We start from the raw sequence: 72089 nt of genomic DNA, 5'->3' as shown, positions 1-72089 counted from the left end.
GTTAGAAAACATTCCCTCATTATGTTCACCTTTGATTGTGCCAATTGAGCTTTGTTTAAGTGGTAAGAAAATGATGAATTTGGACCAAAAATTTTAATTCGAAAACTATTATGTTCCTTCAAAAAAAAAAAAAAGACAAGTAATATAATCATAATTCATAATATGATTTTAAGATTTTTTTTATCCTTAAATCAAATAAAGTTGGAATAAAAAAATTGTTACATTTAGCATGTTCTTATATTCTATGCACATAAAAGATGTAATACATGCAAGAATTTATATAAATCAAATGGAAGTGGGTGATAAGAAGTCATGATCGAACTTTGATCTTTGAAAACGAGTAAACAAGAATCGATCCCTCCAAGTCTTATTATATTAATTTTCTTTTAATTTCATGTTTTCTAAACTTTTTCATTGGAAAGTATGGGGCTATGTCAGAATTGGGGCATCCCATTATTAATACAACCTGGCTAAGAAAATTGCATCAATTTTTATAGGTCGTCCGTCATCATCATCATGTTAATGACTCAATGTTAACCCTTGAATAATGCTAGGTTGTCTATTTGTCTTGGGGTCACCTCCCTTTTTTTTTTTTAATATTATTTGTTAGGTTTTTATATTTTTATGTTTACATTAAATTATTTTATCTATTATCAATTGACTTTAAGATGTTGGCTTAATTGGTATTATAGTCCAATTTCTATTATATGTTTTTTTTGTCTATTACTTCTACATATTTTCTTTCATAATTTATCATATGATAAATTATTTCATATTTATTAAATTTTGAGTTTATTATAATCTTATATTAAAATTAAACCATTTCAACCATTAATTTTCAATTGATTAAAAATCTGATTCTTGACACTGCCAAATAAACTTTTGCTTTGATATACGAATCTGAAAAGGTGATAGAGTAAACAGAAAACGAGAGCCGAAAGAGCCAACGAGTACACATAGATTTTCAATTTTTTTGCTTAAGTATTTCAAAAGGGGGGGTCCAACTGATAATTCATGAATAACGGAAAGATAAGAGTTGTTTTGTTTATTTTATCAAGATAAGGAAAAGATGCCTATGTGGACCATAATTAGATTGGATATCAGGAAAAGTTGAACGTATTTTTGCATACTATATATTCTTTACAACAAGGACTACCTCTACCTTACAAGATGATTGATGATGTTTAACTTTATTTTATTGGCCATATATTGAAAGAAAATGACTTTGGATTTTGATTTAAAGGAGCTTAAGATTCGTTTTCTTTTTTGTTCTTTGGTCATTGGCTTCCACCATCAAGGAGTCATGCTTTTGTGGGGTTTTTCTTTTATAAATGTATGTACCGACTACCAAAGATTATGCCTTGAAGTGAATATGAAGTTACCTTAATTATATTAAAAATAAATATTATATTAATTAATAAATTTATAATTTAAAAATCATCAATTGCATTACTCTAAAAACGTGGGAAATTTGGCTTGACGATTATCCATTAACCACCTGTTACTTGAGTTCAACCAGCTGTAGTTAGGCTTGTGCTATTTAGATGGGACAAACGTAACTTTAAACTGAACTACTTAGACGCCAGTTGACCAGTTCCCGCCGACTCCTATCATCTTTTTTCCCATGATTCTCAGGTACAAAGAAAAAACAAAACACGCCAACAGTACTTGCAGGCCTACAGAACCCTAGCGGGTAGGCTTGTTTAAGGACAAAAACTTGGAAAGGGTCCCAATCCGCAAGGGCAACAAAAACGACAGTTTACACGGAGCCAGCCAGCCAGCTGTGGGTGCGCCCACAACCAGTTCAGCCCCGAACCACCTGGACCTATCAACACCTCAGTCGTCGACTGTGATGCACTCATCAAAGGCCCACAGCTGAAGTACAAAATTACACATTCACTTTTCAAAAATGTCCATTGGATGGGCTGTTCCACATGATCACTCTCAGTGACATTAATTCGATTAGGATTAAATTTAAATTAAAAATATTATAATTTATGTGAGTTAAATTTAAAGTTCAACTCAAACACTTACGGTGTCGAAATTTGAAATGTCACAATGTTATTCTCAAAATTTTAATTTACATAAAAAAATTTTTTGCCATTCTAATTATCAAAAAATCATCCATTTACTAATCGTCAAACATGGTGTTTTTGTGTAAATTCAATTTGTTAAATAATGAAATAATTAATTTAAATTTGATAGAATAAGCTTTTTATACAAATAAAAATATTTTAACCTATAAAAACAAAAATTGATATTCAAACCAAATTTGAAAGTCATCAACAAATGCAATTCATTTACTTTAAAAATAAAATTAAGAGAATATAATCCCTAAGAAAATTTTAACTTTTTAAGACAATTAAAAAAAAACTGCTATATATTCATTTATTTATTATGAGTAACAGTTTTAGGTACAGTTGAGCCATATCAAAATTCTATGATAATTATCTTAAAATCAAATCAATTTTTTTATAATTTTAAATTTATAATTATAATAAAATATTATATTTATATAATCAATTGAATAATAAATTATTATATTATAATAAAATTACAATTATTATTTATTATATAATTAAATAATCAAATTCAAATACAATAAAACTTAAATCTAAAAACTTTAGTTATAAAATCAAATCGATATTGTTTAAAAGCATGTAAAGAGAGTATTGGCAGTTGGATGTGTCATAAGAAAGGCCCAGGTGGCAGTTCTACAGCCTTTATCTTGTTCCATTCTAAAGCTGATCCAAAAGTGAAGACACAAAAAAATACCTATGCCCCAACCAAGGTCCCCAACGTCGTTGTAAGAGCTAAGTATCATCTTAACCAGCTTTCAATCCATGAAAACTACTATAAGGATTTTGGATGTAACAACTTTCCAATTTTTTCTACAGGAAAAAAAAGCTTTAGTAAAATCATTTAAACTATTTTTTATAATATAATTAGAGATATTTTTTAAAAAAATTTATACAAGAAAATAAAAAATTAAACCTGAAATATATTTTATAATATTTTCATAAATCAACTTAACTTAATTTTAAATTTAATTTTTTAAAAATTTTACCAAAATCTAATTTTCTAGGGGGAAGATCATTCAGTCTAATTTGTTTCAGCCTCAATGTAACTTTTTTATGTTCAACCAAGAGAATCATGAGTGGAAGATATAATTAATTATATTCAGTACAAAATCAATTGCAGAGTCAGGGAAAAAGATTTAAGACAGTAGCAAGAGTGACAAATCCCAGTTGCAGACATAGAAAGCATTGAACTAGATTCTGCGACAGGGATTCAACTTTGAATTGAACCATAGAAACAAGGATTAAAGCTCAGGTGGAAAATTCCAGCATAAAAATAATAATTATAGAAGAATGTATGATTTCAAATCAGATATCAAATTTTGCAAACCTAATGTTGGTCTTCTTTTACCTTCTTAATTTCCCTCAGATTTTCTGTTTTGTTCTCAAACCTCCTGGACTAGGGCATTGAAGATGTCATGTCTATGTATTAATCTAATCACGAGCCATTTCTAAGCCTATGTCACATTCTTTAAAATGGTATCGTCAATCAAACATAACCCTCCAAACAAACTGTTCGGTATAGTAATTAGTATATGTTGAGAATTGAATATAAAATAACATAGTAACATAATATGTAACGGAATTTAAAATTTTTTAATTCCTTAATTTGTGGATTATGTTGATAAGATTGTATACAAACATACATATGCAATTAGTAAAAATAGATTTACTTTGTTTGTGATGGTGTTAAGAACACTTTAAGAAACAGTAAGCGTAGTTGTTGCAAACCAATAATTGTCCTAATATCTAACCTCAAATAGTAATTTATACGAAGAAAGTGAATAAACCTTATTCAAAGGATGGGAATAATTCAATACCAAAATTTCTAATAAGTGAGATTAGTGGATTGCTCTCTAGTATTTGTTTTTAATTGTTCTTAACACATAAGATATCTAATTCTCTTAGAATGTTATAAGAGAGGGAGTGGCTTGATGTTATTTATATAGGGGTAGAGTTTGGCCTCTCTTTAAACTATTAGGGCATGCATGAGATAACTTCTATTCCAAAATAGAATTGCCATGCAGCCGACTTCCTTAATGTAGGGGTATTGGACAATTTAATTAAGTCCAATTTAATTTGTTTCAATTTTAATTTTTCACACAATGTTTTATTGTGTGTAACATACTAGGTTTCTTAATATATTGACAATAATATAAACATTATAATCCTTGGTTTGAATTAGATGAATCAAAACTATTCTGTCTTCATCATTAACTTTGTAATTAATTAATCTTATATTTATAAATCATAATAAATACTAGTCATATTGCCATAACTCCTAATTATTAAAGAATGTCAATGTGGTTTAACAATCTATCTATGTAAGGTCTTATAGTATAATTAATATTTTTTCATTAAATAATATCTTAGTTCAATATTGAACAAGAATTAATGTCTACTCAATATTATTAATCTATATTAAGTCCTGCTCTAGACATTAACTATTTTAAATGAACCTTAGAACTATTTTAAAACCTTATTGACTAAAGATATTTTTAGTTAATTTAATCAAGATTAAGTGAGGTATTCACTTGATTACACAAAGTGATGAATTCAATTTTAATTATTTATTACGTCTTTATATACCTCATGTTATACCCAGCAATACTCGACTAAAATATCCATGATTAGAATCATGACTAAAGCAAAAACAAAGTATAACATTTGTCGTATAAAATCATAAGTAATTTAAAGTCAAAAGATCACTTATACAACTATAAAATCGAATATTGCTATAGATATGGTGAACTATTATATAGTATTCTTATCTCATGTCATATTTTATAAACCTGTTATTATAATAAGTACCATATGTTAGCTTAAATTTATTCAAATTTCAACATATGAGAGTGATTACTTACTTTATAAGTTAGGGTATAATTATGTGCTGATCTCAACGGGCTTTATCAATATCTTTTATTGATAAAATATCGATTAAGAATAATGTAAGAATAATATTTTGATGCAATGATGATCTCATAATTTTAATGTCATTATAATTCTCTTACAAAACATATTTATTTCAAGCATTTTATTTATAAAAAGTAAGTAGTATCAATTATGTGCATACAATCTCATAAATAAAAAATATTTTAATTAATAATAATGATAATAAATATGACATGTATCTCAAAGCCAATTCGATTGATCTTAAGGCATACACAAACAGTTCGAATGCAATCTTAATTGATCTTAATAATATTATCAAAAAATATATATGATAATTTTAAATATGAGATAATAATATGATAATAAATAATATAAAAAATTATATGAACAAAATAATACAAAAAATATAAAAATAATATGATTTAAAATTTTAATAAAAAAATAAATTTTATATTTAACACTAAACATGAATTTAGCAAATAATTTTTTGTGTTTACATATTTGACATAATACAAATATAATAAAAATACGTGAATTTTCGATCTACCCAAAAACCCATAAAATGTGTTGATCTGTTCGGGAAATCCAAAAACAACCAACATGAAGATTGAAAGCGACAATGCCAATCTCATTTGCATACATTTCATCCACTTTACATCAACACAGTTATATAAAGGCATCAATTAATGAAGATTTCCAGGTTCATGACATCAAAATCTTGCCATTTTTAAATGCCCAGAAATCAGAAAATCTCACCACCACAACATTCTCCATTTAAAACCCAAAAAATGGAGTACAATATTTGATTAAAAATGATGTATATACACCCAGATTAAACGTAACAAGGAGCAAACATTGATTTTTTTTTTTTTTTTTACAGTTGTTTAATTCTGGGTGACTCTCCTTCTCTCTGAGAAGGACTTCTCCAAAATCCAGTGCCATAAAACCTTTGCCACATCTCTTTTTCCAGTTCCAACACAGCTTTCTCATCTTCTTCAGAAGTCTCCTTATCTAGGAAAAAATCCTCCAGACAAACCACAGGGTGAATATGCAAGTCGGTATCATGACATTCACAATGACCCCGCTGAAGCAACCCTTTTTTCTGCAAATTACGCCGCCGTTTATGGCGGAGAGCACGGCGGCATAGCCCTGCGGGAACCTTGAAAATTGCTAAAACCAAAAGGTTCGCTATCCCACAAGGGCAACAGCAGCAAATAGCCGCACACTCAGCTGTCGTCCCCCCACAAAACTCCCCGAACTTGGCACTGTTCCTGGAGCTGCTCCTTGTGCTGCTACGGAAGTCATCGACGCTGGAGGAAGAGGGGAAATGGCTTTGCAGCAGCGGTTTCCGCCGCTGGACGGAGGGTGTGGTCCTTAAGATTATCTGGCGAGACATAATTTAATAATAACAATAATAATAAGATGGAATTGTTTCGAAATGAAACGGTTTGAAATTTAAAAGGGTTGGTTCAAATAATGATAAACAATGAAGAAGCAACTTTATCGGTTGCAACCTTATGATTCTTGAATCTCAACACTGGATTGAAAAACAATGACTGACTAAACTGGTGTTTTTTTTCCCGCTTGAAGGAACAGAACAATCTGAATCTTCGAAAACAGGAAATAAACCTCTTTTTTTGAAATGTTTTACCCTTTTTGTTGATAAGCAGGGTGTTCTAAACGATCCTGAACAAAGGAAAAGAAACAGATATGGAAACGATGGCTGGTTTAGTTTCCAATTCCATGTTAAAGGATCTTATTTACAAGAACCCCAACAATCAAACAGGACAAGGAGAAAGGTGGAGGCTCGTGAGCCAGGGATTTCATTGTTCTGATTTGAAGGACCGTACCCTGGTAAAACACGGTAAACAGCTCAAGGCTTGAGGGAGGCTATAATATCTGCCAAGAAGAACGGCCAGGCTTTCCAGGTGAGCTTAATTTTCGGGTTCTGGTAGGAATTTCTGATTTCTGGGGTCTCTAATTCTCTCGCTTTTTTTGTTCCTTTGACGGGTTCTTGCTTTATTTGGGGTCACTATAAAAAGTTAAAGAGAAAATGAAAAAAAATGAGTAGGATTTCACACATGGTAGTCTTCAATATCTATCTTGGATAACATATAAATATATATTTTTTCTATGGGCCTCTGAAAGGGCTTTGGAGTGTCAAACAGCAACCGAAAGACTGGGGGCGGGGAAGAAGGAAAGAAAAGGTAAAGCGAGTTTGTTTGTTTTGGTGATGATTTTTGGAAAGAAAAAGGTAGAGCGAGTTTATATGGAAGTGAGTGTCTTATGACTCACTCGACTTTCCACGCCACAATTTTGTAAGTTAAAGTTAAGTGGCCATGCTCATCCAAAAGACGTGCTTTCACAACTGCCAATTCTCGTGTTCTCTTTCGGTTTAGTCCACTGCCGGCCTCATTAATTTGCAAATTTAATTAATTAATAAATAATCATTTTTTATATTTATGATAAGAGAAATCGAATTTAATTTTTTTTTAATTTGAAAAAAGAGATTCAACATCCTCTTTTTTGGTAAAAGATAAAAAAAAATTATATACAAATTAGCAGCCTGATTTATGAATCAACTGACATAATAATAGAGTTAGATTACAATTTAAAAAAGTTTATATACATAATTTTTTTTTAATTAAGTAAATAAGTTTAAGAATAAAATAAAAAATTTGAAATAAAATCATATATAAATTATTAAATCAAATATTTTGATGCACAAATTTAACTTTTAAAATATTAAAATAAAATATATCAATTATTGATTGGAATAATTGATTAATAACTACCAACCATTTCTTAGATCAATTAATATGTTAATGAAATTATTACTTAGAGGTTATGGGTTCAAAAGAACTTATAACATAATGTTTTCTTTAACTGATAATATATTTATATATTTATATATGAATATAAAGTCTACAATATAGTTAATAAAATAGTTTCAATTCGTCAATTACTAAAGGACCAATCATCAGTTCCCTTTTTTTTTTAAAAAAAAAAAAAAGCCGCCCTTTAAATCTTATAGTAAGCATTAAGGTGAAGTAGGTAGAAAGGTTAGGAAACATTGTTTAAGTAAAATACTTTTTGGAATTACAAATATGAATAAGTGATTGGAATTATATTATGTTAATAAAATAAAATATTTTTCAAAATTCTGATTAAAAATATGAATAATCCAAAATTTTTATTACAAATATAAACAATATGGTATTTAAATTTTAAAAATATTTAATATAGTATTAAAATTATAAATCTATTAACTAGTCTGGTATTCATTCATAAAACTAGCTTAAAATGATATAATGCTGTAAACAAATAACTCTTCAAATATCAATTAGTCAAGAAAATCATAACTCAGGTATTATATTAAAAATTTTAAAATTTCAGTATCGTATTAAATATTTTATTATAATTTAAAAATTATTTATAACATTAATCATAATTTTTACATTCTATATTTTGACAAATGTCCATAATAAACTAAGTTGTGGCTGCATTCATTTTATAACTATTATTCTAATTAAGTTAACGATTTAATCAAATGTATAGTTAACCTGCATTAGGTAATGTCAATAATCAAATAGAAACGTACATAACTCATAAGAGATTAATTTAATTGATAAGAAAAAATTTAAAAATAAAATATTAAATAAAATGTATTAAAACGATATGAAAAAAATGAATCTTTAAAATCATTAAAAAAAAATTAAAACTCATCAAACTTTCTAAACTACCTAAGTAGGCCTTATTATCCAATCCAACATGTCATTTGCATATCCATCAATACACATGTGCTCTCTTTTATTATTATTATTTTGACAAAAAGAGTGATAGAATCACTTACAATCTTAAGGCTTTAGGTCTTGTTATCCCTAATAGGTCTTCATGCACTAAACGAACCAAATTTACTAGAGGATCATCTAACACATAATGATTATTACCTTAACTAAAAGCCTAGTTACACAAAAATTTGCCTCTCTGAAGATATGTTGGACTCTACACTCCCAACCTCTACTGATAAACTGTTTACACTGATGAATAATTTAGTAAAGAGGATCCTTTGCATGAATAAAGCCTATTGTCTTTTTAACCACCAATAAAGAATTTAATTCAATAACCACTCGCCTAATACTAATGTTATCTTTTGGAAAGGGAAAGTAGTATTAATGTTCTCCAAGAACGTTAGCGTCAAGGACTCGAATTTGACAGAGCTACTGGCAGTATTAGAAGCTCCCACTATTGTGGTTAATGCCAACATAGCCCAGCTTTCAAATATCATTGTAGAAAGTAACTCCAAAGTCATCACAGCTTGGCTCAACAAAATAAGTGAATGTCCCTGAAAGTATAATAATTTATTGAATAGGTTGTTTAACCATTTTGTTAGGATTAAGAATATTATTTTTGTCCATGTTTTTAGAGAAGTTAATCTCTTCGCGAATTCTCTTGGTAAAATGGGAGTATATTGATCATGCGATTTTAAAACCTGGCTATAATAGTCACATTATTATGAATAAAATCATATATTTTGCTTTAAAAAAAGAAAAAACTCACTTAAAACCTTTCTCCCAAACTAATTTTAGTCTCATCTGAAATGCATAAATTCGGCATTAAGCACTAAACAATATCCAAATTTTCTAAAAAACCTAGATATCCAATAACCAACCAAGTATCTTTTGTCAAATAGTAGTACTCCAAATCTAAGTGCTCATCAATTTCATACATTTTAAATTTTTCGTTAATTTACTAAAACAATTTGAATGTTATTGTATTGAATTTTGTGTTACATGCATATTAAAATAAATTATGTATTTAGATATTTAAATATTTATAATATTAGTTTATGAATTTAAAATATTTATCTATTTTTTATTTAATTATATTAATAAATATTGAAAGAAATAAAAAAGTAAATTTTCCAATTTAGTGATATTTGTATTGAAAAATGTTACTAAATTTAGCAGCGTTCATATTAAAAAACACCATTAAATTTAATGGTATTTTGGTAAACAAATGCAGCTAAATGATAAATTTAGCAATATTTTTGCACATAAATGCCATTAAAATTTAGCAATATTTTTTAACACAAATATCGCTAAATTAACAATTTCTTCCTAAAACACTGTTATTTTCCGTAATAGAGATATAATTGACGCTCTTAATAGTATTTTGGCAAATGTCACAAATCATATAGCAATATTTATAAACGTTGTTAAACATGAAAAAAAAAATATATCATTAAAAACTTATTCCCCCCTATATTTTATTATGCAATACTGACCATAACCAAATTAGTGACCAAATTAATATATTATAGTAAAAATAAAATTCGTTTCCAATAATATGAGAATTACATTTTTTGGCCCTTCTTATACTTAAATACAAAATATGATTAATTAATTAATTAATTTAATGTATCAAATTTTACTAAATTATAATTTATTAATAAATAAAAAATACAAAAATTAATTATCAATTTTAAATAAAATATAATTTAGAGGTAGTTATAACATAAATAATATAAAAATATTTTTTTTTGTTATGCATAAAATTAACACTTAAAATCAAATGTTATAATTTAAAATTAAAAAATAAAATAAATAATTTAATAAAAAATTATTAATAAAGTTTTATTATGAATAAAATTATTTTTTTTTTTGTTTCAGGAGGCGGCAAAATCCAATGTTTAATGTCTTCTTAAGGCTTGCTTGGCCATTAGGCCAAGAAACTGAAGACAATAAAATTAATTTTAGTTTTAACATAACATAACTTCGTATTATTAACAAAATACATTTAAATTATTTAACTTTAACATTTTAATTTTATACAATTTAATCATATTTATATGATTTCAGAAGTTAAAAATATGAATAATCTAAGTAGGGATGAGAAAAAAATTTTAAAATTAGTTTGAAATCTTAATAGTCAATTTAGTTTGGATGAATTTTTTTATTTGGTTCAGATTAAATTCAAATATTAAATATTTATTAGATTTGAATCAAAAATTGTATCATAAAGTAAAAAATAAAAAAAAAATCAAACCAAATTGAATTATATATTTTATTAGATTATATATATTTTAATTTTTATAAAATAAAAATAATTATTTTAATTTAAATCTATTTAAATATATTAAAAATTATATTAAAATAATATAAAAAAAATTTAAAATTTAAAACTGAATCAAATTAAACTAATAGAATTCGATTTGGATGAATCAAATCATGTAAAAATTTAATTAGTTTGAATCAAATTTTAAAAATTCATAATTATAAGTATTATTTAAAAAAATTGAATCGAATTCAAATCCTTATCACCTCTAAAATAAGTTTGATCAATGAATAACCTACTTGATTAGTGATAGTCTCGGACCAGACCTGCACAAGCCCAAATTAAAAGGAAATTTGGGCTGTCTAGTATTGGGTTACAAGCCCAATAGAATTTTGGAAATTAAATCTAAAAGTATTTTTAATGTTTTCATAAACATTTCGTGTGTGAATTAAAATGTGTTTTTATTAATTTTATATTAAAGTACTTATTGATAAATGACGAAATGACGAAGAACAAAAAGAAAATTGACAAAGAGCAATCGATCCCTCCGTAACGTGACCCAAAGTCTAGCTACATGTATAATGAACAACGGTAAAGAAATGCTTTAGCTTTCAATTTTCAAGCTCACGTTTTTTATCAATTAATTAATTTCGATTAAAAAAATTAAAAATAAATGGGTTCCTTCAATTCTCAAATTAAAACACATGTTAAAAATTATTTCTTGAATAGCATTAAAACACACTATCATTGAAGTTTGAAATCAAAATTATTTATATTTAACCTATGACGTTATCGATTAAAGCAATTCGTTCAATTTATTCAATGAAACAATTGTATAGTGTTAAGAATTATATGATTGAAATTCATCTAACTCATAAAAAAATAAAATAGAAATTAAAAATTAAAATAATTTACAGTTTTGATTGAACATAAAAAGAGAGGTTTGGTTGCGAAAGGGAGAAAGGGAGACGATGAATAACAGATGTTGGTGTGGGTTGGTATAAGGGTAAGATAGGGTTAAAGTGGGACTGTATTGTAGTAGGAACTTTGTGCACTGGATGATCCAGCTAAGCTGATTGATAAGCTGCTGCATGCCTAGAGCCACACAGCCCGAATTAATTTTTATAACTTTTTAATATTATTTAATATTTAAATAATATCATAAAATGATTGATTCAATTAGTTAAAGTTCATATTTATTAATAAAAAAATTTTGAATTTGAGTTTCGTTAATGATAATTTGTTTAGATTATTTTGAATATATAATTTATAATCATTTATTTTAAACTGTCAGATATGACACATTTTATTTTAATATAAGAAATTAAATAACTTATTTACTCTAAATTTTTTTTCTTATAAAGAAAAATATTCCAATAATCAGATTTAATCTTTAATAATATCAAAATATTAAAGAAAAAAAAGCTTTGAAGGGGGCAGACAATTAATTTGGAATTTATTTATAAAATATATCAAGGGAGACATCTTTCCAAAATAATTGAAACAAAGGAAGAAAAGAATTGAAGTTGATTAAAAACTTGATGAACAGGTACGAAAAATCTCGTATTATTAAAAATTGAATTTGATTATTAAATTCAAATATTCCATTTAATCAATATCACTACTATCAGACAAAAACACCCTAAATTTGCAAAACATAACCCCTTCAATGTTACGTCAATTTCAAAATGAAAAAACTGCAAAAAGTACAATGATAAGACCAGACCTCACACGCATGTGTAGATGTTCCTTCGAATTTTTCAAAATTTTTCTTGGACATTTCCAACTGCAGGCAATACGCCAATGCCCATGATCTGGAATTTTTGGAATATAGTAGTATAGTAGTAATTTATTAGTAAAATATTAAAATTTTAATTTTAATAATATTAAATATGAAAAATTAGAAAAGCTCTAATCTCGAACAAGTTTATTTTCACCTTGGCATGTTTCTGAAATTTACAACCATATGATTAACAGTCATTTTTCCTACTCGTAACTCTCAAAAATATTCCAATTGACAACCAACTATAAAACAATTGCGTCACATTAATTATCTGTATTTGGCTGTTTACTTTAATTAATTTATTAAATTAGATGACTGAGTTTTTTTTTTTTTTTTTAACAAAAGAATGGTTCAAGGCCCCTCTCGCTTGTATTACAATTTACTAGCCACCTTTGTATTGGTGCTTTAAAATAGGATTTAGGGGTTGAAGTTGTTTGCCAGCGCAGGTAAAGAAAGCATTTGAAATATTTGTTTGAAGATTGTGGTGCAGAATGCAGAGAGTATATAAATCTCTCTGGTTCAGTTCGTGTTAATGGGTTAGAATCACTGGTTCAGTCCATGACCAAACAGATTGTGGTGCAGAATCAGTTAGCTTTGAGTCTAGTAATGACTTAGAGCTCATCCAAAATATGTTAATGTTAATGGGTTCTTATTCAATGTAAGAATTCACCAAATTTAGGACTCTAGAATACTAAGGATACCAGCAGTCAGACCATTGGGAAGTGGAATTGCCTTGTAACTTAAGAACTAAAGTTGATGTTGAAGATGACGAAACGCCTTTTTTAGAGTGTTTAGAAAAAGGTTAAAGACTTCGGAAAAGTATCAATACATATTTAGTTCCAATAATAGGTGGAATGTAAAAACTTCAAATCTTTATTTTTAAAGTTTATCGATAACTCATCGGTAATTTTTATATATGTTATATAAGTGGACATCTCAAAAATAAATCTTGAATCCGACACTGAAACCCACAACTAAGATCAAATGTAAATAATTTTCTAGTTTTGGTTAGTTTTGTTGCTACCAATATCTTTTTTGGTTTTGGTACGAGTGGTTATCATCTCTTTTATAAGGAGATAAGCAAATGCAGCTTTTGCAACAGATCAAATACATGATACAATGCATTGAAGAGGTAGACATGGAAGCTTACAAGGCAGTTTACTAGGAAGAATCGAACAAGTAATTGAAATACAAGTGAAGACTTTGAAAATGAAACAGGGCGATGGGTTGAAACTTGGTGGCCCACTAAAGACCCATGCAAAAGTCGAAGAACAATTATTATCTCAGTTTACTAAACATTCTGCCTGGCACAGGACCACCAGTGACCTCTTCCCGGGGCATGTAGAGGACAGAATAAATGGTGTGTAGGACCAAAACTCTGAGTCCAGAATGTGGGATTTTGCAGTCATTTGCGTGAAGTGGAGAAGAGCACGTGGGTGGTCGATTGGCAGCATGCTGCCTAGCATTTGGAACACACATATCTTAGGTTTCTTCAGGTTTCCTATTTCAAAACGTTAGGCTTAACTAATTTGTTTGGGTTAGACCAATTTAGCCCATGTTTAATTTACCAACTACTATTTGGTTGTGAACTTTAAGCCCATTTGCTCACAAATGTCCATCATGAAAATTATCCACGGCCTTAATACTTCTTTGAAAGTTTAGTTCAATGTCTATGGATGTGTTTTATTGCAACTCAAGGAGTTGCTTTTGATTCACCACCCTAAAATGATGTTAAGTAATTAATTATTAAGATTCGATAGTTTTAAATATAATATGAAAATGATATGAAAAAAAATTATATATAAATTTAATAAAAATATATTTTATATTTATATGTAAATATCATATATGATTTTTATCATGGCACTATTCGTGTATGTTTAAAGTTCTTAAGTTATCTTTTGGTTTCACTTGTTCGTACTCATATTCCTTATTATAAAGATGCTAATAACATCGTATCAAACCACTTATTCAATACCCTAAAGAACCAAATGCTAGGTGAAGTTTTTTTTAATGCAATATTTAATAGATTTTAGTAGAAATGAAAGAAAAATGAGAATTTTTTGTAGCTAAAACTTTTTTTTTATATATATATAACTTGATTCAGGGAAGGAACAGGACTAGATAAGAATTATGTTATTTTTTTCGCTACCAGAATTTCAACTTGTATTGATGAAATTTTTTCGTCGATAATTATTGATGAATTATTGTTGAAATGTTGATGGAATGTTAAAAAAATAACCTTCTATTGATAGATTGTTTATTGATTTAATTTCATCGATAATCCGTAGGTGATACTTTAAAACTAATTATTGCAAATTTTATTGATAAAATATTTCGTCAATAATTCCGTGATAAAAGTTTCTTAAAGAATTATTGACAAAAAATTTCATAAAAAAGTTTACAAAATAAAATTTACACATTACTGACGAAAATTTTGTTGCTAAATCTATTGGTAACGATTTTTTTTGAACTCATTTTCAAGAATCGGGCAACCCACTTTTTTCCCCCAAATTAAACCTCAAATTCCTAACCCCTCTCCCCTCTCCTACTCGCTCCCTCCCTCTCTCCCACTATCGACGTCCTCTCCCCACGGTGCGCTTGAACTGGCCGGTTGGTAAAGTGCCCCCCTCTGTTGGTACATCAACTTTATTTATTGAATATTTTCTTTTATCATGTATTTTGTGTAGCATTTTTGTTGAGTTTAAGGTTTAATTTTTTGTTATAAATTTATTAAAATTTATTTGGGTTTTTTGTTATATATTTGTTGAGTTTTTGTTGGGTTAAACCTTTAGTTTATTTTTATTGGATTTTTGGTTGAGTAATAATGTTGAGTATTGCTAAATTTTGTTGTGATTATTTTTAGTATTGTTGATAAATTTTTTTTATTTGTTGAGTTTTTTTTTTTATTTGTGAAAATATTATTAAGATTTGTTGGGTTTTATTATAGATTTATTAATAAGTTGGATTTTGTTATAATTTTATTAACTTTTAGATATGTAAGATTTATATTCGTTAATTTGAGTTTGATGTATATTAAAATTTACATATGTTTTGATGGATGTTTTATATTTAATATTTTTTAAATTTTAATAATAATTATAGAAATTAAAATTATTTATGTTGATCTCAGGTTATAATTGAGTTTGATGTAGAATAAGATTTATATTTATTTTGATGGATGTTTTATATTTCATATTATCTAAATTTTAATAATAATTATAGAAATTAAAATTATTTATGTTGATTTAATGTTATAATTGGGTTTTATGTAGAATAAGATTTATATTTGTTTTGAAGTAATTTATATATTTCATAATTTAGTGAACTTTATATATTACTAATTATTAAAAATTATGATTTTATTGTATTGATCAAACTTAATATAAATAAATTAAATTATTCTCTTTTTTTTTTTTCATAATCTATCTGTGAATGTGCATTTTTACAATAGGTTTTGGTGGATATATATTCTGTAATGAATATATTTTGTATTTATTTTTATCATACTAACTTGTTTATTTTTCATTCCACCTACTACGAAAGTACAATACATTTCATGCGTAGAAGTGTCTCGATAAGAAAAAATCTTCGCAAAATCTTGAATTGCACTAAGAAGCTCAGTATCAAAGGTAAAATTTTATCATTAAAACTAATAATATTTTATTATGAATGTGTTGTCTTTTAATATGTATGATGAATTTTTGTAAGATCTTTAGTGCCATTGATGGACTATTTATTAAAGTAGACCAATAATTACCTTATATTATCATTTAGATAATTTAGCTTAGTATAGCAATAATTGCTCATATGGTCAATCAATAAAAATGTTTAACACTTTATATGACTTTAATTGCTCATATTTCAATTTAAGATACTAAGAGTTTATGTTTTTTTATACCTTTATGATGATTCAATTAGGGTTCAACAATGGACAAAGATCGTTATTGGATATACTATCGTTTAGATGTTATACGAATACTTATGAAATATTTTTGTTCTATATAACAGTTATGATTGGACGTCGTGCAAATAATACTGTCCATCGAGGTAGTTTTAAGGCAGGATCTATAAGAGGCGATTTACGTATCGGATCGTTATTAGAATTTACACAACATGATCCACCATACGGGTCGACATCACCATGGAATTAGCTTTATCATAAATACAGTACGATTGACTATACTAGTCACCTCCAACACCGATAATGGATGACCCATCGATGAAACATGACATCAATTTAGGATTAGCTAATGATTCACTAGTTGGAGATGAAGAAGGGAGGACAACTAGATAGATAACTAAGGGGCAAACAAAGGATTACCGATTCTTATAGATCTAGAAAAAAGGGTGTGAATTACTCCGTTAGGAGAAAAGTATTAATTGTTTTCTTATTTTTATTTGTTTTTTAATGAATTCATTCAGTTAAACTAATTTTACTAACAAATGGATATAGGTAATTATTTTGAACAATTATCGGTTAGTTTAATAATTTCAAGAACAGACTTATATTGGTATTGGCCAACATGGGATAAAGTACCTACGTTAGTTAAATCTATGATGTATGATATATTTAGGGTAGTAAATGGATATGTATCTTTTGTATATATTTTTATTTGATTTGAGTTAAAAGTTCAAATTATTATTAATGACTTATTGTATTCTATTTTATTATGTTAGAAAAAATGTCAATGGGCTAAGTCAGATGATGATCTTGTTTAACGAGCATAGAACAATTAAAAATTTCAATGGGCTAAGTCAAATGATGATCTTGTTCAACAAGCATGGAACAATATTTCAAATAATCAATTGAAAGATTTAATATCTAATAAGAGGAAATTGACAATGAAAGAGCATGAAGTTGATAATACTATAGACTGCAGAGGTATGAAGCGAAGGGGGATCATAACTCTGATTTAGGATGCTCTTATTGAGAATGTATGGAGCACTCCCAAATGGTAAAATATCTCCGTCAAAGCCAAACAAAATTGTTGAACACAAAAGGAATAAAGTATTATGAAACACACTAATGACTTAATTGTTTTTCCTATTCATTGTACAATCTTTTTCATGAGTTATTTTTATTGTTTAATGTCAATAAATTATATAAATTGTATTGTTACACGTTTCATTGAATGTGTCTAAATATATGCAATAACTTAAGTTGCAACGAGAACCCATCTTTATAGAACTTTTCAATCGTACTGTAATACGTTTAAGAGGATATAGTGATTTCATTGGCAACAAGTCCAGAGTTGTCAATATATGTGACTTTCAAGTGATTATGAATAATTTGAAAATGCTGCCTTGTCTATTGAAATAAATAATATCTTGTGTGTTTTGTGATAAAAATATTTTGTAAAAAGTAAAAATTATTGCATAATTTGCTATGTGATTCTAATTGTATATTGTGATTGCTGTTTAACTATCTTTGTAGTATGTTGCGATTATATGATATTTGTGAAATGTGAAAACTATTGCGTATTTTGAATTATGATGACAATTGTGTATTGTGATTGTTGATCAACTATCTTTACCATATATTACGTATTTTGCATTATGATAATAGTTGTGTATTGTGATTATTGATGAATTATTTTAATAGTATATTGCGATGACTAGTTATATATAAAAAGTTTATGTATATCTAGATAAGATCACATTTGTGAAAGGAAAAAATTATTGCATATTTTCATTTGTGATTCTGTTTGTATGTTGTGATTGTTGATAAAGTATATAATAAAGTAATTGAAAGCAAAGATATTATAGGAAATATTGTATTAAACTAGATAATGTTTTGTGCATATTGAACTGACTTTGTAAAATGTAAAAACTATTGTGTATGTAATAATTAAATATTGACGTTGTGAATTATTTAAAGTTGTGATATTTTAGTGAACTAAATAGGTCTTATAGTAATGGTTATTGTTTTATACTTTTTGTAGGAAAACTATACTGCTACATTATCTCAGAAATACGGTGAAGACTCTTCCAATCATCCAGATTTTGATCTATAAACATGGACTGAAGCTATTGGAGGGGTTGAAGTTATGCGCACTCATGTATATGGCTTTGGATCAGCAAATAGATCTAGGGACTTCCTTCATTCAACTCAGTCTACTGTTGCAGTAGGATCATCTCACTTTGTTTGTGGTCCATCATCTATACTTCCTCAAACTCTTCAACATCAAATAGAAAAATGAATTGATGAGTTGAAGATTGAGTTGAAGGTTGAGGTTAAGTTATTCATTGATCAAATGATGCAATTGATAGGGTATAGACAAACTTTGCCATCGCAACATTGTAAACCTGATGACAACAATGAAAATTTTGAATTAGAAGGTGCAGCAGCAGTACGATGACTTTTTTTTTTAGATTTGCATGAGGTATTTGATGGATGGATACTATGCATGTTTTATGGATGGATATTTTATGATGCTTTATGAATGTTATGGATGTTTGATGGATGTTATTTGATTTGATATTTTAATTAACAATAATAGAATATTTAAATAATTACGCATATTTAAATTGTAATTTATAAGTTTCTTAAATAATTACTGGTTTATGAATAATTATAAATATTTTTATTTAAATTATTAATGAAACTATATTTTTATTGATGGAATTTACCGATGAAACTTTAATTATTATTGATTGAAAAAAAAACTCTTTTATGATCATTTTCATGCTTATTACCAACGTATTTACTAACAACAAATTTTACCGATAATTATATACAAATTTTATTTATTATCGATGGAATAGCATTTTTTCGTCACTATTATTACCGACATAATTTTAGCTTTTAAGTCCAATTTTTTTATAGTGTTTTTTTAGATTCTTTTAACGGAATAATATATTCCAAATAAAATTTTGGGAACGTTTCTTGCATTTCATAGATTTTCAATAAAATCAATTGTGGAGTTTGAAACAAGGATATAAAAAAAATCTAAGCTATAATTATATCTTATTTGTTAATTACCAATATACCATACTTGCGTTTGATTCAAGAAATCCACTATTATATTAGTAAATATTAGTCAAAACCCAAAAAATCTTTGATTCTCGTTGTGTATACATATATATATATATTTATTTATTTATTTATTTATGAGTCTCTAGAGGCTTTGATTGTGACTAAATCCTAAACTAAAATTTTTTTTGGATTTCTTAGCGTGCTTAGTCTATAATAAGGCAACATATTCAACTTGTTTATGAAGAATTAATAATGCTATTTGATAGGATTAGGGATATTAATTTTATATAAATTAGTGATAAATTTAATTTTTTATTCAAATAAAAACGAATACAAATATTAAATTTTATAAAAAAAATCAAGATGAATATGATTTTGAACGACAATTTTGATATGGGACAGTTACGGATTATAAAGCATCAGTTCTATAGATGCATCAAATATATAATATCAAATTTATATCTAGATTGACAGATGATGCTGTCTTCATTAAATTCTAGACAGTTCAAGGGTAATATCTTGTTCCTCAATTTTTCTTCGGCAAGTGGCTTGTGAAGGCAGCCAGCCTTTTCATGTGAACGATGTTGCCTTCAATTTGCAATCAACACACATATATATGGACATATAATTAAGTAATTGTAAAAAGTAAAATCAAACACCCATGTCAATTTCATCACTTAAAATTAAATTGATTAAATATTAAAAAAGCCATTGAACTGTTTTATTTTTATAAATAAATTTTTATATTTTTATTGTATTTAAATAAATTTTTATTTCAAATTAAAGAATAATTTATGTTAAGAGTTTATTTAAGTCTAAATTAAATGTTTAAAGATTTATTTAAATATAAATTAAAGTGTAAAAATTTTTTATGTGTAAATTCAAAATTAGGAGTTTATTTAAATATAGGAAAAATATAAAGACTAATCTTAATAAAATTATAAAGATCAACGACTTTTTATTATTTTAACCAATTAAAATTGGAATCCTAATTCCCCCTTGTTTGTTTAAGAAGAATATCTAAGATTTTATCTTTCCTTTAAAAAAAGAAAAGGCAGTATCCTTCCTTGTTAGGGCATGAAACAATAAAAAATGACAAATTGACAATTAAGTTAGATATTTTTTTCAAGAAAAATTAAAAATGATAACTTTTTCCATACGTCAAGAAGACTAAAATGCAGAAATTTCTTACTTGTGGATGTAAAAACTTAAATAAGATGGAAAATTCGTTTATCTCTTTGGGAGTTAATATTTTTTTATGTAGATATAATAATTCATGTATTTGTATTATATTTATTTTATATTAAATATATATAAAATATAAAACTAATTATATTATAATTTATGTTTACACATTAAATACAAAATATATATTTTTTATTTTTGCTTAATTTATATAAAATTTTTATTAATTTTAATCCATATCATTTTTAGATTTTTTTATATCATTTTAATGTTGCATCTAAAATTATCTAATTCTATTTCTATGTACCCTTAGATTAATATCTCCCCCAAGATTCAACTTTTAGTCAAAGAAACAATAGAATTTCTATCATTAATTTCCACTTCATCAACCCAATGATTAAGATTAAAACCAAAACCTTTTTGTATTAAGAGAAATTCTGTACATAATGCAAATACAAATCAAGCATGAAACACACCAAAGGAAAAAAAAAGAAACTGTACTTACAAAGAAAGGAGAACTTTCCCCGTTCCCTTTTTCCTAGACAGGTAATTAAAATCAAAACTTTGGGTTATGAAAAAAAAATGCTAGAAGAAGTTTTCAAATACGAGGAGTTTTAAGGGTTTTATATTTAAGAATCCCTTTATACAAAACTTGCCTGTTGAGAGGCATGGAATCAGACATTTTCAGGACCTGTTGACGATCATGATCATGATCTCCAACTTTAGCCTGCTTTGCCAGGCTGAAGCCATGATTTCTCTTCCTGTATTCTTTGTTATTTGATGATGGTTCCATCACATCATCAGCAAAACGAACCCTTTTCTTTACTTTACATTTTCCAGTTCCTACAAAAACAAAAAAAAAAACCCAGAATTTAATTGATGCGGTGCTGTAAAAAATACAAAAGAAAAAAAAAATCAAGAACAATTAATGATTTTAATATATAAAGATATATGTTACCGCCCAATTCAAATTCAATCTTCTTCATGAAATCTGAGAGGAGACGTTTATGGACTTCACGGGCAATGAAGACTACACTTCCTGAAATTGCAAAGACTGCCATGAATCCTACTCCTATAGACCCTGCTTCCATTTCTCTCTTTTTTTTTTTTTTTTGGTCCACCCTATCTTTCTTTTATCTTCTGCAATTTATAACTTTTTTGAAGCATTTATAGAATGAAAAAATGGATAAGCCAAGAAATGAGAGGGAAAGAGAGGAGACATTTTCTTGGACCCAACAGAAAGAAAAAAACATGAAGAGAATGATCAGTTGTTGATGGGATTGGTTTTTATACGTGAAAAGAAAGGAACTAAAAAAAAAAAGAGTTTTTAATTATTAAAAAGGATTTGTTCATACAATGAATTGAAAATGAAAATTTTCCACATATTTTATATGCTTAATTTGACTAATACTTGAATTACAAACTAAAAAAAAAAAATCAAATTTGTTGTCTTTTTGTTATTTTTAGGTTTCCCAAAACAACAAGATTGCGGCTGAAAAGTCAAGGTAACTGACTTCCATCTGATAATTTGGTGTGCCTAAAAATTGTCTTAAATTTAATGACATATATATCTTTACAAAACCAAAGGTTTTGACCAAACGATGGTTTGACTTTTGTTAAGTTGAGCAATTAAATTTTTTTTTTTTGCATTTTTTTTCTTTGTTTTATTTTTTCTGTTGATAGGATTCTTGGGTTTACAATAAACTTATTTTACCCATATCCCGTGCTTTTAAATTTATTTTTATCAATCTGTACTGTTTTCTGCAATGTCATTATACCATGTCATATTTTCTTAATTTTAATAATTAAAAAAAATTGACAGATTCCTAACTCTTCAATTATCTCTCTCCATCTTCTTTCTTTATCTATTTCAATTCGATTCGATTATCCCAATTTGATAGTAGTCTTGATAGTTTTGTTTATTTATTATAATTGTAATATACCAACATGTTTGAATTTATTAACCAAACCAAGTTTTATTTTAGAAGAACTATATGTGGTTGTTAATTTAATAGCATAGATCAGCAAATTCATTTGAAATATGATATAGTAATGATGTGGCAAAAATATTAGGGATTAAGAAATAAGTTTAAAAATACAAGATTTTAAGAAATAAATTTTTAAATCAGAATAGTTTGCTAAAAAACTCTACTGTTGTTGTTTTTTCCATGAATTGATTTGGAGATTGATGACATGAGTAAAGTTGTGATAAAATTTAAAGTTAGTAGATATTTTAAACATTCTTATAGAGTAAGTGATACAATTTAAGTTTGTGGATATTTTAAATATTATGATCGAATTAGATATATGATATAATTTGTTTATTTATTTTATAGTTACTCAAAAACATCTAATAATTTTGAAATTCAAATTTCAATACCTATCATTTTTCTCTTTTCTAGAGACTTCCTTTATATATATATAAAAAAAACAGAATACAAGATATTGGTTTTGTGAAAATTTTGAAAGTATAAAGGAAGATGGTTAATTTCTTTGAATCATAAAGTTTTAGAAAATTATCCTATATATACTATTGGTGTAGCTTTTAAATTTTATAAATGAAATTAAATAAATGTATTTTATTAAAATATATTTATGAAAATTTATAATTTAAATAATTAATTTTATTAAAATATAATTATAAAAATAAATTATCTAATTAATTATTAAATAAAACATGTATAAAAATAGTGATAGAATAATAATCTTAAACTCTTTACCATTTTTTTTTACCAAAATTGCTTTCCATTTAGGTAGTGTTTGGTATGGGATGATCATTCCAAAAACTATAGTAGTTTACACATGGTAATTAGATTATCGTATCTGGTAAACACTTGATAATTTTATATGGTAATGATTTTAAATCAATGAGAGTGATCAGATCATTATCTTAAAGGATGACCTAATTATCATAAAAAAATGCAAAAATTTTTTATCACCAATGTGAAATAATATGTAAACTTAATAATAGTCAATATTACACATTTAATATCTGAATTAAAATTTTGATTTCTCTTAAAATTTTAATTATTTTATATTATAAACTTTTATATTTTCATACTAATATTCATTACAATAAGTTTAAAAGTAATTTGTGTATTTTTTTTTACTTTTTCTAATATTTTATATATAATATAATATCTTTGTTTTCTTATTTTGATTTTAATAGATTAGTTTTATTTTTTAATTCAAATGTTTTTTATATAATTTATATTATAAAAATTACTTTACTTAATAAATAAATAAATTGATTAATTTAATAATTTTATTTTATTTATTATAAAATAAATAAAATATTACTATGTTTTATGATTATTATCTTTAACCAACATTCAAATCATTGACTTGTATAATTATTACAATAAGGATAGTTATTTTTGTACTTTTAAATAAAATAATGTTTGATTTTTAGTATTATGAAATATAGTAATTTTTAATTCTTATAAATTAACGATTGTTAACCAAACAAAATGATAAGATCACCTTGATAATAAAATCATCTCGGTGATTACATTACAATGATAATTTTAAAATGAAAGCAAACGTTACTTTAGAAAATATAACTTGATAAGTGATAAGGAATGTGTGAGAAATGCAAAACTTATGTGTTAGGACAAAAAAGTCATTTGGAATAAGATGTAGAAAAAAGCAAAAAAAAAAGAAGTGTTACCAATAAGAGAGAAAAAAAAAAAAGAAGAACCAATAAATTAAGCTTCTAAAAACAACAGTCATAGATAATATACCAAAGAAATATATATATATATATATATATGTTCAATCAAATAAACAAAAAAAAAAAAACCCAATTTACTAAGAAAATTTCTTTAAATTGAAAATTTTAGAAGAACTTGCAAAAAACAATTCTTGTTCAAAAGGTATAAATGTCAAACCCAATTATTTTATTTATTTATTTATTTGCTTTCATGTTATTATATGTTTGTTTAATTTCATTTATAAAATTGTTTAATTAATTTAATAAACAATAATTAAAAAAAAGTTATGAAAATGAAGATATAATTAACTAAATTAGATAATAGAATATAATTATTTTAAAAAAATCATAAAATAATTCTTTTTACTTATTGTTTATTAATTAAATTGAAAATTAAAACATACTTATTTACACAAATCTCCTAAATTAAAATTTTAGAAACATTGCAAGTGACAATTTTTTATTTCCATAAAAAAAACTCAACCAATTTATTTATTCTTATAAATGTGGGAATACATATACTTATTATTCAACAAAAAAACTCAACCGCTTTATATTCTTTTAAGTTATTGAAAAAAATAATTGTGATCCCAACATAGCCGGGGAAACAATAATAAGATTTTGAGAATTTAAATATTTAGTTTCAAGTTAAGATATATAGTAAGTTGATTAAATTGATAAGATTATCTATCTTGAAACAAATATTTTTTAATTTATATCGAATTTAAATAATTTATACGCATGTTTTGAATTCTTTTAAAAGGAAAAAATTTTGAAGTTGGGATATAGATCTCCTATTTAGGAAATATGAGGATTTATAGTAAGAGCTCATTTTTTATACTAACTTTGCTTTTGGAATTAAAATTTTCATTAGTATGAAATAATTTTCATAAAAGTAAAAAGATGGGTACAATTCTTGAATTCTACTAATTAAATTTTAAGGGTTTTAATGTAAATACAAAATGTATAATTAATTTTGACAACTTAATTATCAAATTGGGTTCATAATTCATTGGTAGAGTCTTTGACTGTAGGTCAAGAGGTCATCTGTTTAAACTAAATTGACCCCTTCAAAATGCTGTAATTTTTTTTTATTAATTTTGTTTTCTTAGTTTTTTTTTTTCTTTTAAATGGAAATACAGCGAACTGAAAAAAGAGTGGGCTTTGTTTCTACAAAGCAAGGGCTTTGCTCATGATGAAAAGCTGCAAATGGGTTTTTATTGTTCTTTCGGCCTGTAATTTGATATTCGTTTTACGTTTGGCAAACCGTATGTTAATTTTTTATTACTGCTACTTGCTTTATTCTTTACTTCCTTTATTTGCATTTTATATCTTCAAATCTTATTAAATATATTTGATGAATAATAAAAAAAAACAAATTTCTAATTCATAGATGTACTATAAACTGCAAGAGCATTGGATAGTAAAGATCAGAAATTAGATGTTTCCAAGAAGAGATAAGCCATGGCCTATGGTATCTTGGTTTATCTCATTATATTGCCATCTTCTAAGTCGCATACATTGATGGTAGTGTATCGTACATGGTTGCAAAGATGAAGTACTGCACGATTGAGTTGACCTCACCGATCGCGAGCATCCCTACGAGACAGAGAACATTGAAGAATTTACATTTTCTAAAAGAGCTGCTAGCGAGAGGATTCATGTTGGACATGGCTGCCAAGTACCTGTAAATTTTAGATGCAAATCATGACATAAATGGTGAAACATTGCATTGGATGGCATCTGATGCTAGAAACATAGCTTAAGGTTATGTTTTCAGCTGAGGAAATTGTTATTTGGGAGCATAGTGGGAGCATTTTATGACTGAACCCTGAAACGAGAGAATTGTCATTCTTGTAGTGAAGATTCATTTAATGTACTCGTAAGTGCAAACAATATTCAGACTTGCAGTAGTATCACCAGGACATACATTGGAAATCACTGTCTAATTTGATAGATCACAGCAGGGATTGCCTCAAAGATCTCATGTTATATAATCGAAATTGTAGGCAGATGTAAAGAGCTCTCTGATGAGCCTGAATGAATGGTTACATAATCCATTCCTCGTGGTAATCAGTTTCATAGAAGAGAGCTTCCAAATAGCAAAAACAATATGTCAGAGTAGGGTTAAGACTTGAGAAAGCAGTTCCCATCATCAAATTCAAATTCCCTTTGTTTTACATAACAGAAGAAGAATAGAGTAAAATCACAACAGTGGGACAATCATTTTCTTTTCTTCTTTGCGATCAATACACGGATTCTCTGATTGAAAACTTTGATATCTAATTTAACTTAGCATACCTAACAGAATTACTGAATAAACACGAAAGCAACTCGCTCTCCCTTTCTCTCTGAAGCCTGAACAATGTATACAACAATTTGGATTCCAGTTTTAATGCAATTATAAAAGAGAAAATAACAGTTAGAATGTAAAGTTTAATTTGGATTATGCGGTCTCAGCATACCAAGATGAGGTATCAACTCTTGAATGTTTTATGCTTTATGGCTAAACCCGTGTCTTCCATCATGGCCACGAACTCACTATAATCAATGCGCCCATCCTGAACAGAACACATAAAGACAATTTATATTTAAAATTAACAGCATCTTTAACCAAGATAATATTTAAGGGGAAATAAAAGTTAAAGTCAGCTCGTAAGTTCTTTACATTATCCTGGTCAACTTCTTGTATTATATCTTCTAAGCGAACATTGTGCAAGCCAAACTGCTCACAGGCCTGTTGGAGCTCATCTTGAGTGATGTATCCGCTCCCATCTTTGTCAAAGTAGGAGAAAGCCACAAACAGATGATCCTCTTTCTGGATCTTGTTTAGATGAACCATGGCCGCTATGAACTCCCTATAGTCTATGGTACCACTGTTATCAATATCTGCCTGAAGTATTTAAAAGAAAAATGATACAAAATCAGCAACAATGTTAGAGTCTAGGTGCCTGGCTGCTCATTCTTAGTTACGCCACTGGTATGCCGGTTGATCTTGCATTTAAGCCCACTTGTAAAAGTGATGATGATTGGACAATGGAGTGGAGTATAGTCACATGTAGCTACATCTGTGCTAATAGGTTAGTAAATGAGTGTTTTCAGTCGGTGTTTCTGCAACTTCAAAGATTCACAGAGCACTTTAAAACATCTGAAACACTTATGGCAACCCACCCCATGCCCCTTTCAACACTGAACCTATTAATGTCCACTGCTAGCAAATTACAGGAAAAGCCAGCTTCATACTACACTACAGCAAGTCTGAGATTTGTTCAGTAAAAAAACACTGGAAGAACATATGATGTATTGATTTGGTTATGCATGATCCCAACTAGGTTTGATCAATTTGCTACAAAAGTCTCAACCTAGAAAAAATGAAAGTAATTTGTATCTTTTTCGACCTAGATAAGGAGTTGACAACATAAGCTCACTTTCTGAATCTAAAGCATTTACGTGCCTCAACTGGCATCAAATTAGAAAGTTCCTGATATAATTTTGAAAGGAAGGCTTACCGCTTGCATTAATCCATTAATCTCAGAATCCTTGAGATTAGAACCAACTTTTTCCAAACCAGTTTTCAGTTCCTCTAGAGTGATTTGTCCGCTATTATCTGAGTCTATCATCTTAAACATTTCTTTCAGGCCAGCAATTTCATCTTCTGATAGGCTATCAGCAATGACCTAAATGGAAAAACACAACTTTAAATAAGAAAAATGTATAAAAAAAAGCTAGTCATGGCCCCCAAAAAAACTATATCACAACTTGTCGCAACTGCCTGATATAAATGATTGCATTAAGCATCTAATTAGGTTCTTACTCTTTAGCATTAAGTTAAAAATTAGCTTGGTCCATTCAACATGCTTCATTCATGCATATTATTAGAGAAAAAACACACTTTAATTTGAAAATTCTCCACAACTACTGTTAACATCAGAGAGTTGACGTGTTCTGGGTACTAACTCTGATGGCAATTTTCTTCAACTTGTTCATTGCAGAAAATTGCTTTAAACGAGATAGGACCGCAGAATCAAGAGGCTTATCTGGAGCAAGACCATCCACCTGAACCCAAGGGTGACCTGCAGTGAAATAAAAAGGTAAATAAACAAACAGTGAAAGCAACATTTCTGTCTTGAATATTTTTGAACAATGATAAAATGGTTTGACATAGACAACATAATTGGACTTCTAGAGGAATACTAAGTTTGATAAATTATTGGTTTAATTCTAAAGAAAGTGAATTTCTTCTGATAAAAGTCGCAAAGCACGTGATTAATCAAGTGTTCAGAAAGTCCTTGGTTTTCTTCAAGATACTGCAGAAAGGGAAACACCAACGAAAACATGAGTGCCAATGCTGCTTCTTGCATTTAAGTAACCGAAATGAGACTCTTCCATTGTCATACAAATTGCTCACGTTTCAGAAGAGGTTTAGGGCTTATTATCCCTTTTGACCATAGACAATAGAAGTTTTGAACACCCTGTGCAGTTGTTAATTGAAACTTCAATTAAACAGTGCAAATCAGGAAGCCCTAAGGTCCAAGAGCAGCAGCTCATTGATAATCTTTTATACCTGTCCATACCACTTGTTTGGCTACATTTTTTAACAAACTTCACAAGGATGTTCACTCAAAGAAGGAATACAAAATTTTTGCAATCTACAAATTATATAAGGGAAGCAACTGAGTGAAGAAACTCAGAAATGTGAGAAAAGGTAGCTCTACAGGTTAACAGGTGTATTCCAATTTACATGGTGAAAGCAATTGTCTATTTTTCAATATTCAGGGAACATTTCCATATTTTTTTCTTTAAAGAAAAGGTATAATTCCAAATCATAAACCAACTGAATGAGCTAACTGTTACATCATAGCAACTTAATTCAGTTAAGCCTTTTCATAAATTCATTAATTTAAGGATTGATAATATACATACTTCAACCTACAATTTCACGCACAACAAGAATTGATGGAATGCATCCTCCTTATTAAATTGGATGCTGCTTTTTAATTTGCAATCACTCACAGGACTGACCAATTACCAATTCATGATCCTCAAACTTGTTTAGAATACCATCCAATTTGTCAGAGATAATCCTAAAACGATCAAAGGAGACAAATGTTAAACACTCAGCCAATCAAACACGAAACAAAGAGGGCCAGTGCCAGGAACATATAGCAGAATGCAGCCTCATCCACCACAAGATGACATCAACTTCTCTCCAACTTGCCTCAAACTTGCTTCAAAGTCTATCATCTTGAATCTCAGGTTACAGAATTACCCCGCCTTTCTCTGCCACTCCAGTAGGCATAAAAGGGGATTGGTGAAACTGTTAGTCATGCAGGTCATATCGTGTTGGTGGAAAGAAGCAGACATAAAGGAAGGACAAATTATGCAGTAACAAGTGGATCAAGATAATGGGAAACCAGACGAGAGAAGAAAACCTACTTTTCAATAGGGTAATGTAAAGCATACAATATTACTCCATTTCTCATTTTCCCTCGTTTTTGGATCATAATCCCGGTTACTACTGCCAATAGAAATAGCAATATGTAGTTTCCAACTGAGTTTCCAAGATAAACCAGACAAATTTTTTTTTTCTAGTCTAAGCAAAATTTTATATAGGGCACTAGCTTCTAAGATAAAGACAACTAGATATAACTTATATAATCATCACTAAACAAACAGTTATTATTCCATTCCCTCATTCCCATAACTAAATCCTACAAGACACCATGCATTCCGTTAAACTTATTCATTTTTAGCCAAACCAAAACTGTTTCTGAAAAGTATATCCAAGATAATTCTTCAATGCATGATGCTGCAAAAGATGAACATTCAGTTGAAAAAGACAAAATAACACTCGAGGCTTCCCAAATAATATCCATGTTGACCATTTGCGCTTAATAACAGTATAATTTAGAAAGAGGGAGAGATATGCATACTTACAAAGAACTTCATGGGCTGTCAACCTCTTTTTGCGGTCCCTTAAAAGCATTCTTCGGACCAAGTCCTTTGCACTGTCAGAGATACTAGGCCATGGCTCTGATATAAAGTCAAGTTCACCTTTCAACACCTGCTCAAATATCCCTTGCTCCGTTTCTGATGGAAAAAAAATAGCATCCGTACCAAATAAATTAGATGTAATTCAAAATGCCTGGAAGCATTTACTGAAGCTTCCAACTAATGAAGCCACAAGCAATAAAACACTCACCATCCCAGAATGGGGGGACTCCACTAAGTAAAATATAAATGATCACTCCAGCACTCCAAACATCACATTCCGGGCCATAGTGCTTCTGCAACACTTCTGGAGCCACATAATAGGGACTTCCTACCACATCACTGAATGTTTCACCTAGAGGAAAAAGAATTAGCTCCCAGACAGTAGAGTAGACTTGACATAATAAAATTTAATGAAATCCACTATAATGATGACTGGCTCCAAGTAAACAAAGGCAATGATCACACTATGAGCTGGCTAGACATGACCATACTCTAAAGATGAGCAATGGATATATTGCTATATGTGTTGGAGTAATCCATATAATTACTTCCACATAGCCAAGAAAGGTAATGGGCATCGCACTTATTCTCCCTTCCTTACTCCCTCCCCTTTTCTTCCCCTCTTTGCTTTCTTTGCTGCAAGAAAGAAACTGCAAGTTTAATGTGATGTGCATTTCAAGCCTAGTCAGGTAATTTGATCTTTCTCAATCTGTAACTGGTAGAGTCACCACAAGGGCTCCTGATGTTGTTCTCCCTCACTTGGATCTAAACCTATTTTATTTACAAATAATTTCTGTAATTGCTCATGGTGATTAAGGACTGCATATACTTCTCTGTATTAATTAAGAATTTCTTAACAGTATGAATATAATGGAATTCGTGGTTTTTAATTTAAGATAGATGAAAACCCCGTGAGACAGTAAACATAATGAGCAAGTATAATGCTTCTCCGAATAGAATTCGTAATCTTAGATAAGTTTTGAATTTCACTTCTAAGATGAAACGCTTTACAGGACATTTTATTCTAGCAGTTGGGAATTATGATTTCCTCATACTAGAGAGAGAAATTTTATGTTCCACAATCACTCACAAGGAAGAATAATCATGTATAATATAAACTATGAAGTAGGAATCTGAGCACTCAATAGTTTCATAAACAAAATGATCAAGATGTTACATAACAAACTTTAGTCCGAGTCCAAGAAGGTAACAAAATGTTCACTCCAGCATTTATTAAGCAGCTGTTCATGTAAAAAAATTATCGCTGGCAAAGTGTTAACTATGTTCACGACAGCAAAGTGGCAAAAATGATCAAATGGTTCCATTTATGGGGAATTCAAATGAAAGTTTCAAATTCTACTGACACTAAAAGATTTTTCAACGTGAAAAAAAGTGATCATTTGGGAATACCTGGCTTGAAGAACATTGAGAGTCCAAAGTCAATTGTTTTAAGTGGTGACTCCTCTTCATGGTTAATGAATAGGAAATTTTCAGGCTTTAGGTCTCGGTGCATAACACCCAGAGAATGGCATGCTTCGATAACACCAACTATTATCCTTGCAAGCGCAGCTGCCTTTCTCTCTGTATAATGCCCTCTCTGAATAATTCTATCAAAAAGCTCCCCACCTGCACAAAGCTCCATAATAACATGAACAGCAATGGCATCCTCATAAGCACCAATGATTTGTATCACATTGGGGTGACCTGCTAAATGGTGCATAATGTGAATTTCCCTCCTAACATCCTCCACATCCTCTTTTGAGGTCAACTTCCTCTTGGCAATGGATTTGCAGGCAAACTCTTTTCCAGTGCCCTTCTCCACACACAAAAATGTTGTTCCAAATTGCCCTTGCCCTAGCTTCCGCCCCAAGCTATATGTATCCTTCAAATTCCCAGTTTTCCTTCCTAACACTGACTCAATTTGCAACCCCACACTTGACACCCTCTTCATATGATGTGGCTTTTTGGCTTTCGATTCATCTGAAGCCTTATTACCCTCCTCAGTAACCTCTCTTTTTCCTGGTTTCTCTGGTTCAACCGTCTTAGATTCCTCATTGGTGATCTTGACTGGTTCAGGGGGTTTGTTCTGGATTGCACCAGAACCTTGAGAACCGCCAGAGCTCTTGGATTTAGATTCATCAGAAACTGCATTTTCCTGACCTTTTTGGTTACTGTTATCATCATTAGGTGGAGGTAACCGGTCCTCAGGTGGCCTTTGCCGCCAAACCGCCTGTGTAACAGATTGCAAGAATCCACCCGCACCCAGATTATTTGGTCCTACACATGTGTTCCCCATCAAAATTTCCCAATCCTCAGGTCCTTATTATCAACTCTCTCTTATGAATTCCAACATCAAAATAGGTCCTTGATAATTCCATTAAAGAGCAAAAAAAAATCAAATCAAATCTCAAGCTGTGAGAACAGATCACAGGCCTCGAACAAATCCCCAAAGTCCTGCCTTTTTCTGGACCAAACAGCCTGTTCTAGGACAACCCACAAATGGCATTCATCATTTCAAACTAAAGAGATCTCAAATTCTGACGTTCTGTCATGAATTCAACAGGAAGCAAAGCAGAGGATTTGTTGCAAATCTCAAAATTCCAAAAACCAAACGGGAGCCAACGTAGTAAATTTTAATCTAATTTATATAATTTGATAATTACAACAGAATTCTAAAACACCAGAGCCAAAATAAAAGGAAAAAAAAGAATGAATTATATTTATAGCCAAATTTGAAGAAGAAATGAAGAGTAGGCAATAGACCCAATGTTGAAAAGGGTAGCTCAGAAGGTTACAAAGAGATCAATTTGCTTTGAATTTCCTCCATCTTCAAACAAAATACCGGAGATTCCATATCCAGGTTATTAGGAAAAGAATGAGAATAAGAAAATAATGGCTAAAAATTCATAATTACAGAAAAAAAAAAAAAAAAAACCCTGTTACCAAACTTATTATTATTGAGATTATCGTTAAAAAAAAAAGTGTTTTCATGGATTGGGTATTTGGGTTATCGTGGTTAAGTGGCTTATTGCATGCATGAGAACTTTGACCGACCAACGTAAGAAACTAAGAATGTATGTTTTGTTTTTTTTTTTTTTTGGTCTTAGGATTCATACGCCATCTAATGCAGTTCCCTATGCACGTATCCATCCAATGATTTTCATTCTTTTCAGAGTTGTTATTCTATATTGATTTATGAAATTAAGGTGAAATTTATTATTGTTTTGAATTATATTGAATTATATTCTTAAGAAAAAATAATGTTGAATTATAGAATAGTGTTGTTCGGCTTAATTTGTTTGGTGTAAGTATCTAATTCATTTAGGCAAAATATCAATATAACCTTAAACTTTGCTACTTTATTTAGATAAATTTTTATATTTTTATTACACTTAAATAAATTTTTAAATTTTAATTTACATTCAAATAAACTTTTAACTTTTAATTTATATATAAATAAACCATTAATATAAATCAAAATTTCATTTGAAATAAAAATTTATTTAAATATTTATTAAAAAATAAAAAATTATTTAGATATAATAAAAGTGTAAGAACTTATTTTGTATATATCAGTGACTAACAAATCTAAGAATCCAAATTCCTTCCTTGCTTTTCTCCACTATAAATTATAGGCCTATAACCTATTTTCTATCTTTTCAAAGCTCCAAGAATAGCTATGGAGCTGCTACAAGGTCATGGTCAGTGAGGCCTGAAACATATATAGCCAAAATGCAAAAGAAATTTGTAACTTCAGTTTTGAAAATGAGGTTTGCTTGGTTAAATTTTATAGTAATTCAAATCATATATATGTATATATACATATATATATATATATATATATAAGATTTGCTGTTGGAATTATATATATTCCTATTTGAAGAACAAAATTAAAGAATCGATTATCATGCAATAATTTATTTATATAATTAAAGATTATATTCTCTCATTACTTTTTTTAGAAATAAATACGAACCCTTATTTTCTTATTATCCAAGAACATGATGAAGACTAGAAGCCTAAGGAAAAACGACAAGTACTGAAATTTGGTTTGACAATTCGGTTTTCTTATAAATTTTATACTAATTGGAACATCAGAATTTCAACTTTAACCACTGCACAAATGAAAAGCAAGAAACCCTGGATCGGTGCATTTCATATGTTCTGTCGTTTTTATGGCAAAAAATTTGCCTTTAATTGTGAATTACAGTAAATGGATGAAACTAGTTCAGTTCTTGATGAGGAGAAGCATGCTTTCAGAGGATAAAATTGAGTTAAATTATTAAATTGTGAAAAATAAGATATACTAAATCATAGAACTTTCTGAATACTATCTATTAGTAACAACAAGTGTACTTTGTTAATTAGAATATTCCTTCTATTGAAAAGAAGACATAAATTCAGAGTTCAATTTAATTGATTTATATTGTCATCTTTAAGAGATAACATTCAACAAATTTGAGATATATATATATCAGTATTCGAAACTTTTTCTCATGCTTCTTACCGTGACTTATTTTGCAAAAAAAAATAAAAAATGCATGAAATGTAAATTATAATGAATTAACATTTGGCTAAACTTTTGAATTTAATTTAATTAGTTAATGCAATCACTTTTAAAATGTAACATCCTACGTATTTGAATTTTGAATGCTACCACATGCAATTTTTTCTTTTATTTTAAAACTATGGCCTCTTATGTAAAAATAAATAACACTTGGCTGAGGATTTCAAGCTGCCGCAGTTTGATTTCTGTCATTCTTGCCAGAAGGCAGAGGGGGAAGGCTCGAGGACATTAGCTTGTTAGAACTGAAAGCAAAGTTGGTTTTATATTTGGAATTTGGGATTATGATCAAAGAAGAAAATAAATTGGCTGATTATTTTGACTTGACTGAATTTGTCAAATTCTCTTGCTATTAATTGTTCAAGCAAAAGGTTTAAACAAACATTTTCTTTGGATTCCTCCAAAACACAAAGACCTATTCAAAAGCAAACCAAATTTTTTGGAATTTTCTAGCAATCTCTTGTTTTTATGTGGATGGACTCTTTCTTGCTTGCTGCACTATCAAGATATTAATACATGGTTGGTCTCTATGATTGAGCCCAAAATCAGTTCAGTGTCCAACAATTTTGTAGCCCTAAGAAAAAAATATATAGATTCACTTTAGCCCTTCCCAATGAGTTGTAACAGTGAAAGTCGTGAAATCGACTCCAGCACTAGAAGTAGAAAGTTGCAAGGTCCGAGGCCCTTGCAGCTTTAAGAGTAAGCAACTCTTCATCAACGATCAAGAAATCATCACAGAATTTTCCAGATCAAAGCAGGGTTAATCCTGTTGTAATCTATCTGAGATCGCCAAAGATTATCCATGCAAGATCGGACGAATTCATGAGCCTCGTGCAACGCCTGACGGGAAAGGACTCAACGAATGAAAAATCTTATAATATTCCATCATCGCCATCTTCTTGTGAAGAACCCACGGCGGCCATGGTGACTGAGAGAGGTAATTTGTTTGATGCAGAAATGAAGAAGCCTTTCAATGAGATTGATTATGGTGATCTTGATCAAATACACGTTCTTGGAATGTCTCCAACTTGGCTGCGTTTCTTATCTTGCGTATAAAACATGCGTTTCACCATGACATTAGTTGTTGTAGATGATTATTTTTGTTTAAGATATAAAGATTGTGGTTGCTTGCCGCATGCATATTCTTAATTGTGAACTGATTTTTATGTATCTTTGAGAAACTTCTTTGTTTAAGTTATTCTATATATTACTATAATTGATGGATAAACTTGCATTTGTGGCTTTCTGATCTACACCTTTCTTCACATTTGATAATGGCTATCTACCTAGTTAAGTAATGAATAAACAAAATCCTCCGGAATTGAATCTAACTAATTCATATAATTTTAAGAGGGGATATTTAATAGGCATGCGATTCGAATCCTAACAAACATAATTTTTTAACAACCTCTTTTGTAAAAAAAATATAATTGAGAATTTCATTTCATTTTATTAGATTTCTTTTGATTATTTCTCAAAAATATATGGCACTTCTAGGATGTTGAGGTTCTATTTTAGTTTTAATATCTATGTAAGTTGATTTTTCTTTTAATTTTTTTATGCAAAGAACAAATTATATTTATTTAATTAAATATTATAAATAATAAATTAAAAATAATTATTTTAAAGTATGATTTTTAAAAATTGTTTGTTTGTGGGTTGTTGCAAGATAAAAATTTTTTATTTAAATAATTTTTAAAATTTGAAAATATTTATTTATTTTTCATATCTTAACATATACTAATATTAATATAATTGTATTTCATTAATAATGATAATTTTAATAATAAAATAAAATTTATTAAAATTAAATAAATTTAAATTAATTATTCATAAAATATAATTTATATCATAAACATGTTTGTAATTTAAATTGATATGCATTTCATTTTATTTTATAAATTGACCGATATTGATATATATATATATATAATTACATGATAAAAATTGCTTATGTAAATGCTTAAGTGGTTAGTCTCTTTTAATGACACATAAGATAATACTTTTATTATTTTATTTATTAAATAAATTTCTTTATTAAATTATTTAAATTTAAATAATTTGAATAATTATTTAAATTTAAATAAAAATCTATCTTATATTGAAAATTTTACATAAATTTTGAATTCAAACATATTAAATCATAATTTATATTTTCTTTTTAAATTTAATCACAGTTTCAAATATATATACTTAATAAATTTTTTACTTTTTGCCAAATAATTCTATTTAATAAATTATTTAAATTTAATATTTTTGGATAATTATTTCAATCAAATCAAAATCTATCAAAAATTGAAAATAGCATAAATTTTAAATTCAAATATATTAAATCTTAATTTACCATTTTTTCAATTTAATCATGGTTCCAAATATATATATATATATATATGTGTGTGTGTGTGTATGTGTGTGTGCTTAATAAATTATTATCTATTGAAATTAAAAGTAGAAAACGAAAATAAAGAGCATAAGGGAAACTACCCCATTCAAATCAAAATTATTTTATTTGTTATTATCATAATTAGAATTTGAAAAAGATAAATTTTTTTTTTAATTTGACGGTTATGGTTTATTAACAAAAATTAGAAAGAAATGGAAGTGAAATTGTACTCTTAAACAATTCAATTAATTTTCTACCTTTATTACTCCTCAATTATGGTTTATATTAAAATTAATAATTAAACAAAAAAAATAAATTGGAATTTGAATTGACAAAGTGTTAGAATTTATTTACAACTTATAAGATGGTTGACTCTAAGTTAATGAATTATTGATTATAAAGCATGTACTACTAAAGTAATAAAAGTTTACATCTTTATATGAAAAGATGAGACATTTAAATATTGTTAGAAAAGTTAGATAAAAGCTACTAAAGTAATAAAAAAAAGATGAGACATTTAAATATTGTTAAAGAAGTTAGATAAAAGCATGTTTTTGTTATTAGGAACAAATATAATGTTTTATTTATATTTTAATTCAAATATTTTTATATTATATAATATTTAGTTAATTTATTTCTTTCTCTTTAGTTCATTATTTTTTTAAAATTTTGTTTAAATTGATTATAATTAACTTTTCATATTATATTATATTATTTATTTCTTATTTTTTTTATTCTTTGTTAATTCATTAACATATTTTATTATTGTATATTTTTAATTTTAAAAAATTAATATATAAACTTATATTCTTTATTTTCTTTTGGAGCACTTTTTATTATCGATTTTCTTTGTCTACAACGGATGCTATGAGAAAAATAATTCACTATCATATCTGACCCACAAAAAAAATTCTATCAATTATGTTAAAAATTATTAAAAATAAATACTATTTAAAAAATAATATATTTTTAAGCATAACATAAAAAATCATTATTTTCCTCTTATCTAAAAAAAAAAATTTTATTCTGTTGGCATAGAAATAATTGTTAGGCCAATATATTTGTGTAATAATTACTTGAAGTATAGAAAAAATAAAAACTAATAAAAAGTAAATGGTTATAACCAAATTAATAATATTGTGATTTGTTGTTCAATCAAATATATATATAATATTATAATTCAATAGTTTAAAAATATTCTATTATTATAAAATATATTTCACAAATTAATCAAATGATATATATATACATTCATATCAATATTATTATAAAAGCAATTATTAATCTTAACTAGTTAAAAATTGATTATTGACTTTTTATCGAACAAGAAAAGAAGTGAAAATAAAATTTGTAGTGTTTAGCGAATGAATTGAAGAAAAAATATTTTTTTTTATGCAAAGAAAGGATTTTTATAATTTTTGAAAAATTTATAAAAGTTTAGATTTTTTTTAAAAGAACAGTATTATTCATAATATATTATATTTAGATTATCATTTAATTGTAACTTATCATTTATGAATGTATGATTATATTTAATAGATCCATAAAAATTTATATATATTTTTATTAAGATAATATAAAAAATTAAAATTAATTAAAAAATAAAAGCTAGTTTGTTGTATAAAAGAGCATAAAAAATATTGGGCCTTTAAATTAAACAAAAAGGGCCAGTACATTGCAAAATGGGGCTAAGTCCTCGGAAATTTACCAAGTAGGTTCCCAAGGTAGGCAAAGCGAGCCACGTGGCAACTTTAGTAGCGAGTTACGCTCCCATTCCCAAACCAGAACCACCGTCCTTCAACACTAACGGCAGTCTGCCATATTAAAAACGATCGACTAACGCCGTCAATTGCAGGAGGGAAACCAATTGTTCAAAACCAAAAGAAAAATCCATGAAACTCATAAAAGACTTTTCACTGTCTCCACTTCAGCGCAATATCTCAGGCCCTCTCTCTCTCTCTCTCTCTCTCTCTCCATATTTTGCCCTAAACATTTCATTTAGTTTTGGGCAGAGCAAAATCCTTTTTTCAAAACCCTAGATTCATATCCAATTAGGGCATGCCCAGATTCTCTCGGCTCTCTTACCGATGCATATCTTCGTGATTTTTTCTTCATAGAGGTAAGACATTGAAATCTTTGTCAGCAATCTATTTTTCTTATTTGAATTTATCAGCAGCAAAATGCACATATTCTGTTCGATGATTTGCTTTTTTTTTTTTTTTTTTAATAATTGAAAAAAGGGCATAATTGCTGGTATTGCTATTGCTATTCCAAGGCAAAGGAGTCGTGGCTATTGTTCGAGCCGACTTTCGAATATGGCGAAGGTAGCCCATGGTGCCTTAACTTCTACCTCGCTACAAATTGGCGGGGATGCTCTTAAAGTTGGTCCAACAGTTAAAAGGAAGACCCCTTCGGAACTCAGAGTATTGCTTTTTTCTCCTTTTTTATCCTCTAACTCGTACTAGCATCGTTGCGATTTGCCATTTCGGTTTACCTTATCTGTTATGAATATGATTGAGTTCATTGTAATTGTTTAGGGGGCAGGATTTTTTTTTGACAATGCTATGGTGCTATTATCCAAAGAGATAAATTTGTTGTTACTCTAGCATTTAGTTAGTTTTTTTTTTTTTTTTTTTTGTTCTCATTAATCAATCAATAAAATCTTTTATTTTATTTTATTTTTAATTTGAGAGAATAGTTCACTGCTTTAAGTCTACCTTAATTCTGCCAAATTAAAGCTATAAGTGTGATATTTAATCTTTTCATTTATATTATTTAGTTATATTATTTAACATGTTTAAATTATTTAGTTTAATACTTGGAGGAGCCAATGCTAATTGGACTACAGTTTAGTTAAGCTCTCTGGGGAATTGTAGTTTAGTTGTATGCTTTATAATAAATGTTTACTTATCAGGGAGAGCAGTTAAGGCAGACGAATATTGCAGAGCTTGTTAATAAATCTTTGGCTCCGAGGTAAGTGTCGTTCTTCCTCGTTTCTTTTCAATAAGTTTTCTTTTTTGTTTTTTAAGTTACAACTATCTGGGAACTTTGCTTTTCTCCATTAGCAGTGCTAGTGAGATGGATAATGGACTCAAAAAACCAGATCTGCCAAGGAATCCTAGATATATTGACACCTGTATGAATGAAGTATATCCTGCCAAGAAATCAAGGTTCAAACTGCTATCAGGAAAAGAAAATGCCAAGGTTATTAATCCAGAAAATGCATTTAACGGAATATCTTGATGCAGCTAAAGTTTTTAGTACTCATAAGTTTATAACTAATTCAGTCGTTTGTTCAATTATGTTATTCTTTAGCAGGAAAATAGTTCAATTGAACAACCTAGCAGCCTAAAGAAAATCTCTGCACTTTCAAATTTGGCTGCCAAGAGAAGGCAACAACTTTCATGGTATTTCTATCAATCCTAGTATCTCATACTTGGCACATAATAAGTAGATTTATTCTTTGATTTTAATAGTCATATGTTGTTGCTTTGCAGTCCAGAGAATTCTGTTGCTTCTGTTGATGTTCCAAAAGATGATGTGCTCGATGCCCATCGAACACTTGAGAAATGTAGTCAGGGTACATTTCTTAGTGTTACTGAGCTCTCATCAGGGGGTCAAAAGTTATCAGGCTTGGCAACTGTTGATATAGTATGTGCATTTATAATCTCCAAGATTTGATTACTTAAATTATGTTTTTTATTTTTTAATAAATAAACCACCAATTGTTTTGTAGGATAAAGCATTGAAAGGACTAGCTGCTTGTCAAGCAATCCCGAATATACCTCCTGAGTCTTCAGAACAATTTGATGATCTTTCAACTGGAAACTTCTGCTCTGAATTCCATGTGACAGGCCAGAAGATTCCTCTGGATTTTACTTTGAAAACTTATATGCGATTGGTGTCCTCCTCCTCAGTGAATTGGTGAATAAACCTGTTGTTTTTCTTCATTTTTTTTATATTTTCTCTACTTCAAAGATAAGGTCACTCCTGGGATAAGTTCCTCTCTCTCTGTATATAATATTATATATCATAAAATCATGTTTGTTTACATTACCTCCTTGTTCATATGTTATTGTCTTCTTGTTTTGCAGGGTTTGTATTTTGCTTGTTTATATAACTTCATATTGTTTTTGTGATTCCAGGTTAAATAGGTCAATGATGTGTGGTATGTATAATGGTTTGCCTCAATTTACATCCCATCTTGGTTCATCTGAAGATCCCAATATTAGTAGTGCTTCACAAAGCAGACTGGCATCCCAAGTGTTGAATTCTAAAGCATTACATTCGTGGATTTATCCTCAATGTACCTTACCACCATCTCTCATATCAATATTGGTCTCAGCAGCAGCAGATGGAGGTTTGTTTAATGAAACTTTTGAGTCGAATTCCCTCTTCAAACCCTCCATATTTGTGCACCAACAAACACACGCCCAGAATGTTCCTTCCCCATTCTTTCTCCTCCTATCTGAAGTTATCTAACTGATGTTGTCCCTTGTTCTCCAGTTGAAATGGATTTCTTAAGAAAGCGACTCGGGGCATGGGAGGAATCATTTCGGAGTCTTTACTATATGTTTCGTGAAAATGTTTGTAGCGTCTTTTATGGTAAATATTTATTCATGCTTATGACTTTTTCCTTATCTATTGTGCACCTTTGAAACCACGTTCCAATCTTCTCACACTGCTGATTGAACCAAGTTCCATGGATGATGTTTTCTCTTGGCATGAGAACATTTAAGTAATATATTTCATGCACATACAGATGTCCATAACTTCAAATCCAGAAGTGCTTGCATTTGTCATGCTCGGTTCTATTCTGCTGGAGTCACATTTTTGGTAAATACCATACCCATCTCATGCATATGCTTACACAGGGGATAATATTTGCTATGGGTTGCTGAGTTATTTTTTAGAAGAAAATATGCACGTCCTCTTGATCTGCGAAGACTCTAAATCCTACTTGGTTTTGTCCTTGATTTCAAATTGTCTTTTCTTCTTTTGATGACTGAATTCTGCATGAACTTTTATGGAGTGTAATGCTCAATTACATTAATGTTTTTTGAAAGTATAAAACTATATCTTGGTAATGATCACATTGGAAACTTTCTAGTGTGCACTTCACATTTTGTGGTGATGTTTATTGCTGCTGATGGTTCGGGAAGAAGTAGAAGATCATATCATGCTTATATCTCCAAATCAACTAGAGGTTTGAGGTCATCACTGAAAGAACATGTAAGATGCCACTCATAACTAGTTAAGCTATTGCCAGTGCTCGTAATCATGATTACAATAAAATTCTGTGGACAATTGTATTTGATGAAAGTTGTATTGAACATGGCCTTTTAGAGATTTCTGTAAAGTTATCCTGGTCATGTGATATTAACTTCTAAGGTGGCAAGCGGTTTGCTTCTCATATAGCTTGTCAGCATTGCTCTATGAAAGTAATTATTCTGGTCTATAAATGCTTATTTATCATCCTAAATTCCTTTTTCTTTTTCACTTTCAGATGCAATCTAAATTAAAGTTTGTTTAATAATACTCTAAACCAATTCATTATAACCTAATAAGTGGTGGTGCTGAGGTGGAGAACCATTAAGATGGCAATTTTGACACATCTAGCTACAGTTTTACTGATATGGGGCTTGGATTGCAGTGTTATAAAGATAAACTGACAGACTGATAGAGTACATAAAACCAATTTTGCTAATGTCAGCATGTAGAAAAGTTTCTGACTTTACAAACATGCATGCAGTTATGCTTTATGTGGTTGCTAGTTCAGATTTTTGCTTGTTTTAGAAACACAAGCGGATACAACAGTAACTGGTTTTAGGATTTCTTCTAAAGTCTGAAAACAACTTGTGACTGCAGAAGAGGGTATATGAGGAATAGGAGAATGTCCCTTTCATTTATTTAGTCCTCTTTCAGGAAGCTATAGATTGCCCCAATCAGTTGGGTACTTAGGCTATGTTATTTTGAAATATATATTCATCTTCTCCTATGCTGCTCATTTATATAGCCATTTTGATTAATTTTCATGCTTTATTGATGCCTGATGCTGTCATTTTTCCTCTACTGGTTTTCAATAATGTTTCCTAGGATGTTTCTTATTCTATGCCTCTTTGCCGTTCTCAAGTAGAACAAGTGACTACAGAGGATCTGGTAGAGCTTTCAGAAATTGAAAAGCATAATTTGGGACAGGTTTGTACATCTTTTTACACTGATAGTTTCTATGATTTGGCTTTTGACTGAGTTTATACCCTGGGAAGGATCTTGAGACTTTTGGTGCAGTATTTTGAGACATTGAAAACCAGACAATCAGTTTGATGCTTCAGCTGAGAAGTTGGTCTTCTCCACCTGCTATTATTCTGGAATTGTTAACTGCTTGATATAAAACAAGTTTTAGTTTCTTGAAAAGGATTAGAATTAGAGAGTTTTGATCTGAATGTGCTTTATTCTTGTTTCTTCTTTCATTTTCATTTTAGTTCCCCCTTTTTCACTCCTGCCTGTTGCTGAGTTGGTATCCCCAATTTCAAGTTTAAATCAGTACTATTTAACTTGTGACATAAAATTCAAAAATAAGTTTAGAAATATTTCTTATTATCACTAAGCACTCTTAGAAACCCACAACCTAAAGGATGGTGGTTCCACGCATTCATCTCCACAGTGATTGTGTGTTTCTAAAGAGGATGCTTAAACTAAAAGAAAACTTTGGTGTATTTATAATTAAAAATAAATTAATAGGATCAATTAATTTGGTCTATTCGGTTATCAATTTTGAATACTGTTAAACAACTGAACTAATTGAATAAACCATTTTCTCTAAACTAATACCAAAACTGAATAAATTGAATAAAATTAACCAAATTCGGTGGTTTTGGTCAGTTAAATCGGTTCTAACCAGCTAGTGCTTTCCCCTTGGTGTAAGTATTACAACCCATTGCTCAACATCATGAGATAACTATTCATGATTCTTGTGCTCAATTATTCATTGCACTATTTGCTAAAATTACTGCAGACTCGACGCATGAATTCCTTCTCTGATGTTGATAATACTCCACAGTCTTTACTGGCTGTCAGCGGAAATCAGAATGTACATGGTTTATATGAGATTTTGTTAAATTATAGGTGAGTTCCTTTCATTTTTCTATTCAGAAGATAAGTTGTTCCATAAATTGAGTTATATGGTTTCTAGATTTCATTTGACCAGGTTTAAATAGATAATACTTACCTTTTGTCTGCTTTTTCTTGCCACTGGATCTGACCATTTTCTTTGTAACCATCTTTAGATCTTTCTTGACCTTTTTGAATGCTGTGGATGTTCCTGTATTATATTCTCCTGTGCCATTTCAAAATGCTGCTCTTTCTGCTCCAGAGGTGAGTGGTGTTGCCAGAGACAAGATTTTTGTCTCTGTTTAGCCTTTGTTGATTGTTTATTCAGTCGCCTAATCTGGTGTCACTGCCCTTGATACATGCTATGATCTTCTTGTGCACAACATCTTTGTTACTTTTAGGTTGCCGTTGAATAGCTGTTTGACACAAACATCATATTTTTCTTGTCATGTAAAATAAGAAGTGACAGAAAACTTCATCATAGTTTCTTCCCACTTGTTGCAAAACTTGGTTATATGTTTCTATGTCAATTTTGGTGTTCAGGTTAGATGCATGGAGATTAAAAGAGCTGATCATGGTGCTGCTCTTCCCCAAGGATCCACCTTGAAAGATGGTCATTCCATGCCAATTTCATGTGCTGGCCTTTGCTATAGCATTGAAATCAAGGATTCACATATTCCCCCTTGGATTATCAGCAACATATGTGCTGTAATGGCCTCTGAAGGGCAAAGCTTTGAAGCAAGGTATAATATACTTCCTTTTCCTTGGATCAAATTATTGCATCCTATCAGATTTTTTTAACGTGAATTATAGGGTCATTTAAGTGTAATCTTAATGGATCTTCATTCTGTAAATGAATTTGCTAGCTACAACTGCGGAGTTAATCAATAATTGAACCTTGAACCGTTTTTGTTCTTTGTTTTGGATAAAAACTCCCTTGAAGTCATCAACTATTGTTTGGAATGATATTAAGTTGTACATCTTTTTCTTTTTCCTTTTAGTCAAATTCAAGAAGTTTCAGATGCAATTCTGGACTTCTGGTATCTGAATGGTTTAAGTTGTTTAACTCACAAATCATACTGTAATATCGTGTCAAATCTTTTCTTTTTTGAACTACCCGTTTATGACTGCTGAATCCCTGAAGAGGATATTGAAAAAAAAAAAAAGGCCAACGAAAAAAACTATGCCATTACTCTCACCTATTTGTCTGATTTTATTTGGGTGGTTTTCAGCTTTACAACGGAGCATACTTCTGTTGGCTTAAATATTGCTGTTGGGGCAGTTTGTGAGATAGCTGATAGTGAAGCCACAGTAGGTGAAAACTCACAAGAAATAGCCTTTGCTTTCGGTATTCCTGAAGCTATTGTTTCCCCTTATTTACATTCAGGTTTAGTAAAGGGCTTGAACTACTGCAACGGTTCATATACGGTGTCTCTCTCTCCTGTATGACATTTTCATGCGAATGATCTCTAGAGAAAAAAACACTACATTTTGTTACCGAGGAGGCTTTTCCTGATTTCTTTTTGCTAATTGTAATTTGCTCTTTGTATATTCTCGTTTGATCTACTGTAATTAAGAGAAATCCTAATACTCTGTTCTATCCTATAAAGAATGCGTTTCATCAGACGCATTTCCAGTATAACCTGCCAAACTTATATTCTGAAGAATCTCTTCCCTTGTTGTTTCTATTATGTCTATTTCAGTGTGTGATTTATTTCCCATTGTGAACAAAATATTTGAGACTTTTATTTAATAAATGACATGCATAAAGCATGATTATACAAATTAAATTAACACTACTAAATTTTGGACTAAAATAAGAAAATTTTAAGAATAAATTGTACATTTTATTATTTTTGTATATATCAATTTATATGATTTTTAAAAATTTAAATATCAAAAATATAATTAACTCATTATGTCATGTTTTCAACTTAAAAGATATAATAGAAGAAGGCTCATCTTTTATAGATTTCAATACCATTTTTTCTTACAGAAGCGAGACCAATGACATTTTCCACATCTAATTGTGCAACGCTCTTATTGCATAAACTCTTTTACTCTCACTTTGATCCGAACCATCTCAATTCTGATATCTCTCACAAGGATACGTCCATGTTTCTAACCCAAGAATTAAAAACGTAGACCCGTGATACGTTGAATGTGCCTTTCAAACTTTTTCTCATTGTTTCGACACTTCAATTTTTTTTTAAAAGATAAAACACAACTTACCAGCCATGATTGGAAGTCCTTAAATGGTATGTCTCCTCAAAGTTACTATAGAAAAGAATTGAAGTACAACATGGTAAAATTAATTAATGTCAAAACTGTTTTGAATAATTCATACTTTTCTCTTGTCATTCTCTGGTGGCCTTGACGGTTGTTCCTTTAGAAAGAAAACTTGAAAGCACCTACCTTTGAATCAGTCACTGAATCCCAGAAAGACATTTTCTTCTGCTGGGCCTTTTTCTCCTCTGCTTCCAGTGTCAGTTCATCAATTGTTCCAGGGAAAGATGCCTCTATAGCATTCTTAAACTTTTCATACAAATTTATTCTGTCTCTTGTCCCGGAAACAAGCTCGCTAGCATTTGGCTTCTTAAGAAAATCTAGAACGTTCAACAAATTTCTCCTGCAATAGAAAAAAAAAAAAAACCAAATATCTGTCATTTTTTTCTTTTTCTGCCCATAATACGATATGTTACTTGTATATTTATTTTAGAAGAAAAATATCAAAAAATTAAAAATATTGTTAGTTGAATTATAAACTTTAAAACTAAAATGGCACAGGGAACAGCCCAAAATAGAAAACTCAAAACTATCATATATTAATGTTCTCTAATATGTAATGTCTCATTCAAACCATTTATGAGTTAATTAAAGATAATATAGCCTCGTCTATGATTACAAGGGAAGGTTCATTGCTGGATGCTCAAGAAGATCAGGCAAAAATACTAGCATCTGTGTGGTGCTATGGGACATTAGAAATGGTCAAAGAACAGCTGCCCAACTCGGGCTTTCTAAGCATCCTTCTAGAAATAGATTCACAGATAGTTATCCATGTGGTGAATTCTTCCAATACTCTAAAACACTTGCTGTTTTGTTGGATAATTGCAGATGCCTCATGAACCAGCTGCAGGAGATTCAAACTAGAAAAAAAATGGCCTTACCAAAATTTAAATAGTTGTTAGCAATAGTAAGCTAGGACAACCATAATTTCTTCAACAATAACTCAACCTCTGCTCTACTGTATATATCTATACCAGGCAAAGCTACCCTTCTTTGTTTTATCACTCAGAATATCACAATCACTATAATATTCTAAAGCCAAGCTTCAAAATTGGACTCAATTTATAACCAATTCTACACGCTATAGGATGTTGAGGGAATGGCAAAAAAATGGCTAATATTTTTCCTAAATTCTGCATGTATTTCTTCAATAGGGCACTTAATCCTAGCGGAAGTCGAGATGTCAAATGAGCTTCTAAAAGGTCAAAGTAGATGTATTTTTCGCTACTAATGTGAAAATTAAACTCAAAGACTGTAGTTAGTAAGTCTTCATAGACTATGGAATAAACTAATGAATAAAAGAAAGGTAAGGAAAAAAAAAAAAAGGCGTACCTGCTAACATAGTTTTGTGTAATGGCAATGGATTCTTCTAGGTTAATTACTAGATGCCACCATCCATTGGGCACAAAGATAACTTCACCAGCCTTACAAATACACTCAATAGGTCTCTTTTTCCAATTCTTTGTTGCACCATAAAAGTTCATGAACCATTCAATTATTGAAACAGGACATGCCACTTCCGCTCCATCAGGACTCGGGTGCACCCCTGGAGGAACCACATCAGGAGGGAATAAAACCCATTTCTTAGTTCCTCTGATCACCGCATTCCAAGCAGATGTCGAATTAGGATCAATATGGAAGGATGAACCAGACCCAGCTGGTCCAATTATAATCCACCTATAGTCTGGCCTCTCTTTGCCCAAAACACTAAACAAATCCTCTCTGAAGTACACTGGAACTTCATACTCCGAACCTAAATTAGGAATTTTTTCTGCAAATTTTGGATCAAATAAGTACAAGGGCCTCTCTTCTTTTACTTGATCCGAATAGCTAAAATAATCTTCTAGTCTCATCTTCACTGGTCCAACTGAAAACTGAACGTCACCACATAAATTAACTAAATAATCTCTATCCCACTTTCCCAATGCATCCCAATTATCTATACACCCTTCCAACAAAACTGGCCTATTTGGTTCTTCAAAAGTCACCACAAAATCATCCAAACTAATCCCTCTTTTTCGAATTATATTATCTCTTTCAAGCCATTCTGGTTTCATTTCAAGATTAGCACATAACCAACTTTGAAACAAATAATCAGAATAAAAATCCTTTACTCTCAGTCCAGAAAAACGGCTATTCCAGGAAACATCAAATGAAGGGCAAAAAGTAGAAATGTAGGTAACTTTCCATGACCGATTATACAAAAATCCTCCTTTTAGATTATCCAATACAAGATTCCTCCAAAGGGGTTCATGGCTAGTGAAAACATAAAAGGATTTGCTAACGGTAGCTAAAACTCCTAACTGGGTTCCTTCCAAAAGGCCTAAAATTTCCAGAACAAGCTCATCAGACAGGATTTGAAGATTACCTAAGCCAGTGTTTCTTGAATTAATAGAACCTGGGTTGAAATAAAGGTTTCCCAATGGCTGAACCCCATGAGAATGTGATGGGGCTGAGGATTTGAGGTTGAATCCTTCTTCTTCTTCTTCTTCTTCTTCATTATCTTCAAGCTGCTGGTTTTTGGCAATGAATTTTTGTTTTCTAGAGATATTTTTGTTGGTTTTTAGTCTGGTTTTCGTTTTGTTCTTAGCTTTGGTTTTGGTTTTCCTTTTAATGGTTTGGGACAGTAAGCTTCTGCTACAGCTTAGCATTGTTTAAGGCTTTTTGTTGTTGAGGTTGCTTTGTTAGTTGCAGAGGGAAGGGTGTCATGAGGGTTTTGCTGTGAGAAAGAACAGTTTTTTTTTTTTTTTCTATGAAATGGCTTCTGAGTTTAAAAAAAAATTTACAGAAATTTCTTTTTGAACAGTTTGCTTCCATAGACTTTGCCCACCTACCAAGGCCCATTTGGTGTCCGAAATTATCCGGCCCAAATTTTATTTTTCCAAAGAAACTAAATTATTGCAATGAATTTTTCTTCCTAAACCCTGGTTAACCCTATCCATATATTTATTTGCATCATCTTAAGAGATTTTTTTTTTTTTTTTGGTTTTTAAGGGGGGAAAAACCATATAACAAGGAGAAGGGGGGAGGCTAGTGAACCCTAACCTTCATGTCTTCTTAAGGCTCTCTTGATCATTAGATCAATAAGTTGAATATTATTTTAAAAAATTTATTTAATTTATTTATACACATGAAGTCGTAACTTGAGAATTGAAAAAAAAATTATTAGCGTTGAGATTTGAAACTCAGATTTACTTAATGCTATCACTTAAAAGTCATAAGGTATAATATTATCTATCTTTAGAGTTTGAATATATTCCTTTAAGATTTAATAGTATGTATCATGCTGCAGCCTTAAGTGTATTCATCCTTTTGTTAGTTAAAAGCCAATGTTATTTGCTATTGCTAATGTGTTTTTTTTTTTTCTTTTTTTACCATTTCATTGTGTGATTTGAGAAATACATATTTTCTGATTTTTGCATCCATGCTAAATACATCTTTACAAATTAAATATATTAATACAAAAATATGAATGAATGTAAAAGTTTATAGTTAAGTTGTAATGTAAATACATTCTATTAAAAACTTATCTGCTAATTAAAAAAAAAAAACTAATTAATTGTAAAAGCTACAGCTTTTTCTGTATAATACATTTTGAAAGAATGTTACGTATTTTATACATACCTAAAGCTTATAAATATCATGATGAGAGTTGCAAAAATGGGTTGAGAAGTCAGAAATATTGAGCAAAACAAGATTATAGTTGACCGTGTTAAATATGAATGTGTTCAGCGTGTAACTTTAAGAAAGTAATAATAAATCTCAACATATGGGATTATGAAAAATCTTTAAGAAAAAATCTGGGAGAATGAAGCAAAAGTTGGACCAAGTTTTTTTTATTGGATTTTGAGTTGTTTTGTATTTAAAGTTTTATTTAGATTCCAATAGTGGAATAATAAATTGTTATATCTAATTTTACTGTTATCATTTGCATTCAAATATATATTATTATCACTTACTTAATATCACTATTACGATATTAAATTTCACTTAATCTCACGACCACAATTATTCTCAATATCTAAATAAACCCTAAGCAAAATTAGATCAATTGGACTCCGATCAATTAAATTTTCTACCATCCTTTTCCTTCCATATTTTGGATAAGATAAAAGAGAAATGTAAGTCATTTTCCTCTAACCAAATTAACCAAAGTTATTAAGAAAGTTTATCATTTCCTTTCCATTCCCCTCTTCTCTCCTTTGCTGGAGGGCTGGTGGTAGGTCGTTTGCTTTCAGTTGCTCTCGTCCATACAGTTGAGAAGCAGGAATTGGTTCATCATTATTTATTTGTCACCATTAATGATAGAAGAGAAGACAGCAATCAAAACAGACAATTTCATTTATTTTATGCCCACTTCTAATTGTACTTTGTTTTATGACAAGCTTGACAGGAGACTTCAAGGAAATGATATTATTGCTTTAAGGGGTCATTGATTTTGGCTATGATCTGGGCAGTTTCCTCGTGTATTCGTAGTTTGGCTGGTTTAGGGGCAAAGAAAGTGCCCATAATCAAATCAAAAGCAAAATCCAGAAGACAGTCCAAAAGAGGACGGAGAAACACATTACACAGACAAAATTCAAACAGGCAATTTAGAAGCGACTAACTAATGACCTAAAACCGAATAACTTTACATATTTGTGGTTTAAGTGTTTTCCAGCCATGCCAATTACTTCTTATTACCAACAATAAGTACTACTCATGCAAAAACTTTTATTTTGCCAACAGCTGATGATAAGGTACTGAATTTTTAATTTTAATTATTAGGATTTAAATCTTAACAACCTTAAATAAATTAAAAAAAAAAAAAAACTTTTCCTTTGGTCCAAACTCCCAACAATCTTATCAACGAACATTACATATTTGAGATATCAATTCTTCACCTAGAAGCAGATATAAATAACTAAACAAATAAATAATGCATCCTACCCTCGTGTTCTACCACCGGCCATGGTCCAAAAACAAGCACACCTATACAATATGGAGGCGAAGCAACAGGCTACAAGGAGGGGTTAGGTTTTATGGAAGAGTCTGCTTTATTTGGATAAAAAATCAGGCAGCAAAATCCTACAGTACCTACATACCACAGCAGCTAACGGAATGTTGTTTGGATTAAAATAAACAAGCTTTACTATTAGAGATAGACGGGGAAATACAGCATTAAAGGTTTCTTAATCAAAGAACCTGCATTGACAAAAGAGAATTAACTTTGTCAAAGTTTTCAAATTCAAAGGTTCTTTAAGATATTTCTTCGAAGAGGAAAAGCATATATATTCAAAGGAAAAAGCCGCAAGTAAAACAAGAACTTGATGAGGCTTGCATCAATAACTCTTGGGAACTAACCATTGCTTGAATTAGAAAAGTATAAATAATCCATAATTGAATGAGATTCATAGATGAATCTGAAATATACAGGAAGAGATCAACAATAGACACATACCTCAAGATGATATCCAACAAATTATATAAGCTGAGTTTGCTCACATGCATCCATGTTTTGCTGATCAAGCAGAAACATGTATTCAATCCCAAAAATAAATGAAATAAAAGAACACTGCACAATATACCAATTCTGCAAGAAGGAATCCATAAAAGATGAATGCAAAGTCTACTCATGATGGTTTGATCAAATCCATTTGGCATTCACAGTCATGATTATAAGCTTCAAGGAAGTAAAAGAATCCTTTTCACACTTGTGTGCTTGAAAGGCATCTCCACTGCCTCAGACGAGGGCCCTTATCCAGCAGCATTAGCAAGCCAACATTGTTTTGTGACAATCCATACAGGTACCTATATAATTAAAGAAGAAATATGAGCAGAAACGAATCAAACACCAGCATTACCGTTTCTCTAGGATATAATCTTCTGATAAACTTCAATTTCAATTTTCAAAATAAAATACAGTAATTAAACAGACTATAAGAGAATATGTAGTATAAGATATATAGTGCATCCTCCCTGCACCTGCATCTTTATTGTTTCAGGACTAACTTTAAAAATGCAACTGCCTTAAATGATGGATGTTAAGAGACTGCATTACTCTTTCTTTGTTTATTGAACCAGAATAATTTATTTTGATTTTGATGTGCCGTAAAATGCAATAATAAATTGTTTAGATTTAACCTAATAATGCTTGCTTTTAGATAAATATTTAATAGAGCTAAAAAAACCAGAGAAACCAAAATATGTTAGGTTTAAAAGATGTCAAAACCAACAGTAACAATGCATATAACACATATTCTGCTTACTTGCTTCGACGTGCTTTCCGCCTCCAGAAAAAGAAGGACACAATCCACTAAAAGAAAAAAAAATTCAAAATACAATTAACTTTTTAGTGGCACAGTGGACATACATCAAAAGAAATACAAGGATGATCAGATTATGGAAAACATAGAATAGCTCTAAACATGAAACATTAACCCACGTTCCGTTTATGATGCTTCCATCGATGTAAAGAGCAACGTACAAATGAAGGGTTTCAAAAAAAAAAAATTCAATAAAACAAGTCAAAGATAGTTGACACTAAACAAGTACAAAAACAAACTTGTTCAAGAAAGCTTGCTCCATTCAACTGCTACCATGTCAAACTTGGACAAACATTGAAGGTAGCTATGTTACAACCCAAATTTGAATCTTCAATAGATGATGGCTATGCAGGAACTAAAATAATACCAGAGTTCAGTGGACAAAATGAGTAAAGGAAAGAAATAAGAAAATGGTAGAAACATAGTCAACGAGTACAGAATACAGATATGAGTCGTCAACAGAAAGCGCAGGCATTTGATGCAACAAAGAATGAAAGATGAAGGTGGGGTGGGGGATGACCTATGGACAAGATGCAACAAGATGATGGCTTTTATTATTTATGTTCTTCATGTAAGCAAGGTACTTTTATATGTAGCTTATTTCTGCATCCTTCTATAGGTAGGAAGCTAAGACATTGTTAATTAGTCTCCTAAATATGCAACTCATCTTGAAAAACACCTTAAGGCCAGTGCATTTCTGACTGCCATAGAGATCATTAAAAAAAAAATGTTAATTCACAGATAACTGAGCACTCACACAGACGCATGAGAGAGAGAGAGTTGAAAAGAAACTATATTGTAAAATTTCAATAATAAAGCAACATAAAATTCAACAATGCAAAAATATACAGATATGAGATTGTCAATAAAGAACTAGACCATATAAAGTATACCCAAAAAAATGTAGTTTATGCAAACAAAGATTACCTTGAAGACTGACATGAACGGAAGGCTACCAAGAATAGATGGCTTCCTCACAGTCACTTGTCTTTCTGGTGACATTTCCTTGCACAAATGTTGAGCTATTTCTTTCAATAAGACTAGCTGTGCTTTGTCAGTTCGCATTGATATTATTGCTTGTCTCATTGACTCCCTGTCCGCCTCAAGGGCCTGAAGCCTCATGTAGAGCTTCTTGATATCAGGATCACTGAGTTCGGGCATATTCAATGTCTCCCTTGGAATGGATGCATAATCATCAAAAATTCCAACTTCAGGTTTGGGTTCAGCAGTTCCGCTATATGGCACCCCATTATGGACAGAGTCAATCGTATAAACTCTGTCACTCATATCATCTCCAAATTCTGAAGCATCATTATCCGTTCTTCTTGAGCTGGAAATCTCTTCCATTTCTGAAACGAACTCCATCTTCTTGAAGCTAGTATTCAACCTGGGAGAACCAACGTTAAACCTGGGAGAATCGCCGGTAAACTCTGAACCAATCTCATTAGCCAGGACTGAATTTAAACTATCAGTTGAAAACCTTCTTAAATGTCTTGGTCGCCTAGGAGAGTGACCGACTATCACCTTCTCCAAAATATTCTTTGTTCCAGGAAAATCTCCATCCAGCTGACTCAGTTGACTGCTGCTGGGATTCCTCTCCATTTGATAGATCCTTTGCTCCAGATTCCTCAGGTGGTCTCGAGGGGTCTCGCTGAATGCATATTTCTCAACATCTTCAACATCCTCACCAGGATTCTCATTCAAATTGCACTTTAGACGTGGATAATTATATGCAGGAAGATCAACTTGGGCACCAAAGTTCTCAGCCACACTCAGATTCTTAATCCGTCCATCCTTCTCACCTTCAGCCTCTGCCTCCGTAAGCCCATAACTCATCATCCTATGCTTGTAAGCCTGCACTTCACAAGTAAGAGCTTGAATAGCCTGTTCTCTCTTATACAACAGATCCTCCACAGCCATTATCTCCAGCTGGTCATGTGCCATTTTCTCCTCTGCAAAACGCTTGAATTGCCTTGCCTCCATTTGGATCTCTGCCTTCTCTCTCTGCAACTTCAATATCATCGACATGGCCTCAGTTGCAGCAGATGATGAGGCATTTCTCTCTTCCTCCAATTCCGTATACAAATCCTGTATTGCTGCTTGCTGGCTACTAACCGTCTCCCGCAATGCGGCACATTCATTCTCAATTTGGACTCTGGCATTGGAATAAAGATCAAACCCCGGAACATAAAACCCATTTCCAGTCTCAAACTCATCGTATTTTCGTTTTACAGAACGAAGCCAAGTGCTCGAAGGATTACCAATCAAAGAACACGTAGTACAACTGCAATCACAACATTTCACCAAATCTCTTGGAGGTGAAAATACTTCTGACTCCATATATCAAAATATGCATTCAAACTCAAGCAATCGAATTATTTACTAACATTTAAAAAACACACGCAAAATAATGAAAAAAAAAATCATGTTCTCCCTCTCTTTAATCTTAGATCCTCCAATGAATTTTTCCCTCCTTTATTTTTTTGACTCCCCATTGGCTATATAAATTCCTCCTGGATCAATCAATCACAAAGAAAAGTTCCTGAAATAAACAATAAAACAACAAAATTAAACAAAAAAAATGAAAGATATGTAACTAAAGTTCCCTTTCGTAAATTTTACAGGAAAATAAATTTCTTAAAAATTACTAACTAAAGAAAGATAAATTATGTGATAATTTTCAGTTAGCATTCAAAGGCTAAAACATTTCTCGAGAAAAATCTTAACGAAAAAGAAAACTTCTAGGAAACAGAGGGGGGGGGGAAGAGAGAGAGAGAGAGAGAGAGTGCAAGAAAAGAGAGAAGGAAAAATGCAACAAACCGTGGAAGCTGAGAAAGAGCTGAGAAAAGAAGGCAAAATTTCCCGGGAAAATTAACCTCCAGAGAAGAAAAATCAAGCCCTTTCTCTTTGTAATTCATTAAACTTCTTCTTTGAAAGAAAATCAATCGCCTCTCACCAAGCCGAGCTGAAAATATAACAACTGAAATGGTGTTTGGAGGGAAGGAAAATCAAAGAGGGAGAGAGAGAGAGAGATAGAATCAGGAGGGAAAAAATGAAAAAAAAAAAAAAAAAAAAAAAAAGGAGAAAGTGGAAACCCCCAAAAAAATTATTTTTTTTTTGGGGGGGGTGGGGGGAGGGGTTGTTTGTTGGGGAGGAGAGTTTTTGGTTTTTTAAGGTTTTCTCTATTACAGTGTCGACCAGAAGCGAAAATGAAGGAAGCATTTTTTTGGAAAGATAAGTTCAAAAAAAAAAAAGGTAAAAAATTTGGACAGTTGATGATGAAAATCAGTTGAGATTCGAATGATTGTAAGAACTCTTGATTCGTTGTTAAATGGTGGTTTATCTAGATGGATAGTTAAATCCGCGTTGTTTGCTGGTAATCTTAAATTGCTTAGCGTGAGCTTGTCTGTACCTTAGCTAAATTTGGCTAAAGTATTGACTAAATCATCAGACGCTAGATTAACTTAAAATTTTAAAATTAATTTTTAATTTCTTATTCATTAATATCAAACTAAACAAAAATGGATAAAAGTGGTTAATACTACGATTTTTTTAATTAAAATGTTTAAGAGATGGGAGATTATTATATTTAAAGGTTAGGATATGTAATAGGTTTAAGTAAAAATTTCTATTTGATTTATAAATTAACATCAAAAGAGATTATTAATAGCAAAATCAAACTTAAATCTTATAAATAAAATATTTAATTTTTATTAATTCAACTGACCATAGTTGCAAATTTCTTTTGTCAGTTGCAAAAAAATATTTTGGGAAATTTTCATTAATTATATTGCTTTTTTCATAAATTATAAAATATTAGATAACATTAAATGAAGCTTGGCTTCTATTTTATTTTTTCCATCATACAAAAGCTACATTCAATGAAATAGTGCAAATATGGTTTATTTGTTTGTAATGAGCTATAAAATTAATGCTAATTAATAAATGTGCATTTCTCTTTTTATTTTTCTTTCCATCAAGCGTATTTTTTTTTTTCTGGGGGTGGGGGGACTTTCTGGATACTTTATTTGCATATTTCTAATATCATTTATGGTTTTTTGTAGTTCAATTTGATTAAAAAAAAAAGAAAAATATATCATTTTATTTTTTTCTCATAAGCTTCTTGATATGACAAGTAAACTTATCTCGAAATCTTTTGGCAACCAAGTTATACTTAAGATCATACATTATTCGATTAAACACATGCAATAAGCATGGTACAAATAATCATTTTATATTTTATAAAATTGTATTGAGAAAATAAAAATTCATAAAATGAGATTTTATTTTACAAAACGTAAAATAAAAATTAAATAGTAAATTTGTGTTTGGTAATTTTTTAGTATAAAAATATAAAAATACCATATCAAAGATTCATGGAATTAAAAAAAGTTTATGCCAGTAATTTAATGGTGAATTTTTTACTTTATTATATTTTGAGTTAAAATTTAAAATTTGAAAAATATATAAATTTGATTTATTTAAATTATTGTATAAAATTAAATTCTAATTTTGGTTAGAGTATAAATATTTATTTTTTTATTTTTAAAAATAAAAATAAAAAATCAAACTTAGAAAACGCAAAATAAAATGAGAGTACCGATGGTAAAAAATAAAGTTGTAATAATAATATAAATGCCACGGATTTCAACCAGGCTATTCTTTGGCTTGCCACGTCTTAATTTTTTAAAATTTTTTGTGAGGATCACTTACTTTTTTTATAAAAAATTTTAAAATTATGGAGCCCACAATTATTTTAAAATTTTTTTGGTGCGAGACTTACAATTTGGTTTTAATTTTTTTTCGGTTTTTCCTTTTTTTTTTTTTTTGAACTTTTTATTTTGAGGTGGCCCACTTATTTTTTATTTTAAAAATTTTTAAAAGGTGTGGATCTCACATTTTTTTGAAATTTTTATTAGGTGTGAGAGCCACACCTTGATTTTAAATTTTTTATTTTTAAAAAGTTGAGGCTTATATACTTTTTATTTTTTAAAAATTTTTTAAGGTGTGGGATCATTTTTTTTTTTTTTTGTGTGTGGGATTTACATCTTGGCCTTTTCAATCAAATTTTTTATTTTTTGAAAATTTTTTAATTTTTTTAGTGTGAAACCCATATTTTTTTATTTAATATAAATATTATATTTATACATAATTAAATTTTAAATTATATATACCTTCAACCATCTTATAGATAAATTATGTATATATAGGGATATACATTATGTGTTACATGTCATCCACAATATATTTCTTTAAAATTGACATATGTAATTTTTTTAATTTTTTAAATAAATCTTTTTAAGAGGAGGATCCATTTTCACAAATTTTTTCCTTAAGATCCATTTTTTTGTTTTTGAATATGGGACTCGCATTTTTTTTTTTTTTGTGTGTGTGGGATTTACATCTTGGCCTTTTCAATCAAATTTTTTATTTTTTGAAAATTTTTTAATTTTTTTAGTGTGAAACCCATTTTTTTATTTAATATAAATATTATATTTATACATAATTAAATTTTAAATTATATATGCCTTCAACCATTTTATAGATAAATTATGTATATATAGGGATATGCATTATGCGTTACATGTCATCCATAATATATTTCTTTAAAGTTGACACATGTAATTTTTTTAATTTTTTAAATAAATCTTTTTAAGAGGAGGATCCATTTTCAAAATTTTTTTCCTTAAGATCCACTTTTTTGTTTTTGAATATGGGACTCGCATTTTTTTATGGGATCTATTTTGATTTTTTTTAGTTTATATTTTATGTATTTTTATTATAATTATTTTTTAAATGAGGTCCATTCTTTTTCAATTGTTCGTTGAACTCTCTTTTGAGATTTTTTTCTTTAGTGTCATGTGTAATTTGTAATCTAGCTTACTTTCCAAATAAAGATATTCATTATCTATATCTCACTTTTAATTCTTACCTTTTCTTTTTATTTAAATGCTTTGCAATTAATAAAAAAAATGTATGATTTGCATCTTATATGTCTTAAAATTAGGATAATGATTGATAATTGAATAATATCATAGAAGATTGTACATTACTTTGGAGGGATTGAAAGATATAAAGGCAAAGATGAAACTTGCAAAGCTTGGTAAGGACATTGATTTCGAAAAAAAAAAATCCCTTAAAAAGGAAAACAAGCACTTATTTTGAATTATAAAGAATGGAGTTAGTTTTGTTCCCATTAGTGGAAACATAAAAAGTTTGGAATTCAAAGGAAAAGCCTTAAAAATCTATGTACCACAACTGAAAGTTCATTAATTATCATTTACACTGCATATATTGCATATAAGGATATCTTTTCCATTGATCTAGGGTTAGGACATCACAAGATTCAACATAGAAAATACGAATGCAAAATTTTCAAATTCTCGATGGAGAAGAAATTTTTTTAGGTCAGATTTTTTTTTTCTTCAAAGAAAAAGCTTTTTAAAATCTTTGAACCTTTATTTAGAGGAACATATTTTATTTTTTAATCATTGAACTTTTTATTAGAGGATTCTAATATAAATTTGTTTAACCTCTATATAGAGGAGCCAATTTTTTAATTTAAAATTATTTAACCTCTATATAAATGAGTCAATTTCATAATTTAAAGTTGTTTATTCTCTGTATAGAAAAGTTCATTTCTTAATTTAAAATTATTTGCCTTTGTATAGAGGAGTTTATTTTGTTAAACCTTTATTATAATAGTTATTTGAAGTTTTTAAGTTTTATACCTCTATTTAAAAGAGTTTTTTAAAAATTTTTAAAAATTATACACCTTTATTTAGAGGATTCTTTTAAAATTGCTTCAATTAAATTGAACTCAATGGTTGTCTATATCTTTGTGTCATTCTTGTTTCATAGAAATGTACAAAATGGGCAATTTTAGACATTTCATTTCGTCCGGGGCTCATAATTGAACTTTGATTTGGGTATTTTGAGCTTTCAAGGTGTCGATCGAGCCTTTAAATTGGTATAAGACCTTGAATTGATTCTATGCTTTAAGCCTAATATAGGGTACCTTTTGATATTTGGGCTTTGAGCCCACTTTATAATTACACTTCTGTTTTAATTAAATATTAATAAAAAAATTATTTTAAAAAAATAAAGAAAATAAACGAAATCAATATTTTTTTAGAAAATCAATCCTAAAAATCGTGGTTGCATGGAATTGGAAACAAAATTAAAAAAGAAAACATTGACAAGAATCAAAACCCTAAATCAGAGTAAGGTTCTAAAAGCCAGAAAATTAACCCACTAACAGATTTCAATCCATGACAATCAATGATAAATCCCTAATATTTTCGTAAAAACGCTTATAAATCATGCTCAAATCCACAAAGACATACATGTAGATTATAAAAAAACTATACAAAAGAAAAAAGCTTAGCAAATCAAAGGATTTTAGGTTCTAGGTATTTTGGTTCAATTTGGTTTATGGGAGTTTTGGAATTGAGATTTGATATTTTGGGTTGATTCTCTATTGGGTTTTAATTCTTAGGGATTTTTGGTTTTGGATTCAAGGTTCTATAAAGTTTTTCTTTTTTGGGTTTTCTAGGAAATCGCTAAATTTTTCAACAATACTTTGAAGATTTTGATGGTTGAAATATGGAATTCCTGTTGGTTTCCAGTTGTCTTTACCTTTTTGTAGGTTTGAGGTTATAAAAATAAGCAGAAGAAAAAAATTGTAGAGAAAAAAACGGGTAGGTGATTTCTGAGGAAAAAAAAAAAGGTTTTGGTCATTTTATACCTTACCAAAAACGGTGTCATTTTGAACATTCATAAAGCTAGATTCACGTGTTTTATCATATTATCAAACAAACCCGATCATGACCCCATTCAACTAACTTGTGTTTTTTTTGGCTAAAAGTCGAGCTGTGCCTCCAACCAAGCTTGAAGTCATGCCTAGCCTTTTTTGTGTCTAAAGCTTATCCATTTTTTCAAGCCAAGCTAAGCTGATTGCAGGTACTTTGTTTATTTTCTATTTATCTTATTTATTTATTCTACTATTGGTTTGTTTTTTTTTTTAATGCTTTTATAAGATATATTTAAATAAAATAGCTTTACCAACAGATTATAAGTCTAATATTTTCTTTTCAAAATAAGGTTTTACCAACATAGTGAAAACCTTTACAAATTTTAAATTTTTTTAAAGCAATACTTTTTAAGAAAAACCTTACCAACATATTGAAGGGCCAAAATTTTTTTTTCAAAAATAATGTTTTATTAACATATTGGAAAGCCTTATAATTTTTTTGATAATTTTGAATAATATATATATATATTTACAAAATTCTACCAACATATTGGAATATAATTTTCAACAGAAACTCTTACCAATATATTGTAGGATACTTCTAACTCTAAACCAAGTTTATAAAAATTCACTTATATAAACAAAATTAAATGAATCCAATGATGGAACCTTTTCAAAATATGATAAATAGTCTCTTTGAATATTTTTGAAGTGAGAAAATAGTCTTAAATTATTACCAACATATTAGAATAATATAAGAAAATTTTCTTTTGTTAAAATTATTTGGTAAATTATAAATATGTTTTAATGTTTGGATAACCTGAAATCAAACCGATACCATATTTTGAATGGGTGCGTGAGGGTGTTATAACTCTTTTCATGCGTAATCGTACTCCCGAACCTAAATTTTAGTTTCGTGGACTATAATTTACTATTTAAAGATATTTAAGTCAAATTTAAGACTCATATTTAAATGAAACAGATTCAGTCAGATAGTTAATTGCATCTAAATAAAAAAAAATTGATGATGACTCTTAAAATCTATATCTAGCGATAGGTCCACAAAACTATATGTTATGACAGTCATCACAGTGAGATTTAATTTTTATTTTTTTTAAATCATTGATATAACTTTATTTTTATTAGTTATATTTATCTATATGTATTATATTAAAAAGATCTTTATTTAATACCTTAATTTAATAAAATTTTTTATTTCTTTAATTTTACTTTGGTTTTTTTATTAAATTAATTTAATTTAAAAAAAAAAGATCGATCAAGGTATCCACATCGCAACTTTGTTTTACTTTTTTCCTTTCATTTTTATTAATTAGATCAATTTTACAATAAATATTATCGATTCATAAAGATGTCACAATAATTTATATTTGACAAGTTTGATCCATCTCAATTAGATAAAAAGGTGAATTTTTTTCAATCAATATTAAGTTAAAATAAGTCTTCTTCTTTTTTTTTTTTTTTTTTAAAAAAAGAGGTGATTGAAATGAAAATATATTTAAGATATTTTATCCTTACCAATTTTGAGGTATATAAAAGTTTATATTTTATTATTAATTTTGTTTATCTATTATATTAATAAAATAATTATTGATACCTTAATTTAAAAAATTAATATTTTAAATTTGATGAAAATGACTCTATGTCATTCTCTATAAGCTCTTATTTTTTTTATTTCTTTACTTTTTTCTTTTTTGGTTTTTTCACTTTTTTATTTTTTTAAAAATTAAATAATTTCTAAGAAAAAAACGAGGCTATGAAAATAACCACATCTCATCTCTACTTGCTTTTGGGTTATCTTTTGTTTTTTATTTTTATATTAAGTGAACTTTTTAATAAAAGATTAATTAAATAAATATGACAAACAAAAAAAAATAACTTGCAATAATGTACGGATATTTTGCTAGTAATATTAATAACCTCAGCTCACTTTTGTATAAACCGATTTCCGGTTGAAATAATTTTTTGCCACGTAGATTTATCCAAAGGCAGCATTCAAGCTATGAAGCTTCGAAATTAAATAAAATCCAACTGCCTGAGTCTTGCAGCGCACGGAAAACGCATTTCAATAATACAGAAGGCACCAAAAATTTTCTCTACTTTTTAGATTGAAATTGGTCCCGAGTCGAAGGACTTCTAAATCTAAGTCTGTTTAAAAGTAAGGAATCAAAACACATTTCAGATCGTTAGATTCTTCTACCAAGAAAGAATGCATCCAAGAACCCCACTTCAATAACTTCTTCTCCAAAGAAGAAACACCCAAGAATATGTAAGTGAAAAAAAAAAAAAAAAGAAATTTCTTTAACTCTTTGATTTTTTTTTTTTTGAGATTTTTGATTAAATTTCTATGTGTTTTCTTGAACAGCTTGATAGGTTCATACCAAATCGTTATAAGTGATATGTTTCAATTTGTTATGAACACCATATAATATTAAATTGTAATTAATTAATTATATAATATTAATTATAAGTGATATGTTTTAATTATTTTATATTTTTCAAAAAATCTAAACTTTTTTTGCCTGTAAAATTTGCAAATCTTTACAGTAATAAAAAGAGAATCTATGACTTAATCTTAGATATGAAAAAAAAATATTTTGGAAAATTTTCATTAATTGTATTGCTTTTTTAATAAATTAGAAAATATTAGATAACATTAAATGAAGCTTGCCTTCTATGTACTTTTTTTTTGCCACGTAGATTTGTCCAAAGGGCAGCATTCAAGCTTCAAAATTAAATAAAATCCAACTGCTTGACTCTTGCAGCGCACGAAAAAGGCATTCAATAATATAGAAAGCACCAAAAAAATTTCTTCACTTTTTAGATTGATATTGGTCCTGAGTCGAAAGACTTCTAAATCTAAGTCTGTTGAAGAGTCAGGAATCGATATACTTGTTAGATTGTTAGATTTTTCTACCAAGAAAGAATGCGTTCAAGAACCCCACTTCAAGAACTTCTTCTCCAGAGAAGAAACACCCAAGAAGATGTAAGTGAAAAAAAAAAAAAAAGAAATTTCTTCAGTTCTTTGGTTTTTTTTTTTTTTTTTTTGGGATTTTTATTCAATTTCTATGTGTTTTCTTGAATAGCTTGATAGGTTCATACCAAATCGGTCGGCAATGGACTTTGGGTATGCTCATTACATGTTGACAGAAGGGAGAAAAGGTATTGGGAAACCCCATGTTGTCGGTTCTCCGTCAAGAGAAGCTTATAAGAAACGGTTATCTGAGGCCCTGAATATGAACCGAGCCAGGATTTTGGCTTTCAAGAACAAGCCACTCACGTTGGATGGTAATGGTATGGTCCACCGTGAAACGGGTTCCCCTCATCAGTCCAAACCCATCAAGAAAAAGCGGCATATTAGTCAGGTTCGTTTTTGTTACTTGCCTTTTGGTTTAGGACGTAATGCGTAAAAAACCCAAGCTTCTAATTTTCTTCAATAGTCTTTTTTGAATTATATGATGTATGATTTTTATGATTCTAGTCATTTCTTTACTTTGTTGTTTATAGTATTACTTTTTAGGAAGCAGGAACGGAAGAACAAAATTAAAAACTAAATGGGTTTTTTTATAGGATTGGGGTTAACTAGTGTTTGGCATTTGGATAAGATTTTGATTGGCAAGAATGAGATATCGGATTGATAGAGGTGCATGTGTTTTGTCTAATTGTAGTTTGTTTTGGGATTTGATTTTGCAGACTGCTGACAGGACACTTGATGCCCCTGAAATTTTGGATGATTTTTACTTGAATTTACTTGATTGGGGATGTAACAATGTGCTTGCAATTGCTCTAAATGACCAAGTATATCTGTGGGATGCTTCAAATGGTTCCGCCTCAGAACTTGTCACTGTTAACTATGAAGATGGTCCTATTACAAGTGTCAGCTGGGCGCCTGATGGGCGGCACATTGCAATTGGCCTGAACAACTCTCATGTTCAGCTGTGGGATTGTCAAGTTAAGAGAAAGGTTTGTCCAATTTTCTGATTGTTTTTCCTTTGTGTTGATAATGTTATTAGCGTGTCCTTACTGAGTTTTTTTTTTGTATCTTTTCTGTTAACCGTGCAGCTAAGAACGCTGAGCTGTGGTCATCAGCATGAGACACGAGTGGATGCATTAGCATGGAACAATCACATTCTTACATCTGGAGGAATGGATGCTAAAATTATTAACAATGATGTTAGGGTCCGGGAACACTTTGTTGAATGCTACACGGGACATCGGTTGGAGGTTTGTGGCCTGAAATGGTCTTCCTCAGGTCAACAGTTGGCCAGTGGAGGAAATGACAACTTGCTTTTTATCTGGGACAGATCCATGGCATCTTCTACTTCTAGAACACAGTGGCTACACAGGCGTGAGGACCACACAGCTGCAGTGAAAGCCCTTGCTTGGTGCCCATTCCAGGGAAATTTGTTAGCCTCAGGAGGTGGCAGGAATGATCGGTGCATTCGATTTTGGAATACGCATACAGGTGCTTGCTTGAATTCAGTTGACACTGGTTCACAGGTCTGCGCTCTTCTGTGGAATAAGCATGAGCGCGAACTGCTTAGCACTCATGGCTTTACAGATAATCAGCTCATTTTATGGAAATATCCATCCATGACAAAGATGGCAGAGCTCTGTGGCCACACATCCAGAGTGCTCTACACGGCTGAGGTACTATCTTGAATTGATTGTTTTGCTTATATGCACAATTGGGTTTTTCTTTTCAGCTCTGACAAATTTCATCTTTTCCTCCCAGAGTCCAAATGGATATACTGTGGCCACTGCAGCTGGGGATGAGACTCTGCGGTTGTGGAATGTGTTTGGGACTCCTGAAGTGGCTAAGCATGTGTCGAAAGTGAAACCTGAGCCGTTTGCACATATATCTCGTATTCGTTGAGAATTTGGAAATAATAGAAGAGGTTTCATCCAGAGGCGGATTTACAATTGCTGCTGTTGTAAATCGTAAATTCTTTTTAGTATTATTATGTAATTAATATAAGATGAAGAAATTGAGTTTTAATTTTTTTTTCTCCAATGAGATTTAGTTAGTAGTTAATTATAAATTTTGTTAGTATTGTTTACATGTGAATAAATGCATAAGGAATGAAATATATTAAGTTCTTTATATAATGCCATTTCTATCCAAATTATGAGCAATATTCTATTGTAAGGATAAAATTATTATATTTTTGTACATACAAGGATAGCTTTTCTATGAGTATTTGTTGGTCAATTTGCAGAAGGAAAATAGTGAATGTGTGCTTCTTTATCTTTATTGCCTTAGACTAAAATGACACTTTCATGCTTGAAAGAGAACTTGATTAGTATTGTTTCTTTGTGAAATCTTACTTTTATTATATGGCAATAGAAAAAAAAAGAAATCCATTTATTTTTTTGTAAAGAGAAATGATGATATATCTTTGGAGTTTGAGTTGTTTTACATCTTTTGAGAGCTATGCTTGTCTTTGATAATTGAAAAGTTTTTTTTTTTTTTTTTTTGAGTTCTAGGCCTCTCTTCTTTTCTCCAATTGTATTGTAAAAACTAATTTCTCAAGCCATTTCTTTGTTAAGCTTGTATTTGCATTTCAAAACTTTTGGTTATTGAATCACGCAAAATAATGCTATGATGATAAATAAACTTGGAGTTTTAGCTTAACAAGTAACTTTTTCATTTTGTTTCAGAAAAAAGGTATCTATTGAAATTCCTAGTACTTTAAAGAAAGTTGCCTTATTTATAGTGTATTGTTGATGCATGTTTTCTTTGGGCTTTTTCTAGCTCAAATATTAAGTAATATCAAAGAAAGAAAAAGAAAAAGAAAAACAAGAATTTAAAAGCAAACCAACCATAACGTTTATGAAAACAATCAGTTTTAGATAAATATTTTCTGAATGCATTAAGTTAATAAGTTATAGGCTATAATGTAAACAATAAATTTTCATTGAAAAAATACACAGGGAACTTGAATCCATATATACTGATTGATACAGAAAAAACCTTGTGTTGTGCTAACAGAAACTTTAATCAATCGAGCAATCACTATTTATTGTGCCTTACAAATAAACTTATCTAAAAAATCCAAAAATTCAAAGACTTATAGTACTTAAAATTGGATTCAAAGATAAATATCTATTCATCTATGTTGTGGTTAAACAAATATCTTAAGCAACATTATCTAAGCATTGAAAACTGTTTTAAAAGGAATTATTTTCACAATATATGTGTGAAAATTGCATAAATTATATAATAGTCTTGGAAATTTAATGTTTCAAGTTATTTTTGTTACATTGTAAAGAGCGAGAACCTTTCTCAATGGCTTAAGGACCCAACATATCATAATACCACTTTATCATGGAACATTGTTCTTAGTAAGATGTAAGTCCAAGAGTATGGATGCACTTACCGTAAAAGGTTTTTATACTAACTTTAATATTATTTTTGGGTGGGGAGTGGTATGATTAAGTAGGATATATATAGATTTTCAAGTTACTATCTTGCACTAGGTAATTTGAAACTCAAGATATGGAAGTAATTGTGAAAATTTGACCTGCCTATGTTGTTTTGATTTGGTTCTCTTGTTAGAGTGATGCTAAAACATTTGAGATATTGAGATCTTAATTTCTTTTTTCTGACACTATCTAATATTTTTTTATTGTTGTTTGGACCAAATCCAACTCTAACTTTTGGATAAAAAAATATCTTCCAACCATTTAACATTCATGTTTATATTTAATGTATTTACTAGAATCATATTTAAACTATATAGGTAAATGTAATATATGTTAATTGAAAGATTGTCTACAACTGATCATTATGTTATTATCATTGAATGACTTGCTATGTTGGCTAAATGACTCTCGAAGTGGAGCAAGGGTTTCTAACTAGTTATATTATTTTAATATTATATTAATAAATAATATACTATTAATATAATATATTAATAAAAAATAATAATAAATAATAATGTAAAATATTAATAAATAATATAAAGAATAATAATAGTTTTATTTTAAGTATTTTTATATCAACATAGTATTTTAAAATTAAAAATTATTAAAATATAATTATTTTTTAATATTAATAATTCTAATAATAAATAATTTCAATTTTAACAGTATATATTTAATATTTTAATAGTTATATTAATATTATTTAAAAAAATTCGAAAAAACAACCAAACAGTAGAAAACATTTTTCATTGACTCATCTAAATAACAGAAATTTTCTTTTAATTCAAAAAATATAAATATTTTTCAAAATTTTTTTTTCAAAAATAATTTTCTACGAAACAAACGGGGTCTATAATTTTTAAATTTGTTTTCACAAAAATTACAACATATGATAAATTGAAAAATCATATAATTTATGAAACAATTAAAAAAAATTACAATACTCTTAAATAGCACGAAAAATCAATAATAAAAACAATAATCACAACATAGTAAAAATTATATTTAATTTTTTAAAAACTTTTAATCTTTTGATAAATTTCGTGTTTATTAATATTTTTTTATTTTATGCGTGTTTATTTATTAATTACGTTAATTAATTAACTTTAATATTATTTTTGGGTAGGGAGCAATATGATTACATAGGATATATATATATATATATATATGTAGATTTTTAAATTACTATATTGCATTGGGTAATTTGAGACCTTAAAGATATGGAGATAATTGTGAAAATTTGATCTGCCAATGTTGTTTTGATTTCGTTCTTTTGTTAGAATGATGGTAAAACATTTGAGATATTGAGATCTTAATTTCTTCTTTCTAACACTACTTGATTATTTTTTGTTGTTGTTTGGTCCAAAACCAACTCTAACTTTTGGATAAAAAATTTTTTCCAAGAATTTAACATTTATGTTTATGATTGATGTATTTGCTGGAATCATATGTAAACTATATATATAAATGCATTATATGTTAGTTGAATGATTGTCTTCTACTTATCACTATGTTATTATTATTGAATGACTTGCTATGTTAGTTAAATGACTCTCAAACGGAGCAAGGGTTTCTAACTAGTATACTATTAAAGTTGAGTTTCAATTGGGATTGTATGATTAATTAAATTGATATTTCAATCGAATGACATTTTTTATTCAATTACAGAGCCACCCATAATTGTTTTTTTTTTTAATTTTTTAATTTTAAGGATATTTTTTTTTTCTTTAAACAAAATTAGAAAAATATAAGAAAAAGAAAAAACAAAAGAAAAAATTGTGATTTTTTTAATTATTAATTTTCATATATTTTTGAGAAATAATATTTTCTATAAAAAAGTTTTAAAAAAGGAAAAGGAAGAAAAAATTTAAAAAATTGAGATTTTTTTTTTGTTTTCTTTTTTAAACTTACCTTTATTGTTTTCAAAATAAATATTTTTCACCAAAAAAATTATAAAAATAAAATATAAAATATCAATAATCAATAATCACCGATAAGTTAAACATCGTCAATAACAATAAATACAATTCCTTTTGTCTTAAAACGGAGACAATCCAATGGAATAGCTCAATTAATTATCAAAGAAAGAGTTTAAATAATAAATAAAAAGTTAAAATCTTCCAAACATATAATAATATTAAATAGAAATATTAAATACAGAGAAAATTAAAATTGTTTTATTAAAAATTATAATTTTTAAATTTATTTTCACAAAAATTATAATATATGATAAATTGAAAAGATCATATAATTGATCAAAAAATTAAAAAAATTACAATACACTTAACATAGCACAAAAAATCAATAATAAAAACAATAATCACAAAATAGTAAATATAATATTTATTTTTTTAAAAAATTTTAATATTTTGATAATATTTCGTGTGTATTAATTTTTTTTTTGGTTATTCTATGGATATTTATTTATTAATTATGTTAATTGATTAAGTTTCTTATTTTTATTAAAAAAATGATGGAAAATCGATTTTAATTTTTCAACATAAATATATTATTGAAATTGACGTTCGACTCTATTAAAATTTTAATTGTATAACTAAAAATTAATATGTGAATTAATGATACGAGTGCATTTGTGAGCAACACCCATTGTCTCCCTATCAACCAAGAAAAGCACTTTCGTGGATGATGACAACACGTCGCCGCCACGAAACAGCTAACAAACGTTGGCCAAAAAAAAAAAAAAAAACAGCTAATAAACAAAGTTGGATCACAGATTTCCAAGTAACGTTCTGTCGTTTTTTAGAAAAAGTGTCCACTTGGAATTTACTGATTTGAAATTTTTTTTAATCTCATTAATGAAGATGCAGTTAATTAGATTATTACGTGTTAGATTTGATGATGTGACAAGCAAAACGTGGCTGACATGTTAACACGGGAACTGTTCTTTCCATGGCTTCCTTGTATTTAGAGTTCAGAGTATTTCAAAACCCTTTTGGGATAAAATGTGATGTTATAAAATTATTGTCAATTTCATTTGATTTATAAGTAAGTATCCTTGCAAATTTTTTATTTATAAATTTTATAAAGTTCAATTATATATAATATAATATTATAATACATATAAATATTTGATAAAATATATTACGTAAACGTTTATATGAATAATTTTTTTAAATGATATGTAAGATAATAATAATAATAATAATAATAATAATAATAATAATAATAATAATAATAAATAAATAAATAAATATTATTATCTTTTTAAATATACAAAATTTTAAATATATATAATTATCTTTTATATTTTTTTAAATATATAATTTAAATATATTGTTATCAACAAAATTTGTAAATAATAATTAAATATTGTTATCAACAAAATCTAATTTATATATATTTTTAAATTTTAATGAATTTCATAATAATCTAGAAATATCTTTTTAAATTTAAAAATTTAACATATGATATTTTAGAATGGATTTTTGTAATAATCTAAATATATATCTATCTTTTTGAATAAAAAATTCCAAATGTTGCAATATATATATTTAGGTTATTTATAGATTAATTAATTAAATTAATTTAATTTAAATAAATATTTTAAATTTTAAATTTTAAATTTCAAATTCTCAAATTTAATTTTTATTTTTAGAGATTTCATAATAATCCTCTATTATTTGATTATTTTTAAATTTAAAAGGATCAAATATCACATATTAAAACAAATAACTTAATGAAACTCTTAAAAGCCAATTATATTTCTTCTTTTTTTTCTCTACCTTTATGTATTCTTCTTCGTATTTAGCAAAGTATAAAATTACAATTTACAAAAGCATTTATTATTCTTTTTTGTAAGTGCTAATGATATCTTATCTTTAACTTACAAATATTTACATTAAATTTGCTTTTTCGATAATCACTTTAATTTCTAAAATAGGTTTCTGTTTCATAATACTATTAGAAATGGTGATTGACAAATTTACTTGCAAGCCTTAAGTGGCAATACCATGTACAATGACATTATACCATTGGTTTTACATGCACCAATCTCATACAAAAAATTATTCGTAGGAAGATGTTTTATTTAATGCTTACTTGCATCTTTCTATTTCAAAATAATCTTTGTTTTCAAGTATGGGTGCTTATAGAGAATAATAGATGCATATGTAAAGTAGTTTTCATGAGATTTTTTATCAACAAACATGTAGATTAACATTTAACTACATTCTTTACTCTAAAAAAAAAAAATTAATTGCATTATTTGAAAATAAAACATTATTGATTTACTCTTAAAAATGAATGATAATGCATATGATATTATTACATACTATTGTCTATTTTTTAATATTTATTAGTTTTTGTTCTGTCTTATAATTGTCTTATGAAAAACTTGGATTATTTTAATATAGAGGAACTTGGCTTTAATTATTAAAAATTTCAAATCAAGCTGGCTTGATTTTCTCATTTCTTTGGTGAGTCTACATTTCTCATCAACAAAATAGAGGAAATACCACACTTGCTGCAGGATGTTATTATTGTAGGTTATGAAATAAGGTAACCTTTTAGTACATTGTTTAAACATTTAAAGTCATTGTTTCTC

The 72089-nt window shown here is 28.8% G+C and overlaps 7 protein-coding genes across 15 annotated transcripts; 2 read left to right on the top strand and 5 right to left on the bottom strand.

Moving 5' to 3' along the window:
- Window positions 1-5571: 5571 nt before the first annotated feature.
- LOC111297787 (uncharacterized) lies at window positions 5572-7209 on the bottom strand. The gene has a single exon (XM_089741698.1). It carries the CDS (start codon window positions 6364-6366, stop codon window positions 5845-5847), a length of 522 nt encoding a protein of 173 aa, XP_089597824.1. The 5' UTR covers window positions 6367-7209; the 3' UTR covers window positions 5572-5844.
- A 14162-nt stretch (window positions 7210-21371) lies between these two features.
- Window positions 21372-22230, bottom strand: LOC111296996 (uncharacterized). Its single transcript, XM_022891515.2, has 2 exons — window positions 21933-22230; window positions 21372-21817 (listed from the first exon to the last, which is right to left on the bottom strand). Exons 1-2 carry the CDS (start codon window positions 22063-22065, stop codon window positions 21573-21575), a joined length of 378 nt encoding a protein of 125 aa, XP_022747250.2. The 5' UTR covers window positions 22066-22230; the 3' UTR covers window positions 21372-21572.
- Window positions 22231-26170: 3940 nt separating this feature from the next.
- Window positions 26171-33932, bottom strand: LOC111296567 (calcium-dependent protein kinase 20-like). Of its 3 annotated transcripts, XM_089741277.1 has the most exons (8): window positions 32091-33912; window positions 30889-31032; window positions 30624-30776; window positions 28644-28759; window positions 28196-28363; window positions 27355-27579; window positions 27152-27247; window positions 26175-27044 (listed from the first exon to the last, which is right to left on the bottom strand). In XM_089741277.1, the coding sequence occupies exons 1-7, from the start codon at window positions 32974-32976 to the stop codon at window positions 27164-27166; spliced, it is 1776 nt and encodes a 591-aa protein (XP_089597403.1). In that variant the 5' UTR covers window positions 32977-33912; the 3' UTR covers window positions 26175-27044; window positions 27152-27163. The 3 variants fall into 3 exon arrangements, with proteins under 3 accessions (XP_089597404.1, XP_089597403.1, XP_022746677.2); XM_022890942.2 differs by having other exon boundaries at window positions 26664-27247; window positions 32091-33904; XM_089741278.1 differs by lacking the exon at window positions 28196-28363 and having other exon boundaries at window positions 26171-27247; window positions 32091-33932.
- Window positions 33933-39432: 5500 nt separating this feature from the next.
- LOC111297096 (uncharacterized) lies at window positions 39433-46379 on the top strand. Of its 6 annotated transcripts, none has more exons than XM_089741276.1 (15): window positions 39433-39746; window positions 39868-40050; window positions 40542-40600; window positions 40696-40831; window positions 40946-41034; window positions 41125-41278; window positions 41364-41551; window positions 41773-41987; window positions 42134-42232; window positions 42738-42859; window positions 43724-43825; window positions 44643-44752; window positions 44914-45001; window positions 45281-45480; window positions 45970-46379. In XM_089741276.1, exons 2-15 carry the CDS (start codon window positions 39943-39945, stop codon window positions 46184-46186), a joined length of 1887 nt encoding a protein of 628 aa, XP_089597402.1. In that variant the 5' UTR covers window positions 39433-39746; window positions 39868-39942; the 3' UTR covers window positions 46187-46379. The 6 variants fall into 6 exon arrangements, with proteins under 6 accessions (XP_089597402.1, XP_022747446.2, XP_022747443.2 ...); XM_022891708.2 differs by having other exon boundaries at window positions 39467-39746; window positions 39903-40050; window positions 40693-40831; window positions 40943-41034; XM_022891710.2 differs by having other exon boundaries at window positions 39468-39746; window positions 40943-41034.
- A 511-nt stretch (window positions 46380-46890) lies between these two features.
- On the bottom strand, window positions 46891-49794 carry LOC111297940 (arginine-specific demethylase JMJ22-like). The gene is made up of 2 exons (XM_022892549.2): window positions 48356-49794; window positions 46891-47366 (listed from the first exon to the last, which is right to left on the bottom strand). The coding sequence occupies exons 1-2, from the start codon at window positions 49672-49674 to the stop codon at window positions 47126-47128; spliced, it is 1560 nt and encodes a 519-aa protein (XP_022748284.2). The 5' UTR covers window positions 49675-49794; the 3' UTR covers window positions 46891-47125.
- A 2598-nt stretch (window positions 49795-52392) lies between these two features.
- Window positions 52393-56636, bottom strand: LOC111296424 (myosin-binding protein 7-like). 2 transcript variants are annotated; one of them, XM_022890719.2, is made up of 4 exons: window positions 56149-56608; window positions 54256-55870; window positions 53272-53318; window positions 52393-52813 (listed from the first exon to the last, which is right to left on the bottom strand). In XM_022890719.2, the coding sequence occupies exons 2-4, from the start codon at window positions 55666-55668 to the stop codon at window positions 52711-52713; spliced, it is 1563 nt and encodes a 520-aa protein (XP_022746454.2). In that variant the 5' UTR covers window positions 55669-55870; window positions 56149-56608; the 3' UTR covers window positions 52393-52710. The 2 variants fall into 2 exon arrangements, with proteins under 2 accessions (XP_022746454.2, XP_022746455.2); XM_022890720.2 differs by lacking the exon at window positions 53272-53318 and having other exon boundaries at window positions 56149-56636.
- A 7233-nt stretch (window positions 56637-63869) lies between these two features.
- Window positions 63870-66217, top strand: LOC111296575 (cell division cycle 20.2, cofactor of APC complex-like). The gene is made up of 5 exons (XM_022890957.2): window positions 63870-64085; window positions 64186-64464; window positions 64793-65062; window positions 65162-65749; window positions 65835-66217. Exons 1-5 carry the CDS (start codon window positions 64026-64028, stop codon window positions 65973-65975), a joined length of 1338 nt encoding a protein of 445 aa, XP_022746692.2. The 5' UTR covers window positions 63870-64025; the 3' UTR covers window positions 65976-66217.
- Window positions 66218-72089: the final 5872 nt, after the last annotated feature.

The sequence above is a fragment of the Durio zibethinus genome, chromosome 12, assembly GCF_047325235.1.
Source record: "Durio zibethinus cultivar Kanyao isolate XHJ-2024 chromosome 12, ASM4732523v1, whole genome shotgun sequence".
Lineage (NCBI taxonomy): Eukaryota > Viridiplantae > Streptophyta > Magnoliopsida > Malvales > Malvaceae > Durio > Durio zibethinus.
Note: the sequence above shows the minus strand (reverse complement) of the source record. Positions and strands in the feature narration are given on the sequence as shown.

Bases quoted from the DNA above. Each gene is read 5' to 3' on its own strand.
- LOC111296575 (XM_022890957.2), top strand. From the start codon at position 64,026: ATGCGTTCAAGAACCCCACTTCAAGAACTTCTTCTCCAGAGAAGAAAC. The intron at 64,086-64,185 runs GTAAGTGAAAAA...TTTCTTGAATAG, and splicing joins GAAGAAACACCCAAGAAGAT to CTTGATAGGTTCATACCAAA. The intron at 65,750-65,834 runs GTACTATCTTGA...TTTTCCTCCCAG, and splicing joins GAGTGCTCTACACGGCTGAG to AGTCCAAATGGATATACTGT.
- LOC111296567 (XM_089741277.1), bottom strand. From the start codon at position 32,976: ATGGGGAACACATGTGTAGGACCAAATAATCTGGGTGCGGGTGGATTC. The intron at 27,580-28,195 runs GTAAGCCTTCCT...TAAATACTTCAG, and splicing joins TTAATGGATTAATGCAAGCG to GCAGATATTGATAACAGTGG. The intron at 27,248-27,354 runs GTAAAGAACTTA...TGTTCTGTTCAG, and splicing joins AAGAAGTTGACCAGGATAAT to GATGGGCGCATTGATTATAG.
- LOC111296424 (XM_022890719.2), bottom strand. From the start codon at position 55,668: ATGGAGTCAGAAGTATTTTCACCTCCAAGAGATTTGGTGAAATGTTGT. The intron at 53,319-54,255 runs GTAATCTTTGTT...TTTTTCTTTTAG, and splicing joins CGTTCATGTCAGTCTTCAAG to TGGATTGTGTCCTTCTTTTT. The intron at 52,814-53,271 runs GTAAGCAGAATA...TTAATTATATAG, and splicing joins CGGAAAGCACGTCGAAGCAA to GTACCTGTATGGATTGTCAC.
- LOC111297096 (XM_022891708.2), top strand. From the start codon at position 39,943: ATGGCGAAGGTAGCCCATGGTGCCTTAACTTCTACCTCGCTACAAATT. The intron at 41,279-41,363 runs GTATGTGCATTT...ATTGTTTTGTAG, and splicing joins GCTTGGCAACTGTTGATATA to GATAAAGCATTGAAAGGACT. The intron at 41,552-41,772 runs GTGAATAAACCT...TTGTGATTCCAG, and splicing joins TCCTCCTCCTCAGTGAATTG to GTTAAATAGGTCAATGATGT.
- LOC111297787 (XM_089741698.1), bottom strand. From the start codon at position 6,366: ATGTCTCGCCAGATAATCTTAAGGACCACACCCTCCGTCCAGCGGCGG.
- LOC111297940 (XM_022892549.2), bottom strand. From the start codon at position 49,674: ATGCTAAGCTGTAGCAGAAGCTTACTGTCCCAAACCATTAAAAGGAAA. The intron at 47,367-48,355 runs GTACGCCTTTTT...TTTCTATTGCAG, and splicing joins ACACAAAACTATGTTAGCAG to GAGAAATTTGTTGAACGTTC.
- LOC111296996 (XM_022891515.2), bottom strand. From the start codon at position 22,065: ATGGAAGCAGGGTCTATAGGAGTAGGATTCATGGCAGTCTTTGCAATT. The intron at 21,818-21,932 runs GTAACATATATC...TTGTTTTTGTAG, and splicing joins GATTGAATTTGAATTGGGCG to GAACTGGAAAATGTAAAGTA.